We start from the raw sequence: 72,089 nt of genomic DNA on the forward strand, positions 1-72,089 counted from the left end.
TCTATACGAGAGCTTAAACGAGCTCGGGCTACGCTCGACTCGTTTACACCCCTAAGGTCAAGATAATTGTGATGATTGTCTCTAGTTTGATATTCCTAGTTACGAGGAGTTAGAGATAGATGTTAGGATTTATTTATAAACCCTGTTAGCAATATTAGAAGTTTTTGGATTATGTGTTAATATAAATAGAGGGTTAAGAGCATTCCAACCTATTCTTTAAAGTTGTCAAACATATATAATTATTTAAGGTAAATTTTTAGAAAACTATCAAAATCAACTCTTTAATTCATTCCCTATTATATGGATGAGTTATATGACAACCTAAGTAAAAACCTAAATATAGGGTCTCACTTTTGATCCATACTATATAATATATCAATTATCTCTCAATCACCATATAATGACATATACTATATAACAAGACAAAAGAGAAAAAAATAATAGAAAAAGAATTTGCAGATATGAATAGAGTTTAAAATGTAAAAGTTTTTTAAAAATTGATTAATCTATACTCTATAATAAAATGCTACAAGTTTTGTCACTTGTCACACATGCATTAAACTTCACCATTTGTAACAAATTTATAATAGTTACCATTTTTAAAATTTATGTTTTAAAATTTGTTAACTTAATATTTACTTCCTGTTTTTTTTAAACATTTGATATTTATAATTATCTTTTACTTTAAAATTGTTTTAAAAACTATTGTAAAATGACTGTATTAATAGTGTTTAATGAGTTTATTGTTTATTGTATACTGATTATTTATTAAATATTGTATTTTCAAGAACTACTCATGTAATATACGAACTTTAAACTAGTAAATTTATAGAACGGTGTTTTTAACTAAATTATAGGAGAATATATGGAATGGGCTGGATGCTCTTAAGGAGTCACTGCTGAGCACTGACCAAGTGACCATTTGATGTCATTTCTTCATGCTAAATTTCATTTTTTGCATTAGCTTTAGTGATTTTATTGGAAAATAAAATATCCAGCAAGAAAAGCTTAGTGACGTGGCTGGCCTTTTGATTTTAGGAGGGCCTATATTACGACGACCCAATTGCCCACTTGGTGAGCTTTTTTAACAAGTGTTTTGACACTTTATAAATCCACTCGATTGGACCACTCGAGGATTTTCCCAGATATAATCAAGCACATATTTACGGTAGAAGACAAAAGAATAAAAGAAAGCAAAATAATGTAATAGCATGTCAATGGGATACTTTTATACGAGCCAAACAGGTGCTAGAACTGTTCACAACTTGAAAGAGCCGACTAAAGGTCCGTTAGTGCAGCCGGTATTGGTTTGTAAACTAGCCGGACTGACTTGGTTTCTATACAAGCCGAACCTATCTCGGCTTGCTTTGTAAACAATCTGAACCGAGTTGACTTGGTTTGTAAACTAACGGATTTCAAGCAAGTTTTTCGAGTTTTTTTTCCTTACAAGTTTCATGCTATGAGATTATTAAATAGCACGAGTGGATGCGACTAGACGACAGCTCCCTTCTTTAGGAGATTTTGGGAATATATAAAGAAAAAACTAATTAATCATTATTACATGAAGCATAGACAAGAACTAATGAAAAACATGTTTAAAAAAATTACAACCGAGTGAAAATAATATACGAAAATATTAGTAGATTAAAAAATATATAGTCATCAATATCTTCAAAATCAAAATATTGATTTAACCCATCGTTGAGCTAACCATGTTATAATTAGAGACGAAGCTTGAACGAAAACACAGGGGGGTGCAATATGTACGAAAAATAAAAATTTTCATAAACAAGGGTGACTTGACTCAAACAAAAATGGGCAAATGTACACTACTAAGCAAAAAAAGCATAAGAGACCCAAGCCACAATAAAGCATCGCCCATGGTTATAACTTTGTTTTATTTTTGCAATTGCAAAACAATATAATGAGTTTGACAAAAAGAAAAATTTACTTATGTTTCAGACGCGCTAGTTTCAGATATTAATAAAAGAATGGGGAATATAAGTTTGAAATGCATTAAACTGTATTAATTTTGGGAAAAAGAATGTTTGGTTTATTATTTAGGCTAGACTAGAAAAAAGTTAAAAAGATGCACACGCATGTAGGAAGAAGATACAGTAACAAACGTTTTCATTATAAAATATTAAAATTGTATTAACGTGTAAGCTTTTTGAGTAAATGAAACTTATGGTAAAAATGATATAAATGAGAAGCTAAACACGTGTAATTTATAACACTGTTTTACCATATACGTGTGCATATATAAGATACATGTTATCATGTTGGATTGTGTAATTAGCTGTTTATGTTCAATTTAGGCCATGTGTAGTGGGCGTGGGCTCGGGCGAAATGTGGGCGCGAAGGGGCGAGAACACCGCCCCCCAGGCGATATGTGGGCGAATTGGGGCGGGGGCGGGGTTATATTATCGCCGGGAAGAAGAGGAATTATTATTATTATTATTATTATTATATGTATGTGTGTGTATATATATGTATATGAATATGTATATATGTTGTGTGTGTGTATATATGTATATGCAAAATGAATCCTAGAAACAACCCGAACCAACCAAAACATGTACGCCAAATGAACTATATGTTTTTTTTAATATTTTTAGTTATGTATTTTTTTGTATTTCTTTTTAATTTTAATACATTTTTATTTAATTATTTAAATGAATTGGTTTTTATTTAATTAGTTTATTTATAAAAAAAATAATAAAAAAAGATATTGTGGGCCCAACTTGTAGCCCCTACATCATTACACCCCAAAAACAAATTCGCTCCATTTGCTGACTGGGCGCCACGTGTCACAATTCGCCCCCAATTGTAGCCCCTCCACTACACATAGCCTTAGTGAGACTTTGTCGAGTTGCTTACTCCGTAAGGCTATGTGTAGTGGAGGGGCTACAATTGGGGGCGAATTGTGACACGTGGCGGCGCCCAGTCAGCAAAGGGAGCGAATTTGTTTTTGGGGTATAATGATGTAGGGACTACAAATTGGGCCCACGGTATCTTTTTTTATTATTTTCTTTTTATAATTAAACTAATCAAATAAAAACAATTTCTTCAAATAATTAAATAAAAATGCATTAAAATTAAAAAGAAATACAAAAAAAATACATAACTAAAAATATAATAAAACATATAGCTCGGTTGGCGTACATGTTTAGGTTCGGGTCGGGAAATTGAAACGGATAGCTCGGTTGGTTTAGGTTCATTGGGTTCCATTGTAAGTTCACGTTCGATTGGTTTTGCGAACCATGGTGTTGACCGAAAGGACGGAATGGGTGGTTCGGTTGGTTGGGTTGTTTATAGGATTCATTTTGCATATACATATATATATACACACACAACATATATACATATACATATACATATACATATATATATATATATATATATATATATATATATATATATCACACACAACATGTATACATATACATATATATATACACACACACAACATATACATATACATATACATATATATACAATAGTAATATAATAATAATAACCTTCATATCCTCTAGGCGATAACTAAACCCCGCCCCCGCCTCAAATCGCCCACATATAGCGGGGGAGAGGTGTTCGCGCCCAAATTCTCCCCTTTTCACCCTAACTCACGCCCACTACAGATAGCCTAAGATACTATGATTAAACTTTTAAGAGTTAAATTTGATAAATGCTTTTTAGTGATGTCATAGTGTGCACCCAGACAATGAATTAAGTAGCAAATTCGTTCAAATTTTCATGGTTAAATAAAATGAACACGCAAACCATAAAGTTGAACGTTTCAAATTGCATGATTGGAAGGGACATAAAGAATGGTCGATAGAAAATTTTCCACTGGAATATATTGGCGAAATCAAAGTCACATGGTTCGTGGTACGCTCTGGTACGGGAACGTGGAACGGGATCACAATTCGCTAGGTTCTTGTACGAGAGGGGGTAGGCTCATTTCGGATTGCTTCGGTACGATTTACCATATAATGTGGTACAATGTACCGGTTAACTGAGATTAATTTGATTGAAATTTTTATATGTATTTTTTATTTTTTTCAAAATACACACACATTATAAAAAGTTTAGGGTAAATTTAAAAAAAACTATGACTTCAAGGGTGAAAAATGTAACTTTGGTTAAAATGTAACAAATAGATCGTGGGTCTCCCTTCTTCAAACCCTAATTTCAGCCGCATAGATGCAACTTCATCTCTGAAATTTTCAACTATCTATCTTAGACTAACCATCTACATCTATATATATTATTCAATTTCATGTTTCCATGGAGTGGAGGATCGTGTTTACAAAATCAAGAAGTTCGCGATCAAGAATGCATCTGGTACCACTGAATCAATTATCCAGAACGCCAATTGCAAGGCTGAAATCGCGATCCAGAGCGTTTCGGGATCGTGTTCGTACCGCGTTTTGGTACGAATGACCCAAATCGAAAATCGTGGCTATTTGAGCGAATCATGTAACTATGGGCGAAACATATAACAAAATTATCAGGAATGACCTAATTAGCAGAATTCGTGAATACTCACATGAACAGTAATCCAGAGACAATCGTGATTTATTCATAAGGTGGTGTCGATCGATAAGGAAATAGGTAGGCCAATTTTTCGGATAAGTGATATCTTCGATAATAATTATATATTTATCATATGTACTTATAATGAAATCGGGGGAGAAGTATAAAAGGGACTGTCGTGACTCCAGTCACTGCAATTTTGTCTATTCATAGGGTAAAGATTCACGATTTTGTCCGAAGACTTTTATAAGTATTGAGCACAGTCATAGTTGTGGTATTGGGTCAATGACTTTGGCCACCGTTGTGACTAAGCCCAAACTTTGCCATTGAAGGTCATATTAAGGTTTTGTTACGTATGAACTTATAATGACATATTAAGGTTTTGCTATGTTACACAGTCTAGATTCATTCTACGTACTATTACCCTATATATAATCGTTACCATATTATGGAATTTTTATTTTTTTAAGTTGTGGTAATATATTAGAAAGCACCACCTAATAAGTAACAGAAGTGTGAAAATATAAAAAATTACATGATCAAAATAGGGTATTTAACCACCATGTCTAAGATAACTTACTGCTTTTTTTTCTACTCAAGTATCAATATAAAGAAAATAAACAACTTCGTCAAAAAACAATTCTTTGTTCATACGGTTCTTCAAGAATACTATATTGTTCCAAAGTTTCTAGATAACCCACCAATCTACAAATAATATAGCTCTCACAATCTCTTTTTTGGCTACACTTTTCTAGCCACATCACGAGATCTGAAGGGAATCTCAAGACCGGAAGATTCAAATTTAACCAAGCTTCAATTCATCCTCGTTTATAAACGGTTATCAAGCACCCTCCAACAATAAATATTAGTTTCCCGCAGTATAACCAAATAGTTTTTCTCGTGCCACCACGGAGCTTTAATTCATCAATTCTCTCGCGAACTCCCCTTACCGAATACTCTGACCTTCCATGCATCGACCAAACCCACTTGCCTTTATCACTTGAGAGAGAAACACCTTAAATCTCTTTGGATCTCTAGGAATTGAGTCATTTTAGCTCTTCCTCGCGGTTCTCGACGTCACCCGCCACCCTTTGCACCACTAAACAATCTTTAAGCACTCCAAAGCATACAATCTGGGGGATTTTTGAGCTATATATATATATATATACATATATATATATATATATATATATTTGACACCAAGTTTGCTTCTAAAATATAATTTTGTTTCCACAACCAATTCGCTTACAGATCGAATTTAGCAGAACAATATTAACTCATTATTATTATTATTATTATTATTTTATAATCTTTCAACATATTCTTCTACACACCATTTCCTTTAATATGAGAATAGATACCTGCCTTTGGGCCATACGAAGATGAGATAATCCTTACCCAAATAACATCTCACTCATTCACTCTCCGCTTTTGTAAGAGAGCTTTATTAAACCGTTCCAAGAATCAATGCCTAATCACCTTTCTCCTTAGAAGCTAAGAGAAAGACCTTCCATTAATTTTTGTAATTCTACATGTGATTTTTTGTTGCTTGGCATTTCTAATAACTATACTATGTACGTTTTCTTCCTTATTCAATGTTTTACCGTGTACTGTTAATTTAATACTTTATTTTGATCTTGTATTGTTTTAATGTTTTTCACATTGTGATGTTTGAAGAAACTTGTATTCTTTGAACATTGGGTTGATCAATATTGTTTTTGTATGCTTGTACCGTTGACCTTGTTTATGTGTTATGGTTAAAATTTAAAAACATAGTTTATTTTGACTTGTGTTCTTGTTGTATACTTTGAATTGGTTTTAATATTGTAATGCTATACTTGCTTTGAGCATGTGTTGACATGTGTTATTGTAAACTTGTATTGTTTTGACATGCCCTATTTTGTAAAGTTGTATTGTTTTGACATGTCATTTTTTGTATACTCTATAATCTATATTGTATATGATGTGTTATGTTCTACTTTGCTTCATGTTTTACTCTGTATTGATAACTCTAAATAAGAACACAATATGAACTATTTAGTTTTAAAGCTTCTAAGCTTGCATTGAAATTTTAAAAAAACAAAACATCACACTGAGAACCAAAAAATGCAAAATAATTGATAACTAATCTAAACATGATTTATAAACATATAATCTACAAACATGATTGATTTCAATACCCTTAATCTTCTTTCGAATGACGCTAGTTGTAGACATTGTACAATCAAGAAGATGAACAAAATATTTCTTAGCAAAACTAATTACCTGATTCGAATTAGTGTTGAAAAATTAATAACTTATCAATATCGTAACACAAAAACTACTAGTCTGATTAATCTCCTCTTGCAAATTCTTAACCCAATCAAAATCATAAGGAAAAACTTAGATCATGATTGATCCCCTCTAGCAAAAATGTGCACGCCAATATCACTAGTAAACCTACTCGATTAACAAAATTGATAGGCACACCGCAATTCACACTAATAAACTTAACTGATCTACAAAATTGACAACCCTAATAAAATGGGGTTAAAAATGGAATGAATTAGAAAGAGTTCATGTTGTGTAAATGATACCATGTTAGAGCACCTACAACGCCTCATCCGTGGTGGGGTTTGCCCCTAAGAACTATGTGCCACTGGATTTCACCATTTTAGGCAACGGTCTGCCGAGCCAAAGTTTGTGGTTGCAGATAGAGATGCGGATCCACATCAGTTCACCTCTCTCACATCAATATATACATACATGTTATATCTAACTTTAATAATTTTTAATGAGTTTGTGGAGAAAGTGATGATTTTTTATAAAAGTTTAAAATCTGATTTGACGGTTTTTGAATTGCTAGTTCTCACTTTCCATAACAAGCAATTTTACCAATGTACAAAATTGGCATTGATGCTTAGTTTCCTAAATGTTATGTGTCACCATCTCATTTCTTCTTAGCCATCATATGTTTCATGAATTCATGGCCTTCGTATTTGAATATCTCTCTCTCTCTCTCTCTCTCTCTCTCTCTCTCTCTCTATATATATATATATATATATATATATATATATATATATATATGTTTAGGTGCATATATATATGCATCCATATCTTGTTACATACCTTACGTTGGTTAGAAGGACTTTATCCATGGTTTCCTTCCGTAGCAATATTGTTACGATGTCATTATTTGATAGTCATGGCTCATTATTTATTTGTTTGTCTAAGATTCCAATACAATTAAAAAAACCCCAAAATGGACCCTTACAATAAGCTATGGCCCAAGTCAAACAAGTAATACAAATAAAGATATACGAACAATTAAAAGGAGAAATTAATAAAATTAAACTTTCATCACTTCTCTTGATTGAGGCTAGAACTTTTGTTTCTATACTTTTTAACATAAAAAAGAAGTTGTTTTTATATTGTTCGCCACTTTAGATCCCAACTCGTTATTTAACCATCCGTTTCTTTTGTTACTCAGGTGCTGTTTGTTTTTGAAGACAACACTATTTGCAATTTGATTTCAATAGATTTCATGTTTGCAACTGAAGATATGGTCTGAATGTCTGCAATCAGAAAATATAATACTAATTGTTTTATAAACTGGATATCGTCTGCATAAACTGAAAATTAGTCACATATCATATATATCACAGTGGATAGAAGTCATTTAACGTTTGTAAAATGCTAAAATAATTTGTGGTGGTGTACGAACTATGGAAGTGAGTGGTGGTGTTCGAACTATGGAAGTAGATGGTGGTAGACGATTGTGGTAGGCGGTGAACGGTGGTGGTGGACAGTGGGTGGTGGTGATGGACGGTTGTGGTGGGTGGTGTACGGTGGTAGTGGATGGTGACGGTGGGTGGTGGTGGTGATGAACGGTTGTGGTGGGTGGTGGACTGTGGTGATGGCGGTGATGGATGGTTGGTGGTGGTGGCGAGTGGTGGTGGTGGATGGTGGTGGTGGCGGCGGACGGTGGGTGGTGGTGGTGGGTGGTGGTGGTGGCGGACGGTGGTGGTAGTGGACGGTGGTTGTGGCCGACGGGGGTGTGGTGGTGGTGGACGACGGTGGTGGGTGGTGGCGGCGGCAGACGGTGGGTGGTGGTGGTTGTCACACCCCGACCAAAGGCGACGAACATGCCGGGGTGCAATGGATTGCTCAAGAACACTATGACATTATTAAGTGACAATATTTAATTAACTCATTAATTTTATAAATCAATAAACAACACATCTTGTTCGTACAAACAAATTAAGTACAAGTATATAAATATATATTGTTAAATCGACTAATAACTTAATGATCTCAAAACAAACTACGTTTCTTGATTCTTCATTCAAGCAATTAATAACCTGTAACATTGCATAAAATAAATTTTGTCAACACGAATGTTGGTGAACAATTTCATAGTTTTGAACACGAAGTATATAATAGATGAAATCCACAACTCGTATATGGAGCAATAAATAATATCAACAATTTAGATATGCAAATAGTAAATAGTTTGAGACACCTTTCTATATGGTAACAACCAAATATACTCGGATAATAGTCGCCCTATGCTACTAGCAATTAAGCTAAAGTAGTTATGGGGGTCTTATGATCATACTTAATAGTTTCATAGAGGCCAACCCGCCTAAAGCAATAAACATATAGCATGTAATCATGTAAAGCATATAACACAAAATCGAGCATTTATTTAAGTAATATATACTAAAGAGTTTGTGGTTTGAGACACAAGTACAAATCATTTATATTTGAATAATTATGCAATGCCACCCCGAAAACGTAAGATGGAAAACGGGGGATGAAAAAGTACTCACATGAAATAAATAACTTGGAGGGTTGTTCGAGATAGACCGGGATAATAAGTTCAACGAGTGAGGTCTAGGTTAAAAGGGTTTCGGTTTAGAAGATGGTCTTGAAAGACTTTAAAGTAAAATAAAATGACAAGTTAAATAATTAATCAAAGTTTGAGGTTTAAAACGTAAATATTTAAGAACTTGAAGTAACGGTTTTTGAAAAATAAGTTTGCTCGAGATCAAGTCTCGGTATTCTATTCATTAGTTTTACTTAACCTATGTTAAGTAACTATGTGGGTATGAATTCAATATTGCAAGACCCTTTGTTATATAGATACCAAAACGGGATTTAACGAGCGTTCGGAGTAGTCGGTTCAGGTCTTGAATAATAAGTCAAGTCCGAAGCCGACATTCCAAAGTGATAAATGTTCTGAGATAACTCAATAAAATCAAAAGTAAACTTAACCAAGTTTGTAGTTCCGTTTAGAAGAACCTTAACGTCCGTTAAGCGAGTGTTCAGTTTTATCGATCCAAACTTGTTATAAGATCAAGTTGGAGCCGACATGCCGAATATGTTGAGAAAATAGCTAAAATTGGTTTATAATATATTTTTAAAGAAAACTACGAGTTTCGGTGGCCCAAAACACAACTAGCGTGTCTTAAGCGAGTGAACTCGGTTTTATTCGGTCTTGGTTCGGTCCTTGACTCGGTATAAGACCGAGGATGGTTGTCACATACCCAAATACCATTGAACTATTTAAAATGACTTGGAAACTAAAATGGTTAGGAACTAAACAATAATAATAAGCTTGAACATAATTTAAAGTGTTAACAAAGACATGATAAAGTGTTTAAACAAGAGTTCGGTTTTGGTTCGTTCCTTGAATCGGAGTGAAACTGATGATGGTTGCCACATACCCAATACCATAGAACTTATTAAATAAACTTAGCTAGAAATGATAATGTTCAAGTTTTGCAAACAATAAGTCAATAATAAAAGCATTTAAACGAAAGTTCGGTTTTGGTTCGATTATCAACTCGGGACAAGGCCGAGGCGAGTTACCAAATACCCAATACCATAGAACTTATTAAATAAACTTATTAATGATAATGTTTAAGTTTTGCAAACAATAAGTCAACAATAAAGCATTTAGACGAAAGTTCGGTTTTGGTTCGGTTATTAACTCGGGACGAGGCCGAGGCTAGTTACCACATACCCAATACCATGGAACTTACAAAAATGAGTTTACAAACTAAAATAAACATAAATTAAACAAGATTAGTAAGCTTAAACGAAATATATATAAACAAGGGCTATAATAGTCCTCTATGTAGCCTTGCCTTATAGTATCCCACCGCAACCGACCAATAACCGGAAGAAGTGAAAACAGAAGGAAACAAGGGGTATATATTATATATATGTTGCAACATCAAGCTTTAATCATAAGGAGTTAGTAGAAATCAAAGGAAACTCTTGTTTGAGTCTTGAAAGTCAAACAAGTAACAACTTGAAGGTTGGAGCTTAGAACTTTGTTTGAAAGAAAAAGAAGTGAATGAAAAAGTTGTAATGAAGGAGATGAACTTGTTTATATAGGGTAATGGTCAAGGTTTATTTCTATGGTTTATTTCCAAGCTTGCATGTGTTTTTATTGGTTAAATAAGTCAACAATGCAACAAAACAACAAAAAAACGTTAGTGTTGCTGTAGAGCCCCTTAGCGCGGCGCTAAGGTCTCTGCCCTTGACCTTAGCGCGACACTAAGGATGCGGAGGGAAAAATCTGATTTTTCAACTTTGGTAGTTTTAGTCCCTAAAGTTCGTTTTGAGCGTTTTAGGGGCATTTTAAGTGTTGTAAATGGTGTTTTTGAGATTCAACAACCATAAAACAAATATGTAACATAATATTCATCATTTTTATATTATTGAAAGGTTCGGGATACAAACGGGTCGGTTTTTATAATATCCACAAATACAAGGGCGAATACGAATCGAATCGAAAAATGACGAATATCACAGTGGTGGTGGGTGGTGGTGGCGACGGACGACGGGTGGTGGTGGACGGCGGTGGTGGGTGGTGGTGGTGGCGGGCGATGGGTGGTGGTGGTGGTGGTGGACATTGGGTGTTAATAGGATGTTAAAAGTGTGAATAAGTTTAAAGATGGTGGATATTAGCTTATTTTTTAAGATCATAAAAACAGTTTTCAAATCTTTTTTATTTTTTTTAAACAAACCGTCTTCAGATTCTTATGTCTGTGCGCCCGCAGACATAAGCCTCTTGCAGATGTTTGAAGCAAAAACAAACACAACCTCAGTGACCCTATGCCAAGGGGTGAAGCTATGTGAGGATTGTGAGTGGCCCCGGCCACTGCCGTTTTCTCTGTTAATAGGGTAAATTTCGTGGTTTTTCTCGAAAATTTTTATAGGTATTAAGCGCGGTCACACCCCTGATGTATTTTTCCAAAATGCTACCGATCACTACTGATTTGTTTTTAAATATAATACCCCATCGTTTGTTTTTTTTCTAAAACCTCGCAATATTTATAATCAAAAGTTACAAAATAGTAGTCGAATAGTAAAAGATTTGTTTTTGTAAATATTTTAGGTCTTTGCAATTCTTATTTTAGGTATTCACCCTTAGGGATATGATCGGTACCATACCGATGCCGGTACCGATACCAAAATATTTGGTTAGATACCGGTATTGAAGGTAAAATTTGAGATATACCGGTACCAAAACTCCAAATTTTGGTATCTATTCGGTACCGGCGGTACCAAATACGTACCTACTTCGGTACAGGTATCAATACCGAATTTGCTTATCCTTACTCACCCTTTCTCTCGCATCACCATGAATATTTTAGGTTTTTGTTGGTTAAAAAATTATTTTGTTTTTTATTATAAGAACAATTTTTTGAATAAGCCCAAAACTTCTCCACTGCCGAATCACCAACCCTACCCGAATCACCGAAACGAACCGAATCATCAACTCGAAAATTTTTAAGTCCGTGACTTCGATCACCCCCGTGACTAAGCCCAAACTTCTCCACTAGCTATGTCCCTCTCTCAATTTGCAGATCTTCCGGACTGATCATCGAAGTCATCATGTTTGGTGCAATTCATTAGGTCCAATATAGATTCACATTGAGCACAAAACGACAATCATATATATGAAAATTAAACGTGTTATGTTACTTATGGCACTGAAGCCATGGTCCCGGTCGAAATTGGTTTACCCTCACCAAGGGTCATGATTCAACCAGAGGACAATAATGCGGAAAGACGGTTAGACCTTATGCTAACCGAGGAACGCAGAGACTTAGCCGCAATGCGTGAAGAGAACTACAAACGACAAATGCAAAAGTACTACAACACGCGGGTAAAACTCTGCAACTTCAATGTAGGAGACTACATATTGCGTAACAACGAGGCTTCGAACCAAGATCGCCCAGGAAAGCTGACTCCTGTCTGGGAAGGTCCGTACGTTATCAAACAAGTGCTGGGAAAGGGCGCATACCGGCTCGAAAGGCTCGATGGCACTCCCGTCCCAAGAACATGGAACGGAGCTCAATTACGCAAGTGTTACATGTAGATCAATTCCAAATTTGTAAAAGGCCCAGAGCCACTTTTAATGGAAATGATTCTCCTTAGAACATTGACGCTGATGATTTTACATTTATAAACTTTCCACACGGATATGCCGGTTTTCACCGCATAATTACGAGGAAAGTCGTTGCGTGGGGAAGGCGGCAAAACCCGCATAAACCCAAAAAACGGCAAACCTTCACGCAGGTCAGTCATAGGTAAACTTTGGTCATTCCACTAAATGAAAGTGCCGGTCCTAACCGCACAAATCATAAGAAACTGAACCTATTGACAACCACGCGTCGAACGGTTAACTTATCCAAAACACTGGGAAAATTGCTAAAATAAACTAAAATATGCATGCGCAATTCATATAACGTTTATAACGCAAGTCTCAAAGATTCAAAAGTAAGCGGGAATATACCCCTTACCTTGGCAACCAAGTAACTATAAGACGGGTGCGGGTACAGTGTCAAGGCAAAACCCTTCACATACTTAGCACCCGCAGGGAATTGAAGCCAAAAATACCTCGGCAACCAAGTAACTATAAGACGGGTGCGGGTACAGTGTTAAGGCAAAACCCTTCACATACCTAGCACCTGCAGGGAATTGACGCCAGGAATACCTCGGCAACCAAGTAACTATAAGACGGGTGCGGGTACAGTGTTAAGGCAAAACCCTTCACATACCTAGCACCTGCAGGGAATTGACGCCAGGAATACCTTGGGAGTAAAGTAACTATAAGACGAGTGCGGGTACAGTGTCAAGGCAAAACCCTTCACATACCTAGCACTCCGCAGGGAAATGAAACCAAGAAGGATCTTCTGGGCCATGCTTGCGCAAACGGGAATAACATCCCCGCATAGCGGGAACGTCGAGAACTAGATTGTTTGAAACTTTAAGATGGAATTGGTGGTTTTAACATAATTGATCACTATGTTCAAAACTACCAAAACCTCATGGAGAATCTACACAAGAGGTACTCAACGCTCCTGACTTGCGAGGAGGTTACAGACCTACCCGCATCATACCCAAAGATCAAGCAGAACAGTGGGAAATTCTGCGTGACATTAGGACTTCCGTGGGAAGAATCCCCATGGAAAACCTTAAAACTAAACCCTTTTCAAAAACCCTTTGCTTAAGTCCAAAAGTTCACCTCACTTTATTAAACATTCATGAGAAGAACATTGGACTGGGGGGACTTGAAGAGGTAGGTCCCAGCAGAGCCCAGTTGGACCCACAGACTCACCTTGAAAAGGGACGTCTGCGCAGTTCAACCCGCAAGACTCCTTAACGGACGTCTGCGCGGTTGAACCCGCAAGACTAAACTAAAGGAACGTCTGCGCAGAAACCAACTGGATCAGCAGGACCCACCACGCTCAGAGACGTGACGTCCTCACGTGCGGTACGTAAGCTGTCCCCGCAGGAAACGCCTCCCAATGGTTTCCAGGTACTCCGCCTGTTCCCGCAGTTACGGATACCGGCCATCAGGGAAGGCCACCCGCGCAGCATGGCTACACGCACAAGGCTTAACTCTCATAATAATTCAGCAGTCACCTGAAGAAGGAATGAGCAAGCCGGGAACATTCCCGCACAAAGGCGGGAGGGGGAATACTCCCGCCCAAATGAGCCAGTCCGTACGATACTGAGGATCTTTTACTGTACCTGACGAGGTATGGGCAAAAGATCTGTCCAAAGATACGACAGCTCATTGACAACAGTATGGCGAGCAGCATGCTCTTGTACTGTAAGTCACTATTAGCCGCTACCTACTCACCAACTCCTGACATACCACGTGCATAGCCTGTAGTTGGTGAAAAAGAAATAGTACACAGCAGGCCTGGTCACTATCAGCCGCTGCCTACTCACCAACTACCAGCATGGCACGTGCGTAGGCCACTGTTGGTGGAACAGGAATACTATTCAGCAGGCCACACCTCCTTGGAAACCTACCTTCGGCTATAAATACCACAAATGGTATGATCATCTCATCTTATCATATCTTATCATATTATCATCATATATACCTGATATCTGCTCTAGCAATCTCTTAATATACATTTATATTTAAAGAGCAATCTAGTCTGATTCTCACGCCGGAGGGTGGTCACAAGGAGGAACCCCCCCCCCTTCTCAGTGACAAGCTCACGGTGTCTGTTTTGCAGGTTATCAGAAGAACCATCTTTACCGGGTCTAACCCCTCGTGGGAAACATCTATCTAACCCCCAGGTTACCCGTAATCTGCCCGGGGTCCGGTTAGTGTTTCTTCAGCATTATATTTTTTTAACACGCAAACTAGTAAATTTATTATTGAAATAAGTGAATAAGTACCCACCCACCTTAATTCATCCGTACCACTTCGGGGACAAATAGACCGAGCTGTACTCAACTCAACTAACTACCACTTTAACTCACCTTTATAAATTCCCCACCTTTCACCTGCATTTATCATATCATTGCTTCATTTCCCACCTTCCTTTCTTCCACCTCCCATGAGACGACCACAACCTCTAAACCACCTTCAATTAATATGGAGTCTCCCACGTACTACCCGCCACCGCTACACCACTCCTCTCGCCCTACCTTAGGCTTTCCCCTAGGCACCGCCTTGCTTTTGATCGTCATCTTCAGCCTCAGCGGCATATTCTCCTATTGCTATCACTGGGACAAGCTAAGGCACCTTCGTGGTTCATTCGATGATGAGGACAACAACGACGACGATAACTCCACTTCCAAACCTAAACCTAAATACTCGGTAAGTTAATTACGCTGGCTCTGATACCATATAAGAATGATATATTTCATTAAACAAATAATTGTTACAATATATAATGATAAACTAGACCAGACCCGTGGGCCTGATACTAAAACCCTAAATACTGTTATGAGATAGTACTTGTGACAATGAAATTAATTTGATTTGTGTTTAATTTAACAGGAGAAATTGGAGATTGAGAACGAGAGTTTCCCGGTGGTAATGCCCGGAGATCGGATTGCGCGGTTCATAGCATTGCCGTGTCCGTGTGAACCGGCGAGACAAGAAAAGGTGATTTTAGAACAAGTGAAGATGACTCAAAAGCCACCGCATGTAGCTGTCACAATCTTTTAAACATAAATTAACTACCTTTGTATATATTTTTTATATATATTTGTTTGATTAAAATTTATAAAATCAATTACATGGTTCTTCTTCTACTTCTTCATTTTTCATATTAATTTAGTTATAAATTTGTAATTGAAATGGGAGATTTAGTGTACATATTTTCCCCTCTTCGCTAATTTATATATAAGAAATAATATCTAATGGAAAAATATAGGTGGTAAATCGGGTTGAGTTGACGTGTGAAATGCTTAAACGGAACACCACATATATTTCTATTCGTGTCGAAAACATCAATTCTAACTCTCACATACATTTAAAATCGTGTAACCTGAACATGATTCAGATATTCCTTTCATCTAATCATGTCTAATGAGTTGACATGTAATAATCAAGTTGAAAAATGTTTATCGAGTTCATAAGAGGTAAAATAATGTGTTAAACATGTAAAAAAACTGTTGAAAATGTGTATCGAGTTGATAAGAGGTAAAAGAATGCGTTAAGCGTTTAAAAAACGGGTTAGTGGGTTATCTGGTGGATTGGCATGTTTAATTATACAGGCTAACATAATCACGACCTATTTATTAAATGAATTTGTTATGATGATTGTTTATTTGTCGTGTGGGATTGTCCCAAGACAAATACAGGGAATTGAGATTTTTTAGGTTGAATATATTCTTATTTCTCATGCCACATTGATCATACACGTGAGTTGTTTCACGTATGATGGTAATTTAGTTAAACATTCATTGTAATAAGCGAGTAAAAGGTGAAACGCAACCGGTGATTTTTTTTTCTTTATTTCATAATAAGAATTTATGTTAAACTTTTCTTGTATCAAGTGAATAAAGGTGACACACATCCAAAAAATAAAAGAAGCTCTAGTTTTGTGAATTTATCAATGTTATTTTACTGTCTAAACCGTAACCTTACATTATTTGGTTTGATGGCAAAGAAGATTTACTTTTACAATAGTAACTAGGGGTTCGATTCCTCACTAATAATGATTTGTAAATAATATATTTGCTATAATAAAATTACAGTCTGATACTACTTACTATATTAATGGTGGTGTTATGATATTTTAAAGATTCAAATTAAATGGAGAGGCCCACTTGTTGCCAACAGGAGCATGTTTCATTCTAGGGTAGCCTCCTCCCTTACTAACCATACATCCCCCTAAACTTTCATTTCTTTTTAACATTTATAATTGACATTATAATTCTTCTTATTTTATTTTATAATTCTCTCAAAATATCAAATAAAAAACTATTAAGTTTTTATTTTTGTTTTACAACTTTTTTATATATTTTTGTTATTGATTTTATTATTTTATTTTATTTCATTAAGATCTTATTAAAAGTTTGTTTATTTTTTTACATGTGTTAAAAAGTTTTGTATGTTTTCTTTAGCTAGTTTTTTATTTTATTTTTTATAAAATGTATCAAAACAATTTGATTTTTTTGTTAGGTTTAGAACATGAGTTAATGTTACTTGAGAAAAGAGCCAAATTTGTTTATCAAGTTGTATGTTATTTAAACATTTTATTTATAAAAACTAATATGATTTTTTATAAAAGAATGTAAACTCTCTTAATTAAAAGAACACTCTTCAAAAAGATTAAAACAAGTATAGAAAAAAAACATTTTTTTTAAAACAAGAAAAACAATGTTTATTAGATAAGAAAAAAAACCTTTTTCTAAGTAAGAAAAAATATGTTTTATTAAAGGCTTTTAAATATAAATAAAAATATACATAGAAAAAAAAGTTGTTAAATAAAAATAGAATAAAAATGCTTTTATAAAAATAATATTGATAATAAGAGATAACAAAATGACAAAAAAAACAACAAAAAGGTCTAAATCGTATTAATGTAAAACCTAAGGGAGTGGTATGTTTAGTAAAAATGGATGAGGGTGGGGTACATTTAGCAGCACCCTTCATTCTATTTAGTTACTTGTAGTCTTGCCTATTTACGGAGAAGTAAAATCTAAATTTACTTGGTACCAATTATGTTGTATTGTGAAATAAAAACTTTTTTCATGTGGTAAATTTACCATCTAAGAGCAATGGAAATGGGTGGGGTGAAACAAGCTTGTGAAACTTTCTCTCTATGTCATGTCTACGCCACATCAGCTTTCACATACCCATTTCACATTCACATTTTCACTGGAAATACCATGTGTGTAACAGAGTATGTGAAACCTCAATTATTTTATTATTATTTTTTTAATCTTTTGTTTGATTAATAAAAATTACAATACATTCAAAGACTAATAAACATAAATAAAACATTACAAGAAACGTTACAATAATTTTAAAATAAAAGCATCAATAAAAGTTACATAAATAAACTACTGATTGCTTGAACGAACGTGAATACATTCGATCAAGTCCGCCGTTAATGCGTCATGAATCTCTCGGCTTCGAATTTCTTGACGGTTTCTTTGTATTTTGTCTTCGTTGATTTCTTCGTACATAGGCGCATCCTCATTTGGGTTATGTTGACAAATCGCTAACCCATTGTCCTCTAAAATCATATTATGAAGAATAACACAAGCGTACATAATGTTCCTCATTTTCACTTGAGAAATTCACTTGGATGGACGATCCACAATGTGCCACTTAGACTTCAACACCCCGAATGCCCGTTCAATATCCTTTCTTGCCGCGTCATGAGCTTTTTTGTACGTTTGTCGTTTCACGCCGATGGGTTGCGAAAGCGACTTGACAATTGTCGAGTAATCCGGATATATTCCATCGGCAAGGTAATACCCACGCTTGTAAAGCGTCCCTCTAAGCTCAAAAGAGGAGTCCGGGGCCGTCTCGTTGATCCAATCGTCAAATACGGGAGATTGATCAAGTACATTTATGTCGTTGTTTGAGCCGACAACACCAAAAAATGCATGCCAAAACCATAAGTCTTGGGACGCCACCGCTTCTAGAATAATACTAGGATATGGATGATCACCTCGTGCAAACTGACCATGCCACGCAGTAGGACAATTTTTCCAATCCCAATGCGTGCAATCGATGCTACCAAGCATGCCGACAAAACCGTGTTTTTCGGCATGCTTCGCCTGTAACTGTTCAACCTCACTAGCCGTAGGCTTACATAAATATCTACTACGATACAACAAAACAATAGCTTTAGAGAATTTGTAGACACATGAACTGATGTGTCGACCCGACATCTTCAAATATTCGTCGAACATATCACTAGCGATTCCATACGCCATATAACGAATCGCGGCGGTACACTTTTGCAAGGTGGAGAAACCGACTCGACCTCTAGCATCAACCCGTTGGGTAAACCAAGGAACTTCTCGTTCGATGTCGTGTAGTATTCTTAAAAACAACTCACGACTCATTCGAAAACGAGTTTTAAACTCTGAGGCCGTGTAAACACTCGGGGTGTTAAAATAGTCGTTTCGTAGTGCTTCGTGCGCAGCCGCTCGGTCACGGTTTAAATGTTCACGTCGGGTTTCGTGTCGTATTGACGAACCCGAGTCTTCTTGTTGTTGCCACCACTCATTACACCCCATTGCGAAAGCACGAAACATAGAAGCGTTTTTTTCTTCGCTCGAAGACGAAGAGGAATAAGATGGTGATGACATTTTTAAAAAAATAATAGAGAATTTTTATAGATTATAGAGAGGAATATAGTAGTTTTGTGTGTTTGTTTCTATAAAATGAGAAGGTATTTATAGATAAAAAAAGGAAATGGAAAAAGTTTTTTTTTTATTTAATAGCCAACGGCTATATTTTAAAAATATTACCATTGAATGGGGCCCGCATGCATCTCTACACCAACATTTTTGGCCGTGAAAGATATGGCGGAGAGGGGTTGGCGCCCCCTTCACGGAGGAGGGGGGTGGTGTTTCGCGCCCTTCACGGCGCCAAAGTAAGTCTCACGGGGGTCTCACGGCACCATTTCCACTGCTCTAAATAATAAAGTTATATTTGTCAGTAATAATGCTAATAACTATACAGAACTATTATTTTAAAAAATCTATAATACAAAATAAATTATAAACCTGATTAGAAATAAATTTTAAAACAGTTAAAGCTATATACATATAATCATATATTGTTAGATAGAACATTCTTAAGAACCTGAATGTTTCGTGTATGTGTCTCCCCTTTCAAGAGAATTTTAATGTCCGATTGATGACAAAGTTACCAAAACAATCAGGAGTTATAATTAATGTAATGATTGTAATATTCCGGTATTCACTCATATATTTCTAATAAACAACCATTTTATAAATTATAAAATATCATAGTATTATAAAACTCTCAATAATACTATTTTAGGCGGAGTGTTGTGGATGCGCCAACCTCCATGAATCCACACAGCACACGTTAATCCATCACCAAACCACCGCATCTGTGGCACCATGGCCCTTCCCCTCTTCCTATTATCATGATAGCGCTTAAAGGGCTCAAAAGGTGGGGCCCATCCCCACTAACAACCAATCACATGTAAAAAAACAAATTGAAGTTAAACAATATGGTTAATCATAACGCCCACTTTCTATGTTAACGAGTGTGTTTGTTAAAGTCCACTTTCTATGTGGCAGTGACATCAAGTTGAAGTGACACTTTAATTAGCATTTATTAGTTAAACCATAACATATAACCTTGTTGTCAGACCAGGTGTAGTTGGGCGTTTTGCCCACCCAAAAAGACCTAAAGCACTTGGGATTTCCAAAATATGTACATTGGTATTAGTCTCTGTTTTGTAATCATTGGCGTAATTTCTTCAAAGATTTTGCATAATTTAAAGACATATAATGAATAAGATCAATACTATATAATTAGTAAATCGTCTAATCTGATATCCATTTTGAAAATAATACGTCGTCTAAAAATGGTTATGGAAATATGTTTCTATTTAAATTAAATGTTGAAAAGGACTTAAATCCGTCCAATTTGAGTCTTCAAAGTAATCAATAGAATGGCGGCCAAGACTTCTTATACGGCCATAATTCGCACGAGATTGGTTTTTTTGTAACCAATTATATGCATTCCACAATTATATGCATTTAAACTTAATCTATTATTATTATTATTATTATTATTATTATTATTATTATTATTATTATACAAGTACTTAAATACAATTTTAAATAAAAAGGAACCAAATCACGAACCACATACTGATACATGAGATTGTCGTTTAGATCAGACTATATAAAAACATAACTGCATGAAATTGTCTAAGGATTAAACTCTTTCGTATTAAAACAAAAAAATTAGATAAAGTATTCGATTCTTCAATTTTAATCCAGTTTGTCTACAATCTTGCTTTTTTGGGTTTACTTTACTTTGAGATGTTCAGATTTCCTTAAAACGCTACTAATTCATAATTGATAGAAATTTTCATATACTCATGAAAGTTAATATTGCTGTCTAAATTCGTCATACTCCCGTTAAAGGGCACTTATTAACAAATTAGTTGTAGATAACATTGCAGAGAAAGTGAATAGAACAAACCTAACATTTAGAAAAGGTGAAGTCCTATAAATTCTTAAGTGGTCTTATTCCTTGACCTAATTTATTTATCAAATCAAACAAGGTGCTACTCCACCCACTCCCACTTCTTTTCTTTATTGTTCATCACTTTTTTCATCATTAATAAATTCTAACTTTAACTCACTTGCAAAATCCAATTATAAAAACCTATAGAGTAATTAATAACATCCTCTTAATTTTATGAAAATTTTACTCAACAATTTTAACATGGTTAGTAATTGTATTTTAAATCTACTTACAATACGTGACAATGAACAGAAAATCGAACAGAAAATCGAAATTCTCCAGAAAATGAACAGAAAATCGAAATATCAGAAAAAAAACAAGTCAAAATCGATTCAAATAATAGGTTAAAGTTTTCATTGAACGCAATTCTAACTAACCCTAAACGTGAAAAAAAATATATTGGAATAAACGAAATAGGTAAAAAACTCCCTCGATGGTCATACAAATTAATCAACGAGTTGGAACAATATTTTATAAAACGACGAAAAGAACAAGGCATAATGCAAGGGCTGGATCACCAGCTTCGAACAAGAAAATTTAAACATATAGCATTTTTAACTCGTTCCACACGAAGTTTTAAGAAGTCTAATTTCAAGAATTTTAATCTTTTTAAAAAATTTAATAGAGATTCGGGTTTTATAAGTTATTTGGAAGAACCAGATTTTCGTCGAGCCTTAATCAAAACCTCTAGCCGTCTTCAAAGGCGTAAAATGGTTATTTGGGGACCGTCTCAAGGAAATCCCCATTCCCCGCTTTTTTTGGAAAAAACGGAAGATTTTTCTTTTCCTATATCTGACCTAATGAAACTTTTTTTTTTATTAGAGATTGGTCGGGCAAAAAGTCAGAATTCGAGATTATAAATCAACAATTCCAAATAAAAAAAAACGACCAGGAAGACGCAATAGAATTCTGGGAGAACTTCCATATGCACAAAAATCAAGAAGTGTTCTGTTACTAGCTCAATCAATTTTTAGAAGATATATTAAATTACCCTTATTAATAATAGCTAAGAATATCGGCCGTATTTTATTGAGACAATCTCCGGAATGGTACGAGGATTTCCAAGATTGGAATAGAGAAATTTATCTAAAGTGTAGCTATAATGGTCTTCAATTTTCCAAAACAGAATTTCCTAAAAATTGGTTCAGCGAAGGTTTTCAAATCAAAATCCTATATCCTTTTCGTTTGAAACCTTGGCACAAATCTAAGCTACGACTCTCTGATAGAGATCAAAAGCAACAAGATGATTTTGATTCTTGTTTTTTAACAGTTTTTGGAATGGAAACGGAATATCCTTTTGGTCCTCCGCGAAAAACACCTTCCTTTTTTGAACCAATTTTGAAAGATATAGACTATAAAGTCAAAATAAGAAAATTTAATTTTAGAGTTCGAAGAGCTTTAAAAAAAATAAAAAAAAAGAAGAAAAAGCATTAGTATTTGTAAAACAAATACTAAAAGAACTTTTAAAAGGAAAGAAAATTCCATTATTTATACCGCGAGAAATATACAAATCAAATGAAACTGAAATAGAAAAGGATTTTATAATAAGCAATCCGATAATTCATGAATCACTTAGTCAAAATCGATCTACAGGTTTCACAAATTATTCAAAGGCAGAAGAAGAAATGAAACATAGAATTGATAAAAGAAACACAATCATAAATCAAATAGAAATAACGAAAAAAAAAAAGAATAATGGAAAATCACCGCCAAAAATTTGGAAAATATTCAAAATAAAAAATATTGAATTATTAATTCATTTTTTCTTTGAAAAGATATACATAGATATCTTTCTATGTATCATTAATATGCGCAGAATCGCTCTACAACTTTTTATGGAATCAACAAAAAAAATTATTAAGAAATACATTGACAATAACGAAACAAATCAAGAAAAGAAAAAAAAAATAAAATGGACTTTATTTCGACTATCAATATAAAAAAGGCTTTTGATAATCTTAGAAATAGTAAGGGGAAGTCACATATTTTTTTTGATTTATCTTACTTGTCACAAAAATATGTATTTTTCAAATTATCACAAACCCAGGTTATTCACTTCAATAAGTTCAGATCTATTCTTCAGTATAATGGACCGTCTTTTTTTCTTAAGAATGAAATAAAGGATTTTTTTGGAAGACAAGGAATATTTGATTCCGAAGTAACACATAATCAACTTCCAAATTATGAAATGAATCCCTGGAAAAACTGGTTAAGAGGTATTATCAATACGATTTATCTCAGATTACATGGTCTAGATTAGTCCCACAAAAGGGCGAAATGGAAAAAAGAAATGCCAGACGTCTCAAAATAAGGATCTAAACAAATGGTATTCCTATGAAAAAGACCCATTATTTGATTACAAAAAAAAAAACTCGAAAGTCTATTTATTACCAAATAAAGAAGATAATTTTCAAAAAAAACTATAAATATGATCGTTTATCATATAAATATATTGATTCTGAAACTAAAAAGAAGGCCTATATTTATAGATCATCATTAGAAACAAATAAGAAGCAAGAAAATTCCACCAGAAAGAAAGAAAAAATTGTTAACATACTCAAAAATATTCCTATCAAGAATTATCTAGAAAAAAGCAATTATATATATATGGAAAAAAATAAAGATAGAAATATTTTGGTTGGAAATTGAATAAAAATATTCAGGTTGAACCTAATAAGGACCAAAACAAAATAGGGGATAAAATTCATAATAATGGTCTTTTTTATCTTCCGATCGATTCAAATTCCGAAATCAATTACAAAAAGGTCTTTTTTGATTGGATGGGAATGAATGAAAAATTATTAATCTTAAATCGCCTCATATCAAATCCGAAAATTTTTTTCTTTCCGGAGCTTGTGATACTTTATCATAAATATAAAGAGAAACCTTGGTTTATCCCAAGCAACTTACTTCTTTTTAATTTGAATAGAAATCCAAATTTTAGTGAAAATCAAAATAGAAAGGGAAGGCAAGAGGAGGGTGAGGATTTTTTAAATTTTAGCCCATCCAATTTAAAACAATATTTTGAATTAAAGAATCAAAACAATATTGAAGAATCTCTTTTAGAATCAATTGAAAAACTAAACATATTATTTTAATGAGATTTTCCTTTGCAATTAAGATGGACTGGACGTTTGAATCAATTGAATCAAAAAATGATGAATAATATCCAGATATACGGTCTCCTAGTTAGCCTCATAAATGTAAGAAATATTACTATATCTTATATTCAAAGGAAAGAAATGAATCTGGATATAATGAGGAGACGTTTAAATCTTACACAATTAATGAAAAAGGGAATTTTGATTATGGAACCTGCCCGTCTATCTGTAAAAAATGATGGACAGTTTTTTATGTATCAAATCATAGGTATTTCATTGGTTCATAAAAGTAAGCACCAAAGTAATCAAAGATACCGAAACCCCCAAAATGTTGCTAAGAATCATTTTGATGAATCCATTCCAAGACATAAAAGAAAAACTCTAAATAGAGACAAAAAGAATTCTAATTTGCTTGTTTCTGAAAAAATTTTATCGTCTAGACGTCGTAGAGAATTGAGAATTCTAATTTCTTTCAATTTAAAGAATCAAAAATAATGTGCATAGAAATCAATTATTTTGCAAGGAGAACAAGATAAAAAACTGGAGTCAATTTTTGGATGAAAGTGAAAATTTTGACATAAAAAAAAATGAATTAATTAAATTAAAGTTCTTTTTTTGGCCTAATTATCGATTAGAGGATTTAGCTTGTATGAATCGCTATTGGTTTGACACCAATAATGGGAGCCGCTTTAGTATGTTAAGGATATATATGTATCCAAAATAGAAAATTTTGAGTTTCCTATATATTCTGTTGTTCTATCAATCATCTTTTTTTCATTTTTTCTGCTGTCCGTGATCTGTAAATATCCATGTTATATGCAAGTAACCCGATGCACACATGTACTGTCCTATTAGGATAAATAATAAGGAAATGGCGTATCAATTCAAGCTATAAATAAATAAAAAGATAAACTATTTGGTATCGTCTTTTTGTATCACTAGGCAAATGAACTCAAAAATAGGTTAATGTTAATTGATAAAATGAATATAAAGAAATTATGATTGTTGTGTATACTACATGAAAATTTATGACATTATTATTACTGATCAATAAAATCAATATCTGCAAAAAGGGGAGTATCAAATTATTTTATGGTAAAAAATTCATTTATTTCAATTCTTTTGAAAGAACAAGAAGAAAACAAAGAAAACAGAGGATCTGTTGATTTCAAGTAGTAAGTTTCACCAATAAGATACGGAGACTTACTTCACATTTGGAATTGCACAAAAAAGACTATTTATCTCAGAGAGGTCTGCGGAAAATTTTGGGAAAACGTCAACGGTTGCTGGCTTATTTGTCAAAACAAAATAGAGCGCGTTATAAAGAATTAATATGGCGGTTGGATATTCGAGAGAGAAAAAGTCGTTAATTTGAAGAAATTGAAGAGTTCATTTGAATTCTTCGCTTACGCCCTACTTGCGGTGCGCGCATATAAAGTATATATGTGTGAACCCTCGGGTGGGCAAAAGTAAAATTGCACTAATTTTGACGTTATTTTACCAATCTCGTGAAAATAACGTTAAAGGTGGCGGAAGGTTAATCATGCATCATGTGGTGGCGTTGATAGCCGAAAAACAAGGGCACATGCACCAATCAGCCGGTGTCCCTGATGATTGAGTGCTATGTGCCTTATATCCAATGCTTGATGCAAAACTACTATCGAGCCGGGGGTCTCACCGGAAGCAGCCTCTCTATCCCTATGGGATAGAGGTAAGGCTGTCTACATCTTACCCTCCTCAGACCTTACCATAGCATTGCTATTGGTGGGATATACTGAGTACGATGATGATGATGATGATGATGATGATGATGATTTGAATTCTTCGCTTAAAGTTTGATGAACTTCTTTTCGCTTTCAGCAATTCATGGAAGAATGAATCAGGAAAAACCTATGACTGTACCATCTACAAGAAAAGACCTCATGATAGTAAATATGGGACCTCACCACCCATCAATGCATGGTGTTCTTCGACTCATTGTTACTCTAGATGGTGAAGATGTTATTGACTGTGAACCAATATTGGGTTATTTACACAGAGGTATGGAAAAAATTGCGGAAAATCGAACAATTATACAATATTTGCCTTATGTAACACGTTGGGATTATTTAGCTACTATGTTCACAGAAGCAATAACTGTAAATGCGCCAGAGCAATTAGGCAATATTAAAGTCCCTAAAAGGGCCAGTTATATTAGAGTCATTATGTTGGAGTTAAGTCGTATAGCTTCGCATTTGTTATGGCTTGGCCCTTTTATGGCAGATATTGGGGCACAGACTCCTTTCTTCTATATTTTTCGCGAAAGAGAATTGATATATGACCTATTCGAAGCTGCCACCGGTATGCGAATGATGCACAATTTTTTTCGTATTGGTGGAGTCGCTGCTGATTTACCTCATGGCTGGATAGATAAATGTTTGGATTTTTGCGATTATTTTTTAACAGGAATTGCTGAATATCAAAAGCTTATTACACGGAATCCCATTTTTTTAGAACGGGTTGAGGGAGTGGGCATTATTGGTGGAGAGGAAGCAATCAATTGAGGTTTGTCGGGACCAATGCTACGAGCTTCCGGAATAAAATGGGATCTTCGTAAAGTTGATCATTATGAGTGTTACGATGATTTTGATTGGGAAGTCCAATGGCAAAAAGAGGGGGATTCATTAGCTAGTTATTTAGTACGAATCAGTGAAATGACAGAATCCATCAAAATTATTCAACAGGCCCTAGAAGGAATTCCGGGAGGGCCCTATGAAAATTTAGAAATCCGCCGTTTTGATAGAGTAAAAGATACTGTATGGAATGAGTTTGACTATCGATTCATTAGTAAAAAACCTTCTCTGACTTTTGAATTGTCGAAACAAGAACTTTATGCGAGAGTCGAAGCACCAAAGGGAGAATTGGGAATTTTTCTGATAGGAGATAAGGGTGTTTTTCCTTGGCGATATAAAATTCGACCGCCGGGGTTTATTAATTTGCAAATTCTTCCTCAGTTAGTTAAAATAATGAAATTGGCTGATATTATGACGATACTAGGTAGTATAGATATCATTATGGGAGAAGTTGATCGTTAAAATGATAATTGATACAACAGAATTACAAGCTATCAATTCTTTTTCTAGATTGGAATCCTTAAAAGAGGTCTATGGGATCATATGGGTGCGTATCCCTATTTTTACTCCTGTATTAGGAATTACAATAGGTGTACTAGTAATTGTTTGGTTAGAGAGAGAGATATCCGCAGGTATACAACAACGTATTGGTCCTGAATACGCGGGACCTTTGGGAATTCTTCAAGCTCTAGCAGATGGTACCAAATTACTTTTCAAAGAGAATCTTCTTCCATCTAGAGGAGATACTCGTTTATTTAGTATTGGACCATCTATTGCAGTCATATCAATTTTATTAAGTTATTTAGTAATTCCTTTTGGTTATCACCTTGTTCTAGCCGATCTCAGTATTGGTGTTTTTTTATGGATTGCTATTTCAAGTATTGCTCCTGTCGGCCTTCTTATGTCAGGATATGGCTCAAATAATAAATATTCTTTTTTAGGTGGTCTACGGGCTGCTGCTCAATCAATTAGTTATGAAATACCATTAACTCTATGTGTGTTATCAATATCTCTACGTGTGATTCGTTAAGACATAAATTTCCCGCTATTTCTTTTCTTTCTAGGAAGGAAGTGTCATGAGTTGAATATATCTTTTCGTTTTTTTATTCATTATTCGGGGGTTGATGAAGGAAACCAGATAGTTATATGAGTGAAAGAAACGGCTTATAAATTTGCAGTAAAAGATTGAATCTCATTTCCTATGTACAAAAGTTAAGAAAAATTAATATAAGTATTAGAGACTTTTTACCCCAAGATTGATTGATTAGTCATCATGACTTGAAGCGGGTTCAAAAGATCAACTTTCTGAGGTTTTTACCATCTATTACCATATGTATTACCCGAAAGTAGATTGATAAAAATGAGTGGATAGCTAGGAACACTAAGGTACACAAAGGATTCGTAATAGAGATTATGTAAGTGTATTTCTGTGTATAAAAAGAATTAGGGGCTTTAAATTGGTAGAAATGATCAAGGAGTACTTCCCAGATTCCGATCCAGAGTATACTTCTATTCACCGATTAAGTAAATAACTATCAAGAACGAAGTAATCCTTTAACTTTGTTTAAGGTCCCCTGTTTTTGAGAAAGGAGAATAGGAACGAAAAAAAAAAAAAGAAATAGAAAGACTGAATGAAATTGCACTAGAAAAAATAGATTTTTTTCTTTCTCTATATAGAGATATAATTCTTGTCATGATTCGCGAACTAATCCAACGTCTAATTGGATAATTGGATTTCGTAATTGAAAACGTTAGGTTGAAATATCTATATCTATTTATATTGTTACAAGAAACATTTTATTCAAGGATTAAGTTATTACTCAACAAAGAAGAATTTAAATTATTAAAAGAATATATATATAGCAGACAGAATTCCAGTGTCTAATGGGGACCCTACAATGGATTTCATTTTATATCTATCTATCCTACAAACATATCAAGAAAAAGAATAATGGATGGGTCCTTGGATTTATTTGTGACTTTGAGGAGCCGTATGAGATGAAAATCTCATGTACGGTTTTGCAATAGGGATGGGAACAGTGATGTAATCATCTACTATGATTATCTAACAGTTCAAGTACAGTTGATATAGTTGAAGCGCAGTCAAAATATGGTTTTTGGGGATGGAATTTGTGGCGTCAAGCTATAGGGTTTCTAGTTTTTCTAATTTCTTCCCTAGCCGAGTGTGAACGATTACCCTTTGATTTACTAGAAGCAGAAGAAGAATTAGTAGCAGGTTATCAAACCGAATATTCCGGTATCAAATTTGGTTTATTTTATGTTGCTTCATATTTAAATCTACTAGTTTCTTCATTATTTGTAACAGTTCTTTACTTGGGGGGTTGGAATCTTTCTATTCCGTACATATATGTTCCTGATCTTTTTGATATTACTAAAAGGGGTAGAATTTTTGGAACAATAATTGGTATCTTTATTACATTAGCTAAAACTTATTTGTTCTTGTTCATTCCTATCGCAACAAGATGGACTCTACCGCGGCTGAGAATGGATCAATTATTAAATCTTGGATGGAAATTTCTTTTACCTATTTCTCTAGGTAATCTATTATTAACAACTTCTTTCCAACTTCTTTCACTGTAAAAAAAGACTTCGATATTCACGACTTGTCTCAAACAAGAGAAAGAAACAAGTATCTTATTTTTTATAGATATTCACGATATGTTTCCTATGGTAACTGAGTTCATGAATTATGGCCAACAAACAGTACGAGCCGCAAGGTATATTGGTCAAGGTTTCATGATTACCTTATCGCACGCGAATCGTTTACCTGTAACTATTCAATACCCCTATGAAAAATTGATCACATCCGAGCGTTTCCGCGGCCGAATCCACTTTGAATTTGATAAATGCATTGCTTGTGAAGTATGTGTTCGTGTATGTCCTATAGATCTGCCCGTTGTTGATTGGAAATTGAAACTGATATTAGAAAGAAAAGATTACTTAATTACAGTATTGATTTCGGAATATGTATTTTTTGTGGTAATCGCGTTGAGTATTGTCCAACAAATTGTTTATCAATGACTGAAGAATATGAACTTTCTACTTATGATCGTCACGAATTGAGTTATAATCAAATTGCTTTGGGTCGGTTACCAATGTCAATAATTGACGATTACACCATTCGAACAATTTTAAATTTGCCTGAAATAAAAACTTAAGAACTCATTTTAATCTAAAAGAATGAAGGTTTTTCTTTGGTGAATAACTACAATTATATTCATAATTATATTGATTAGGATTAGGCGGCGAGTAATTTATATTAATATGAAAAATATATTTCTTTTCTATAGTCTATATTGATGATTTGAAAATTGATGATTTGAAAATATATAGATTCAAATTACTCCTTCGAGAGATTTGGCCGTTTGCCTGCCACTTTATTGTAATCGTTTTATAGTAAATTATATAAAACTTCGATTGTGATGGATTCAGAATTCCTTTCTTAAGCATTGCTTCTGCTAATTTAGTGACATTTAATTCCGTAATGATATATCTTCAATGTCATACATTCCTTCTAAGGAATTTTGATCCGTATTCAAGCATTTTGATGGTCGGGCAAAAGTCATGTATATTATTATATTAGTTGTATACTTTTAGTTTAAATATTATGTGAACTTTGGTACTTCAAGCTTGTTTATGTGTTTCAGGATACTTGACGTTAAGGATGCTTAGCGGGAGGAATTACACGCTTGGAATGAAGATATAGAAGATTCATGATGATTGGCACACTTTTCTATGCAAAATAAATGAAGAAAATAAAGAAAATTCTGTCAGACACCCTTAGCGCGGCGCTAAGGGGTCCTGATGGTGATGTCAGCGTATCTCTAAGCTCATCAGAATTTTGAGTCTTTAGCCCGGCGCTAAAGTCTCACCCCTAGGATGTTAGCGCCACGCTAACATCCTCCTGACATGAAAAATTACCCTAACTTTGATATAATCAGTTTTTCAGCCCCCATTCGAGATATCCTTCATTCCTTCAACCAAGTACAAGCCCTAGGATGATTTTCCACCATCCCGAAGCCTCCGATTCGTTCGTTCATCGCATTCTTTCATCCTCTCATCAGATAAGCGAATACTTCGTGATGCCGATGGCAGGCTAAACCACTATATTCACTTTAGGCTAGGGTTTTGTGTATACTAACTTTGATCAGATTCTATGTTTTGAATGAGTATGAACTTGATTGATTGTTTTTAATCTTGTTTTACATTATGAATTGATTGTTTAAACAGTTTATAATTTTGATTATCAAACTTTGCATCACTTTTTTGGTTGTGTTCATCACATGTAGGGTTAGCTCTTATGTCATTGAACCATTAATCGTTAGTCATTACTTAAAATTGGTTTTCATATTTTAAACTGGTAATTGGGTAAACCGGAGTTCAGTTGTGTCAACAATTCGGTTAGGGTATCGTTTGTCCTCACAACCTAAGTGTTATGTTTAGTAATTACTGCGCAATTAATCTTATGAATCTGTGATTAGTGGTCATCACTTTACCTGAACCTGAAGTAAATCTTTTTTCTCATTATTGTTTACAAACTTTTCCAAATAACCGTGTTTTCTTATAATCATCTTTATAAACTGCTTGACATCGACTGTCCGCCTAGAATAATAATTAATAGTAATGAACTTTACTTGCACTTTTCACTGATTCCCTGTGGAGACGATCTTACTTACCCGTACTAGTTATACTTATTTAAGCTTTATAAATACTTGTTTTTTATTAGAGCACGACATCTACGTCAAAATATTTTGCTTACCCTCAAGCACATTTTCTTTGAGTGTGAGTAAAGTAAGGACTGGATAATTTAAAATATTGTTGTTCCTGATAATTCTCTTCTGAATTAATCATTACTCCTTTTCCCTTTGACAACATTGATTTCTTTGATCTACTTGATCCTGCTCCTTGCATATTCTGATTTGTACTTATCGGAACTGATGGAGTCTCAGTGTCGAATGAATCTGAATTTTCTTACATTGTCATTTGGTATGAGTCTTAATCACCGGATACATGAATTGGGAGTAGAGATGTTCCAATGTATCCCTTTCCTTTACCAGTTCGAGGTTGACTGGTATAACTATTGTGATCTGCGTGAGGTTTGATTAAATGTAGGAATGCGTTCCTATCTTATCTTATCCGTAATATTTGAATTTTCTGTGATTAAAGTTTAGATATTCTTCAGTCAAATATCTAATTTATTGTAACAAATGGTTTATGTAATAAGATTGCTCTTTCTATCGGTATTTGTGGATTTCCAGGAGATTCTTTATTTGCCCTCCATATGGCAAATTAGGAACTGTCGATTGTTTTTGACTGATAAAGCTTGTATAATGGCTGTTATTACTGGCCATATCTGATGGCTCAGATTCAGGTGTGATTGAATGTCTAGCTACTTGGCGTATATGCCCAAAGTAGTTTGCATAACACATTTGTACATATTATACATATGGATATGTAAACTACCAATATTTGCTAATCCCTACTTATTCAACAAGTAATTAAAGCTTAGGTACTAACACATTAATACCTAATTTGCTAAAACCGATGGCTCTATAATAAGATTGATATATGTCTCTTGATCAAAGCCAAGGTATGATTAAATACCTAATTCGCTAAGATCGATGACTCTGATACCAACCTGTCACACCCCGACTTAGGGCCTAGGCGTATGACCAGTAGTTGGTACCTGTTTTGTAAATACATCAGAGTTGCGGTTTATTTTAACGGAAGACTTGGATCAGGCTCTTCTATGGAGCCAAATGAAGTAATGTTTGGTTCTCGCCTAAATCCCCTAGCTGAAGACTATACACAGGAGGTGAAGTAGTGGATCAGGGTGCAGTTTTTATCCTAATTTAATCGCAATCCTTTCAATTAGTTCCTATTAGTTCCACACTTTATTGGAAATCAAGGCTGGGATCTTTACAACCATGAATTAAACACTCCCAAGTCTCTTAGATAACAAATCAACTCATGAATCATGATATTCTTTGCTAATAAAATTGTAAACAAAATACTAATGCATTATCATCTTTATACATAAAAAAAGATAAAAAAAACTTACTCTGCATCAAACACACAAACTTTACATTTTCAAATCATCAAATGCTTACATATTCAAAAACCACTGTTTATTAGAATTTGAAAGAAATCGTATTGAGAAGTATAATCTATGGAACTTGTGAGGCGTCTATTGGAAAAAAGAAAACTATGAACAACATGCAAAGAAAAAGTTAAATGACTATACAAACTTAAAACCAATCTCATTATATTCTTCCTTTGTGTAAATGTTTTGATGCTATAAAAGCTGAAACTATTCCAACATATGCAAACCAGTCTTCTTGCAACTGAGAAAACAGAAACAGAGCATGTAATGATTATAAGCAAGTCCACAAATCTTAAAAAAATCAAAAACTGAAAAGGTGAAACGTACCGTTAAAAGTCCAGATTTGAGATCAATCAGTCCTACTGCTTTCCCATATGGATGCTCAGCAGAGAACTCGACTGCTGTCATGAAATCATGTTCGTCTGATTGCTTATGAACGTGTTTTGGTTCATAATCGAGCTTTCTACCAGTAATGAGTTTAACCTTGCAACATAATAATAATAATCATAAATAGTTGTACGATATGTAAATGTAGATACTAGATATGATTGATTAATACAAACAATGCTCACCATGTGTGGGCCCGTGAGCAGGAAGACGGAATCTTTGTTCTCGGGCTTAAGGGACCACAAGGAATCCAGTAAAGACCACTCTTGGCCTATACGTTGACCCACAACAACCGTTTCTCCTGCTGTTGTGAAACCTAGTATCTCTTTACTAGAGTTATTGTCTGTACTTTTTGCTCTTCTTAACCCCCTGTCAACCGAACTACATTAGATTTTTTACATGTATCTTCAACCATATAACAGTGTCACGAAAAATTAAAACATTAAATGAAAAGCAGTATAAACAGATATTAATAGTATCTTTCTAACCTAGATTTTGGCACATTAATTTATGAATGAGTCGATTTGAGTTTTGCTTTATCTCAAACTAGTTTGATTACTCGAATACAAAAGAGAACGGGTCAAATTGGTTGAACATGTAGAAAAAGCCTCTTAAATCATTTTATACAAAGACTTAGATCAAAACTGTAGGTTTGTTTTTGTTATCACAAACTAGCGCATCATTTATTTATATAAATAATTTGTTAGTTGGTCAGCCCAAACATTTTGACCTATTACCCAACCTGGAGACTTGCATGGATCGGTTTGAGCTCAAACCAAAATTCCGGTTTTTAAGTTTTTGCAAAACCATCCAGTTTCGATTTTACCATTTGGACTTCAAACTTTTGAGCTGAAAAATAAATTGGTCCAAAATAATGAATTTAGGCCTAAATCTTTTTTCTTTTTTAGTTAATGATAATACATTTGGGCTAAAATATTTGGTTTAATTTAACACTATTTATTAAATTCTTATAAATTACTGTATCCAAAAATAACTAATGAAAACACATAAATCTAGTTCAGTTTTTCGTTTGTAATTACATACAAAACCAAAACCGAACCGAAAATTCGATTTTTACAAAAACATAACATCAAATCCTGAGGTTTTGTTTGGGTTCTGTTTTTTTCGGTTTCACACACACCCCTAACCCAACCTAAAGTTGATTTTCACAAAAACAGGTTTGTGCCAAACATTATAGTTAAAAAAATCATAATAAATACCTCATTCGAAGTCTAATAATCTCATCGCCAGCTGCATCTATAATATAACTCCAACTCTTGGTCAACCGCAGCATACTCGGAAGTGGTAAAAAGCAAGATTTTGTTATAGGACGGGACGTTTGTAACATCTGAACCACATGTGGTGCGGGAATTGGCACGGTACACGAAGCTGCAACTCGCAGTCTGATTGGTTCAGAGGTAACAGTATCTGAACTAGGAGCCAAATCCAACCATTTTTCCACTGAGAGTTGATGGATAGGGCCAAAAAACTCTTCCACAGAAATATAACTAGAACCAATAGTTTTGACCTTTGTTGACTGCGACACGAGTTCAAATACCAAATATCCGGTAGGTTGACATTGAAATATGGCAACCTGTTTCTGGCCTGACTCAGATTCGATGTTGAGTTTCCTTTTCACATTGAATATTCCATCGGGTTGGTCCTTGCTAAACAAGATATTGACTTTTCCCTTATAATTCTCTGGTAGGTTCCTAATTTCTACAAACTCCAAAAGGACCTGCAAAGTTAACACAGTTTAAGCCAACTCTAGTAATAAGCAACAGACGTGTGAGTGGATCAGAGAAGAAAAGCTTAAAGCTTGAATGTTTTCTCAAGTAGAAAAAGGAAATTTTATAATTAAACATCTAAGAAAAGAATGTTCATCTAATATGGAAGTAACAGAAAAGAGAAATATATTATAGCATAGAAGCTACCATAAAGCACATCAAATAAAATTTGTACCTCAAAGTAACATAATAGAAACAAGGGGCGATTTTGGTCCAAATAAGCAAAATTTGGCCCACTTGGGATTTTTTGTTAAGGATCCTGCAATTTACACCAAGTTTTTTATGCTTATTGCACCAAGGTATGTGACTTTAGTTATTATGTAACTTTTACTTTTGTTTGATAACTTTAAATATATAAATTTTTATGTAAAACCGAATATGTTCTTGAGGTATGCTTATTGTTATATAAATTATAGTGTTAAGTTTAAAAAAAAACCAGACCCGTATCATTTATACCAAACGATAAACTTTTATATTTGGCACGGCTCGGTTTTTTTATCAAGTTAACACTGAAATGTAGATAACAATAAACATATCACCATATTTGGTCCTTTTATGAATCATTGTATATTAAAATATAAGCCAAAGAATAAAGCAAAAATGTATATTAACTAAAGTCACATCACTTTATATGAATAGGCAAAAACGTTGGTGCAAACAGATTCACCCTTTTGTTAATACTTTGTGTTTGTTTAGAGAAAACCAACATAAAGGCTACAACATAAAGCACCACAGATCTTAGCGGTATTTTGGATCAGGTCATGTTGACACATTAACGGTTACGATAACTAGATTATTAAGTATGGCTGTATGATTACTAGTAACAAACTAATCATATAATTATTTGCAATAAATGTTACTTTTGAACCTTCTAAGTCTCAATTGTAATTAGTTCTAAAACTTTTTGATACTGCCCTTCATTACTTCTAGTTATAAATAGTATACCTTCCAACTGTATTTTTAATAATTTTTTTGTTATAATTTCAAATGAAAACAAAATGTTAGCAGGTCAATCCCCCCAACCCAACCATATCTGTATATGGCCCATAACCAGACCTGCCCATATTGCCACATCTAACAAATGTTGTATCTTTCAATGAAAATTAAATAAATTACCTCAATGTAACTTATTTTAGAGCCATCAATGAACCTCTCAAGCCCACTAACCGAATCAGATTTACTAGTGGTAATCTCTGGTATGCAAGGAGTGGTAGTTACAGGAGACGGGGCGGTGCCTCTATACATTGCACCTGCCCTCCAATACCTTGAACCAAAAGTTTCCTCCCACTGTTTGGTAGTTTCAGAAAATCCTGTGTCCAGTTTCTGACCTTTTGCTCGGTTTTGATCTGTGTCATCATGCTCTAGAACCTTCCCAATTAATTCTGTTAGGTCTTTGCAGTAGGAAGCAGGGTGTAACTGGTGAGTATGCCACATCAGATCAATATCATAAGTTGGAACACAAAACCGTTTTAAGGATCGCTCCCTGTTTCTCCTAATGAGATGCAAAAAGCCTTTGTATCTTGCAACGGCTGCTTCAAGAAACAGATCACTCTTCACATGAGGTCTGGATACCTTAATCATTAACAAACAAATTGTATAAATTAATCTCCAAATAATAGTATAATACAAATAAAGCATGTTAAGGACTCATGATTACCTGATAAAAGAACGGGCTTTGTCTCTCAATAGCTAAAGTGAAATCATACTTTGAAAAGCTTTGATTTTTATACATATCTTCAGAAAACTTTGTTGCTAAAGCACGTGTCATGTCAAAGTCATAGGGCTCATTAGGGTATAGTTTGTTCCATATTTCCTCAGTTTCCCCTTTTGATATTCCTTGAACGGAAGACACGACGTTACGGTTGTCAAGAATCTTTTCATAAAACTCTTCACAATCGGATTTGTATCTAACCTGACAAAGATACCATGAACAAATTGTTTTTAGTCTCCAAAAACATATAGTCAAGAATACGAAAGATTTTCGGTTAATAAGAATCATACCGGATTAAGTCTGTGGCAATGCCAAACCCATTCACAATCAAGAGGAACCACTAACGGTCCTTCAGTGATCCGAGACTCCGCATGTTTAGCAAGCAACGGAAGCCAGCACGCATTGTACCTGAAATTGAGTTTACCAATATTATAACATTTCCTAAAAAGAAGATCAAATAAATTATACATCAAAACTGCATAACTCGTTGATTTACCTATAGATTGCCCATTGTAAGGCCTGGCCTTCATAAAGCCAACGATTTCTATATACGGCTTCAAGAAACCGCAGTTGACGTTTAGCAGCAGCCAACAGATCTTCAGTTATTGAAATACTCTGTGCTGCATTCCACTCTGACTCTTGTTCCATATTCATTTTGAATCTCACCTACGAAAAGTCGAAAACTGTAATCCAGTTTTAATTTTAAAATTAATATCGACAATGTAATGAAATATTATTCAGCTTGTTAATAAGGCATCAATGTTTGTGATCCCAAATTACTCATTGCAATATGTATAGACGAATCCAAAAATTATTGTAATACAATTGGAGATAATTGTATGAATCCATTAAGAGCCCTAACTTGTGACATATTAATTTTGTGTATAAATAGAATTCAATTAAGCTATGAGTCGATTAAAATTAGTAATTAATAATTGAGTAACAAAAATAAAGTGATGAAAGCAAGCAGGTAAAAATTGTAATAATAAATTAAGTAAGAATTACCAGGGGATGTTAATTAATTAATAACAGTCGGTGTGAGAAGAGAAGATGAGCGTTGAAGAGTGCCTGACGGTGGATGATTGTTTGTTTGTTTGTTTGTTTGATCAAACTTAGCAGAGGCGGTCGTTCCTTACACCTTTCCAACATTTTTTTTTATTTTTATTTTTATTTTGTTGGAAATTTCTATGAAACTTATTTCTCAAAACACGGTCACGCAACACCAAAATTCCTTTTTTTTCCAAATGGCATTAAAAAATGGGTTGAAATTGATAATAATGATGTATTTTAGTATTTTACACCAAGTTTATTTTATATAATGTCTTATTAAGTTATTACTTGGAACGTGTATTTGTTTTTCAACTAAAATTTAATATAAGTATGTTACTATTTTACAATGTTGTAAAAGTAATCTACAAGGCTGATTATTTCTTAAAGGGTAGGTGTCGAGGAGAGTTTTTTTAACTCCGCCTAATTACTAAGAATCGATTAAAGGTGGTCAACTTAGCCATAATCATATTTAGTCAGTCAACTTGGACAAATTTTGACTTAAAATATAATACAATGTTCGTCTTTATATGATATTAACAAACGAATATCATTTTTTAGTTACATATTTGCAATTTGTGGAATAACTTAGTATTCAAAAATGAATTTGTCTTTTTTATATTGACATTCACCTATTTTGTTATAAATATTGATAAATTTATGACATTTAAGATATATAAAATATACAAAAAATAATTTTTATTATATTTATCATGTCTGAGTACACCCAACTCTCCAGTCGGCCGTCTAGTGTCCGTCTAATGACTTTTGCAACCTTGCTATTTTATGTAAAATATATATCATCTGAACTAGGGATGAGCAAAATCGGTACCGAAATCGGTACCAATTTTTTGAGTTTCGGTACCGGTGACCAGGACCGGTATTTCCCGAATTTTTACCTTCAATCCCGGTACCGTCTCGGTCCCGTACCGGTACCGAACCGAATATTTTGGTACCGGTACCGTAACCAAGAATTCGCAATTTTCGGGACCAGGATTTTCAGGATAGGGACCGGTCGGTACTGGTACGAACCCGATCTCATCGCTAATTTGAACATACTACTTGTTTATGTCATTTTTGTTTTTGGGTAATATAATAAAATGATTCAGTCATTAGAGTGTAACATTTAACTGGTAAAAAAAAACATATTATCTATATACATGAAGGGAGAGCTATATTTTTTATTTTGATATGTATAAGTTTTACATTTTGACTTAAAAAATTTTAATAATAAATTAGGATATCAGTTCAACTCGTTTGTGTAACATTACTAAAATTTTGGTCTAAATTTGACAAATTAATAAAATTAAAGGATCAATGATAATCTCAAAGACAAGTAAAAGGAAAATTTTAAATAAGGAAATATAAGAAAAAAATAAAGAAATAAATATATAAGGTAAGTCTTCCCACATGAAGGAAATAAGAAAAAGAAAACTCATCCCACATAAAAAGATGCAAGAAAGTGGAATGATTCCACATGGGTATAAATAAGGAATATGGAATCCATCCCACATAGAAAGTGATAAAGAAATGGAAGCTCTAGACAAAGTTTCCAGTTATATTCTTTTATGCTTAGCATGCATCAAGTGGTCCTAGCGGAGGGTGCGGAGCACCCGTCACGCACGGGCTCGGGCGAGGACGATGGCGACGGCGAAGGGCGTTGGGCGCAATGTGGCGCTTTGATGGCGCACTTCGCACGCTCGCATCGCCGTGAGCTGCTTGAGAGCCGCCTTATTGTTTTTGGAAAGTGGAAACGAGATCATAAAATGACAAGATTTGAAAGTGCAAGGACTAAAAAGGAAATTCTGGAAATTGTACCTCATCGCGATACCCGATGGAGGTAAGTCTAGGGATGGCGTATCGCGATCCCATGTCGGCAACGCGAAACACGTGTCGAGCCACGTGTCAACACGTGGCAGTGTGACAGACCACGTGTCCCCCACGTGCAGGCCACGTGGCACCTTCACAAAAAAGGTGGCCTCGCGATACGCGACAGCCACATGAAGACTCCATCGCTTATTGCGATGGAGTATGAAATCAGCTATAAAAAGGGAGGGACCCAGCTCATTTCTCACACACACTTTCCACTCTCTCTACATCGTTTTGGGTGCCACCGACCCAACACTCGTCACCTCGTAATCCGTGCCAAAACATGACATTCTCTCAAACTACGTGCCAACAAGTCACGACGACCGGCGCACATCGTTTTGCGTGCCAATCTCGTTGTACGTGCCAAGCTCCGAGGTTCTGACGATTTAAGTCCCGATACGCGATAGAGAGTAGAAGTACTGTCCGATAGGTGATAAATATCTAACTCCGAATACCCGTGTGAGGTAGGGGTTCTGTCTACGTTATTATTTTATTATTATAAATGGCTTAGACCATAGTAGGGGGTATAGCCTGAACCTTGATTACAATTAAGCATAAAATAACTTTTCTTAAACAAATATTATAGTTAAAAGGTTGTTTCTTCTTAATTAAGAAACGTAGGCATGTACGTACAAAAGGTATAATCAAAATAGTATTTCTTTATGATTAAGAAATATAATATTTATACAAGAAATCATAGTTAAGAAACGAACATATATTGGTAAATAAAGAAAGAGACTAAAGGTCCAATGTTTTATATAAACAAACGATTTTATCAAGGTTAAAGCTATACAAAACAGACTAAAGGTATGAAGCTAGATCGATGATCTAGTTATTTATACAAAGGTTATTCTCGTACTATAGGTCCGAGGTAACAAAACAAGAAACAGAAATCAGAAAACAGGAATCAGTATCAGAAAATGATTATAAACAGAAAATTTGAATACGCCCTAAACTTTTACAAACTCTTTTAGAGTCAGAATGTTTACATAGGATTTACGAATCCTTAAAACTTTGTGTTACAATAATAAGAAACTGATACTCTGATTAAGAGTATACATGTGTCTGGATCCATTCATACATGGTGACTCGACATTTCCCTAAGGCCATGCAAATCATCAACATATCTCCGGAAGCTTTATGAGAAATTATTGTGTATATAATTAATTGTACATGTACTTAGGGTAATTTGGTTGGGTGCATAATGAGTAGTCACAAATGTATTATTGTTGGTTTCACAAAGGTATTGAAAAGATTTTTATAAAGAGTCAGCGTCATTCACTAGCTGTGTGCTGACGTATTTTTCAACCCATTTTACAGGAAAACAAGAAAGGTTAGAACAAAACAAGCAAGACAGAATAGAAGATTGGAGAATTAGTCATTAGATGGTATTTGATGACTCAGAATTTTTATATTAAAGTATTATAAATAATTATGTTTTCTAAAGAAAGGTAATTGAAATATCAAACGGGTATTTAACCCCGAGTTTTCAATTATAATAATATTATATTTAAGACTTCCCCTGAAAAGAACTTATTTTCTCAAACATGCTTTGCAAACATAAAAATGATATTTTAATCCAACATTTTATAAATGAATATTTTATATTAAATGACTTCCGCAACTCTGATATATTTACAAAACATGTACCAACAATTGGTCACACGTCTAGGCCCTAAGTTTGGGGTGTGACAGTTTGCTTTTTAAATAAATGGGTAGAATAACTATTTGCCCTCATGTGCACGACACATGACCTGACTTAACGAAAAAAACTAACTTGATTAAGGCCAAATGGCATATAACGTAGCATTTAGAAGCGTAAAGCACAAACCATATCAATTTTATAGATGGAGGACAAACAATGAAATTTGGTACAAACATAAAGTATAATATTTGTAATTTTGTCTAAAAATTTTGAATTTAAGTATGTTGCTATTTTATGTAAACTATATCATATATGATTGATGAAAAATAAATATATTGTTGTTGATTTGAAGGTGTAACTTGAAATGTTGATATACATAAGGCCATGTTTAATGATTAGGCTGGTTGCTGTAATTCTGTAAATGAGCTTTAAAGATCAATTTAAAACATTTGTCACTATCATGTAAATAGTAGGGTTTTAAGTTCAATTTCCTTAAAACCCTGTTGTGGTTTAAATTTTCTGTTACCATCTTAGCTTAAATTATATTTTTTATTTTATAAAAATTTAACAATACAATAAAAAATAAATAAAAACGTAACACTACTTAAACTAAAATAAAAAACATAAAAACCAATAAAAACATGAAACTACTTAAAACTAAAATTCAAATAACACTATTCTTCGTCTACATTTTTTAAGTTCCCTTTTGAACAGGTTTCTCTAAATATAAATAATTTTGAAATTTATTATTTTTATATTTTAATCTCAAGTGGTCAAGTAATCGTTGTCATCATTGCTAGCCCCACCTTTCTCACCATTGCCGCCCGTTAACAAGCTACCAAATTTAATAGTCCTGCCCCGCGGTGTGCCGGGCTTTAAAGTCGAGCCACCTCAATTTGACAGACTCCTTCCATGCCCACAACGAGGGGTCTTAATGTATCTTAAGGCATTTTCTATATTATTATTTTTTTAGCCAAAAACATGCATAATGAATGATGTCTTTTCAATCATTACCACTTCAAACCATATATGACATTATTGTAAAATGTTCATGCCCCTTCACGCTTCTATAATGCCTTGGGGATGGTGTAGAGGTTTTATCTACCCCTATAATGCCACGTTACACACTGTCTAAGTCTTACATTAAGATATCACTATATCAGTTCAACTCGTTTGCTCCAAATCCATCTCCCACTAAATTTCTATATTTCTTATTTTTGACACAGTTTAGTTCCATGTGAGGTTCATATATCGAAATTATCAACCATTCCATAAGATCTCTCATCACACTTGAACGCAGGTTATAATCGCACATGAACTCAAGTTTAATGAAATGCATTAAGTGAGTGGAAAGATTTGAATTACAAAGCCAAGACAAGTGTGTAATCAAGAATAATAGATAAATTTACAGAGGTGTAGACCATGATAAGATGTTAAAGTCCAATGTTGCTACGTTTGATTAATGGAGAGGATTGACTAGAAACCATATTGGAGGAAAAGAATTAGGATTTTTAAATAAGGGACTTTGAGATATTTGAAGGGCTTAAGTTGTAGATGTTATACAGTTAATGCATGGTTCGACCGCGGAAATTACCACACCTCTTCTGAAAGGAGTCGTTTTTAGCAAATGTGATACGATTTGTCAGTGACATTTGTTCATGTTTTGCACAGTTCACACTTCACATAACAAAGTTGTAGCACAATTTATGTTTAACACTATTCGAGGAATATAGTATTGCTAGAAACCTTTATAGCTTTTCAAGTATAAGCATCAATACCTATTTCTTTGTATAGTTCACATAACAAAGTTCTACAAGACATAAAGACAACTTATCTTGACTTTTGAATGATAACAAGATTCACTTTTTCGTAAGCTTTTGATATATCTTGTTCCCAATGATTTTCTTATAGCTTCTTTGTTATTCATTTTGCGATGATGAAATTTCAAGAAGAAATGCGTGGTACCCAATGTTTCATCGGTCCTCGGTTGTATTTGTCATAGTTTTTCTTGCATAATCTCCTTCGATGCGCCATCCTGATGGTTTCCATGCACTCGTGTACTTGAGCGTGTACTCATACTTTCTTTTAGCAATTCTTTGATTGCCATAAGAGCTGTCATTTTTATCATTTATTATAGAAAAAATATATTCAACAGAATCATTTTCATTAATTGAAGAGCTTAAATAAAAATCAACTGCTGCTAAATATATTTTCATGCAACTTTTTCATTGATAGAACTTATGGTTTACAAGAGTTTTTGATTCTTGTTTAAACCTTTCCTTCTATATGTATTTAATTAATTATTCATTTTACTTGGCTAGTTATGATTGTATGCAACTCTAGAAGAATCTTTCTGTAAAATTGGTCACCAAAAAATAATTTATATGCAGCATATTCTTGAGAGGATACAGCATATAAGTGAGAAACAAACTAATAGTCTCTTAACTTTATATCCATATAGACATCTCACTCCAAAATTTTATTTTGTTAGCCACTATTACAAAAACATATGATCCAGTTAATGAAATACTCAATAGACAGTCTTGCCTTACCTGGAAACTCATCACCTTCCATATATCTACTCGATTTTCTTGTCGCGTGCGAAATTGACACATCAAACATTTGAACTCGTCACAGGGTCAATTTTGTAGGTCCCGCGTATGCAAAAATCCTAAATAATATATAGCAACTGGTGGCTGTGGGCGTCTAGTAGGAGAAATGATTGGTGGTTGAAGGTCGCAATCGATGAGTCTTTTCTTGAATAAACAACGTTTAACTTTGTTGGATTCTAATGTAGCAGACAAGAGGAGAGACGGAAGATCCACCAAGACGAAAAACTAATACGTCTAAACCTTACCCCAGTTAATTAAATCATTAAACATTAGTTTAACATAAACAGTGCCCACCTTCCTCACTAAAACTAACAAATCCCAACTAAATTAATAATAATAACTGGAAAATCAAGCAAACTGATTGAGAACTTAATGTTATATTATTCTAAACCATGCAATTTCCCTCTCATCTTCCATGTAAGGTACTAAGGCATATGTAATACTTCAAATCTTAAAGTCAAACCCCTATTGTACCAATACCTTCTCCCTTCCAAGAACACTATTATTTCATGCTATTTTGTCATCAAAGATTCATCCTTTATTGACCAAGTCAAAAAGGTTTCTCACAAATTTGAAGTAGAATATCAGTCAACAGTTTGTGATAATTTTGAGACACAAGTTAAGTTATGAATTTGATCATCAGATGGGGAAACTTAAATTGATAATAACAGATGATAATGGAAGAACTGAATTACAAGAATTCAAGATTGGTTTCATGTTGTATTGTTCTCTGCATCTTCATATCCATCCAATCAACTTGTTCACAAGAGGGTATGTTTATTTATCTCAAAATATTAATTTCATACTAAAGAAATATAAAAATTTTCAGGATAATAATTGTAATATTTCATAAATGATAATATTGATCTTGCTAATAAGGATATTTTGTCAAAACTAATAATCTTGATCAAAGCTTTAAAGATATTATATAAGGCAGGTTATCTTCAATTTTGCTATTTTAAGTGCTATTTAACATAAACTATCATATTGATGCAGATTTTGTAAGTATACAATGTTGCGCCGATTCAAAATTCACAGATCCAAACAACAATATAAAATGGATCCCAGATGATAAATGGTTCTCTGACAACAGACAATGTCAAGACATAGTGAGACCGTTACAAAACGGTACAACAAATGATCATACTCGATTCTTCAACTCAAATTATGGTACAAAATGGTGTTATGAGTTACCAACAAAAAAGGGTCAAAATTATCTGATTAGGGGAACATTCCCTTATAAAGATATTAACACATCACCAACAGGAACATTTTTTGATGTTTTAATCGGTATTACACCAATAGGCCGAGTAAACTCAACAGATGAAACCGAAATTGAAGGGATTGTTATAGCTACTAATGACTATATCAATTTTTGTTTATTACCAAAACAAGGTAATCCTTATGTTTCCAAGATCGAATTAAGACCGTTGGATTCGGATTATAAAGATCCTTCAACAGTTCTCAAAGTTGTGCATAGAGTTGATGTTGGGAACACAAAAGGAGAAATCAGGTATTTTTCCAAATCTTTACTCATGAAAAAAAAGGTTGTAAATTGTACTAATCTTAACATATGCAATTTCAGGTATCCACAAGACTCGTATGATCGAATCTGGAAACCTGAATCCGATATGAACCAAAATGACAATTCCACGTCACTACAAAACAGCAATATCATTGGTCCAAATGACACAAAAGCATTGCCGCCTATTACAGTGCTACAAACAGCTCGAACACATTCGGATCGTTTAGAATTTTGGCACAATTTCCACTCGGAATACAACGACTATATTCTTAATCTATATTTTCTAGAACTTGATGAATCTGTGCAAACCGGGCAACGAGTGTTTGATATTTATATCAATGATAAACAAAGGGGGAATATTGATATATTATTTGGTGGTTCAAACTACAAGGCTGCTTCTATAAACTTCACAGCAAGTCAATTTCTTAATTTGACGATAATGAAAGCTAAAGGTTCTCAGTGGGGCCCAATTTGTAATGCGTATGAAATTTTGCAAGTTCGCCCGTTGCTTCAAGCTACTGACCAACAAGATGGTAATTTAAGTACTTAACTCGTGCCTACTCTATGTACTAACATAAATTATTTAATTTCGTGCAGTGGATGTGATTTCGATCATAAAAAACGAGCTATTGGTGGAGAATGAAGATAATGAAGTATTGGAAAGTTGGACAGGTGACCCGTGTCTCCCGTACAGCTGGCATGGGGTGACGTGTAACCAATCGAATGGAAAAACAGTTATAACTAAGCTGTAAGTTTTTAAGATTATAAGATGTCATATTAGCATGGATAAAAGATGAACAATATGTTATATATATATTTTGCAGGGATTTATCAGATGGGAAATTTAAAGGACCACTTGCACAGGGCATCACTATGCTGACTCATCTTATGGAACTGTAAGACTAACAATCAAATTTTCAAAATTCAAAACATTATTAATTGCTTACCTTTTGGTTGTCAACTACAGGAACGCAAGCAATAACCGTTTCACCAACAGCATTCCCGTATTCCCGTCTTCCTCGATTCTCACTTCAATGTATGCTTCCTTTCAAAATCAATGTTTAGTGGTTAAATATTATTAATCTGTTTCTAACAGAAGAAACTAATTATTGGTAATAATATTTTAGGGACCTTCGAAACAATAATTTCACTGGAAGGATCCTACACTCGCTTACCGCCCTTCCAAACTTGACACAGCTGTGAGTTCTCTAATCAGTTCCATAAAAATTAAAATGTTAACAAATACTAAAAATAAAAACAACTAATATAAGTGTTGGTATTTATAGATACTATGGCTGCAATAAAGATCTTAATGAAGAGCTTCCCACAAGTCAAAATTCATCCAGGCTTCTTGATACAGAGTAAGAACTTCAAATCTTTAATTTTATAAAAATTGGGATAGTAAATGAATCTAACGAACATGAACAACTAAACGAAATGGGTTTTCTTGTTAATGTCCAATCATTAAGAAAATGAGTGTGCTTATGTTGATTTATGTTTGCTCGTTAATAGTATAAAGTATAAACGAATGGTTAACGAACGTAAACGAACGAACATAACTGAACATAGATGATCGATCATAACTGAGATAAAAACAATTAAAAGAAAATGCAAACAACAATGTATTGGCCCCTAAAAAGTTATTAAAAGTAGACTAAATTGGAATGCGCCTAAAAAGTTCAAATGAATATATTAACAAACAAACATAAATAAATGTAAAGTAACGAACGCAAGCGAACGAATATAAACAATTTTTATAAACGAACGAGACATGTGTTCATATTCGTTCGTTTAACTAAATGAACAAAAACTTCTATTCATGTTCCTTCATTTATTGAACAAACGAATATTCCACCAAACGGTTTACTGAATGTTCAGTTCGTTTACAGACCTAAAAAAATGCTAAGAAAGTTATACAAAACATATAACTGTTCTGGTTTTAGCAACGGAATATGCAGGGAAGAGAAATCTAAGTCATCAAATCGAGCACGCGGTGTTTTGAAAGCAGCAATTGCAGGTGCTGGCTTTATACTTACTATAATACTGGTGTTCCTAATCTGCATTTATAAGAAAAGGAGAATGGTCAACAAGAAATCAGAAAGAAAAAGAAATATAATGACCAAGAGTGAGTATAATAATGTTTAATCTTTTCTTTCAAGATTTTCTATTCATGTTCGTGTCACAAACATATAATGCAGATGCAATTTATGCAATGCCGAGCAGCAAGGATGATATAAGTTTAAAGGAGATAAACATACAAAATTTTACTCTTGAGCAGATAGAAAGTGCAATACATGATTATAAAACATTAATAGGTGAAGGAGGGTTTGGATCGGTTTACCGTGGGACCCTACCCGATGGTCAAGATGTAGCTGTAAAAGTCCGGTCAGCAACTTCAACACAGGGAACTCGTGAATTTAACAATGAGGTGAAATAGTAATTTTTAATTAGTATAGTCAAATATTGATATAGTGATAAATAAATATAGATATTGACACTCTTGTCTACAGTTGACACTTTTATCAGCTATTCGGCATGAAAACTTGGTGCCACTTCTTGGTTTTTGCTCTGAAAATGATCAACAAATTCTTGTTTATCCGTTTATGTCTAATGGGTCCCTACAAGATCGGCTTTATGGTATGTCTTTACTGCTTTGCCCCTAATTAACAATTGTCAACATAAAGTTTAATATGGCCCGAGTGTTTTAAATGCAAGGGTAAAAATGACATTCTGTTAACTTGAAACTGACTTAAACACACCTATCTTAGGATTAATCTTTTGTGTTTGTGGACATAAAAGTGGGACAAAAGGAATATTATTCTTAACGGTTTAATTGTGTTTTAAAAAGGTGAAGCATCTAAACGAAAAGCTCTAGACTGGCCAACCAGACTTTCAATAGCTTTAGGATCTGCTCGAGGTAAGTTACTCTGTTATATCACATATATATATCGACTATATTAATATTATTAATTAATATTATGCTGTTTATCTGTACATAACACTAATACTGAGTTTCATCCTCCAGGTTTAAGCTATCTTCATACATACTCGGGACGTTCTGTCATACACAGAGATGTGAAATCAAGTAACATACTCCTAGATGATAGCATGTGCCCCAAGGTGGCAGATTTTGGTTTTTCAAAATATGCACCTCAAGAAGGTGATAGTAATGCTTCCCTAGAAGTAAGGGGGACAGCTGGATATTTGGATCCAGAGTAAGTAATTAAGTATAACCTTTTCACTTCCCATATATATTCATCATATTTCGGACAGTAACAATCTATGTCTTTTGATTTTCAGATATTATTCAACCCAACATTTGTCTGCCAAGAGTGATGTCTTTAGCTATGGAGTTGTATTGCTTGAAATTATCACTGGTCGGGAACCTCTTAATATACACCAACCGCGAAACAAGTGGAGCTTGATTGAATGGGTATGCTTCAGTATAACATAAATTACATAACAGTAAAAAGATTATAACTTCTATATATTATGTAGGCAAAACCTTATATAAGGAATTCACGAATAGAGGAAATAGTAGATCCTAGTATAAAAGGAGGATATCACACGGAAGCTATGTGGAGAGTTGTGGAAGTAGCATTAGCATGTATTGAGCCATTTTCAGCTTATAGGCCATCTATGATAGACATCGTTCGTGAGCTAGAAGATGCATTGATTATTGAAAATAATGCATCTGAATACATGAAATCAATGGATAGCTTTGGTGGATCTAATCGGTTTTCCATTGACAGACCGATAGTAATTTTACCTACTTTACCTACCCCGACCCCATCAGAACCATCATCTCTTCTTTCACAACCCGCTCATCCCCAACCAAGATGAATTTGTGTCTAAATGTAGCACATGATGTATGATATCAAGTAAATATGTTTAGTTTTCGGTTAATATGAGGGCATATTTTGGAATATATTTATATTATCATGTCAATATGCTGTAACTCAAATCTTCATCAAGACATAAAGTGATATGAAAACACAGAGAAGAAAATTCTTCCAATAACAAGATGCACATATGAGCTACATATATAAATATATGCAAAGCAGGCAAACGGTGTTTATTACAGGCCTTAGTTTTCTTTCTTTTGTTAACAATGTCAACATATAGCAGAATCAAGTCTTGAATAAATTCGGATTGGCGGTAGCGGTACTAACTTGTACTTCAATCAACTCTAGACGACGCTCTAGTGTATCAAGTTTCTCATTCATAGACGCCAATTTGCTCTTTGTTGTAGCCTCTGAAAGACAAAATTATCTTTCGTAAATACACTAAAGCAATTCAACTTAAAGTTCTAGCATACCTACAAGATGTGCCCTAACCACATCAAATGATGACGATTAAGATAAGTTGTAAATTCAAAGTGTCAGATCTACTTATTTTCGCAATCCTTGTACTAACCTTTGCTTAATGTACACCAATTCATACAAAACTCGAAGAACGTTTGTATTTAATTCATCCTATTGCAACTAAACGTGTAGAGATATAAACCGCATTACAATCGTCTATGCAAATTCGTCGTGTAAATTACAATCGCAAGTATATTACGAGGTCAAATGAAGTAACAGGAAGCATTAAACATGGAGATGGAGTTACCGAATTGAACGAGGAAGTCAAAGAGTTGGCGAACGTTAAGAGAGATGTGAGAAATGAACTCTCGATTCTCCCAGTCAGCTTGTACTGCGATGCCTACGTTTACTGCATTTGCTATTCCACCTGCTCATCGATCTGATTTCTGGATTTAAGTCTTCTTATGCGGATGAATCGGTGTTGATGATGATGATAAATGATTTCTTGTGAAGGTGAGTTGTGTGGTTTAAGCAACGGATTATGAAGCAAACATGATGGTGGTTTTGCTGGTGGTTATAGAGGGGTAAATTTATGTTGTAAGAATTTTTTTTTTTTTTTAACGGCAAATTTCATTAATACAACTAGCAGAAAGCTAGAAACCGAACAAAAGAAAACAAGATTACAGCATAAAATTATACCAATATTTCATCAGCAAATTTTTAAAAGACGAACGATTTTTTATCCAAAGAAATCCCTTCGATTTAATGTTCTCCACAGTTTTGGCGAAACAAGCAGTCTTATTTGAGAAGATGACATCGTTTCTGGTCTTCCAAATACACCAACACGCTCTCAGAATGATCCCGTATAGAACCTTGTTTTTTTGAGTCCCCAAATTAGTAGTTTCATAATAACGAAACAAGTCGCGCATCAAAAAGGCATAGATAGAGGAATGTGACACTAATACCTAACAAATTGCCAAACTAATGTGGCAAAATAACAAGATGTGAAGAGATGATCACTCGTTTCTTCGTATTCTCCACATAATCTATAAGTTACCGACTCACGTCAATGTTTTTTTTGGGAATGTAATAAACACCCGAATCTTTAATCCAATGGAAAAACAAAGTGTATGTTCCAAATGTGGTAGTGATAATTGATAAACCATCTTCACTTTTTCAAGTTTTTAGTTTTGTAAGAAGTTCGTTCAAGTACTCAAAAAAATGGTTTTGACAGCATCATCTAGTTTGACTATTGTTGGATAAAGGGTCAGAAAGAGTGGAAAGACTTAAGGCTCGGGGTATACTTAGTGACGGATTCAGAAATTTTTTTTGCATGGGTCAAAACTTTTAGGGTTGGTATATAAACTTTTTTCTAATCCGGTTCGGCAGTTTGGGTTGGGTCAAATCGATAAAAAAAATTTTGGTCCGGTGTGGCCATTCTGATCGGGTCAAATCAAGTCGGGTCATATAAAAAAAACCGAACAAATTATCATATAACCTAAAAAGGTAACTTAAGCTTAATTAAAATGCATACTTATAATAAAATAGAGCTAAAGTTTTCTACGGTTTTTTATTTTATGAAATCTAACTATAATATCAACTCGTTGACGTTCGTAGTTCGTAAGAAAGTCTTTATCAATAAACAATTGATTTACTATGTGTATTACTCCCTCCGTCCCATTTTAAATGTCATTGGACCCAAAACACACAAATTAGAAATGTTTGATCATTTTATTTTATAAGCTGTAAAATGATAATAATGTCTTTTAAGTTATTATGGCTAAAAATTCATTTTTCTTTCTTGGCTAAAAGTTGACATTTAATAGTAAGAGCACAATTGGAAATTGAATTTATATGTATAGAAATGACATTTAAATTGGGACAACCAAAAATAAAAAAATGAACATTTAAAATGAGACGGAGGGAATACTTTATTTATTGTCATAGGATTTGATAGTATTTTAGTCTTTTTAAAAAATATTTATGAAAAATATCTCTATACAATAAAAATATTAGTCATACATTAAAAAAAACTAAAAGCTTATTAAAAAACAAATAAATAATGTACTAAATATTGGGTCGAGTGATATTGGTAAACATCATATCGACTCATATTTAATGTAAATTTGTAGACTTTTCACATGCCATTAAATTTGGTAAGTTAAAATCATATGTAGTCATAATGCTTTACTTCAAAATATTATGCGTCACGTGGCGTCAGTCAGAGTTATGGTTTTTACAAAAACATGGTCTAGTCATAAAGTCTTACCCCCAGGCATTATGCGCCACGTGACGTCCAGTCACTTGTACACTTTTTTGTTTTTTTTTTTTAAATTTTTATTAAAAAAATAATCAAATAACAATAATATTTTATAAAATAAATATTACATTAAAATAAAAAAACTACTCGTCGTCGTTGTCGTCTTCATTGTCTTCGCCCTCGTCGTCCTCCTCGTCTTCGCCCTCTTCGTCTTCATCGCCGTCGTCGTCTTCATCATCGTCTTCATTATTGCCCTCGTTTTGATTCTCATTTTCACCAGGAAAACGTCGATTCATCCAAAGATGTTCGACCAAATATCCCTTTAGAGCGTTATGTATCTTTTTTGACCGCCCGAAATCCGAGTTTTCGAGTCTTTGCTCCATGCTTGCTGGAGTTCGTGGTGGATCCAGGTCCGGTATGAAAGTTGGACATATTGCTCTTCCCTCGTCCTCGATGATCATGTTATGCATTATGATACACGTATACATAGCACATTTCATTCTTTCTAAAGACCATAGACGACAATGATTTTTAACAAAATGCCATCGTTGTTGAAGAACACCAAAACACATCTCGATATCCTTTCTCGCAGACTCTTGCACTTTCTTAAAATACTGTTTTTTTCATCCATCGGGTCTCTGAATGTTTTAATGATTATCGCATACTCTGGATATATTACATCACCCAGATAGTACCCATGATGGTAGAAGTTACCATTAGCCCAAAACGAATCGACGGGAACGGTCCCGGATATGTAACTCTCCATCACCGGAGACTGCTCTAAGACGGTTATGTCATTGTTGGAACCGGGAACACCAAAGAATGCCGACCAAATACAAAGGTCGTATGAAGCAATCGCTTGAAGGCTGACTGTTGGTCCCTTTTGGTCACCTCGTGTATTGACCTCGCCATGCAGTCGGACAATTAACCTATTCCCAATGCATGCAATCTACACTCCCTATCATGTCGGGGAAACCATGCACCCTTGTATGTGCCTCGTAAAGACGTTGTAGATCGTTCCAGTTGGGCTCTTTCAGATAATGTGGGCCATATAGTTTCAATATTCCTATATTTTACACAACTTTTATAAAATAATTGATTAAAGTTAACAAGTGATATAATTATTTAAAAAAAAACAAAACGTACCATAACAAAAATACTCCAAGGTGTCCTGAGTTTTTTTTATCGGCCATCTTTAAATACTCGTAGTTGATGTCGGCCGTGTTTCCGTAGGCGAGCACGCGTACGATTGACGTAACCTTCTGAATAGCCATGAATCATAGCATCCCTCAACCGTCCGACTTTTGCTTAAAGTAATCAAGCTCACGCTCCTAATCATTGGTGATACGCATAAATAAATTTTTAGACATCCGAAAATGACGCCTAAAGGTCTTCGGGTTCTTGTATCTCGGCGAGTCGCAGAAGTAATCCGCCACCAACCGGTTGATGCCTTCGGTACGATCTCGCTCGATATATGCTCTTTTTGAAACGGGGGTGGGGGGTGGAGAGCTAATCGCACTCGTAACGGAACTCATATAAGATGTTGCGAGCACAATCGCACTCGTAACCGCCTCTTCCTCCCCCGCGTCTTCGGCTTGTTGGTCGGGCCTGAAAAACCGATTATATGTAGATGGAGGATCCATTTATAGTGAAGTTTGTGTGAAGAAATATAAAGTTAAAAGAGATATTTTATAAATTTGATGAGTTTTGATTGAGGATGAATTGGTTTAATATATAGAAAATAATATATATATATATATAGTAACAGTCATATGACCGTATGGGTTTAAAATAATGTTTTTTTTTAATTATCCCCCCTTTCCAAGCGTTATGTCTAAAACGCCCGAAAAAAACAACCCAAAACACGGGGGGGGGGGGGGGGGGGGGTGTGCCCCCGACGTTATCAACCAAAACGCCGCCATAACTCGATGACTACGGATGGTCTAACGGGCAGTGAAAGAATGTTAATAAAAAGGCCCACCACATTTTATGACTTTAAAATTATGTCTTCTTCATCCTTTTCTTCTTTATATGTTATCTGAGCATACCCCTTCGGTCGACTCCCGTAGTACCAATATAAATCCGCCCTTAGGTATAACTCATTTTCCTTCACGCGTGAGGTGAGTTAGGAAGGTTGACCCGCCCCCCCCCCCCCCCCCCCCCCCCTCTTCTTTTATGCTCACTCACCTCACCCCTTTTTCGTTCTCCCTTTTTTGATTGTTATCCAACGTTAGTATTTAAAAAGAAAGGTTAATTTTTTTAATTATAAATACATACACATTTCAACCAAAAACAAACCCATTGCAACCATTCTAAAACCATTAACATATTTAACCAAAACAAAAAAAAAAAATTCAAAATGAACATGTTTTATTTGGCTTCACGCAATAGAGTTTACGATTGAACATGTTTTATTTGGTGACGAACAAACATCGCCTCCGCTAACACAAATGCTCGGTTGAATCGAGATCGTAAAAGTGCACACGACCATTTGGTAGACGACTAATTTGCCGAAAACGCAACTTTAACAAGCGGAGATTTTAGGAGGTGTTTTCGAATAAGTAAATATGTAAATGCCTATTTCTAAGAATAGTCGACGATATAGTTAGAACAAATATGTGGTTTGAGTTACGTCCAGATGTGAGAGGGAGAAGAGGTTTTAGTCCTCTACAAAAGCGCATTGCGGCGATCCGGCATACGACACGGTTCATGATGCTTTGGACGAGTATCTTCAAATGTTTCATAGAACGGTACGCAATAGTGTTTATAATTTACCAAAAATATTATTAATTTACATAGCAAGAAATATTGATGTAGCCCTACTTGGAGCGACATTCAATAATTTTATGAATGGCAACAAATCATGGATTTCCCGGAATGCTTGGTAGTATTAATTGTATGCATTGTGAGTAGGCAAACTGCCCTAATGCTTGGTGCGGTCAGTACATGTGAGGTGATCATGCATACCCGACTATATCTTTACAAGCAGTCGCTTCGCAAGATTTATGGATTTGGCATGCGTTATTTGGTGTTGCTGGTACAAATAATAATTTAACGGTCCTCTATCAGTCCGGGTTTTACTACAATATCATAGAATGTAAGATGTCAGGTTCAAGTATTTCAAGTTTCAAGAAGCGAATACAAGCACTGCTATTATCTTGGTGACGGGATATATCCGTCGTGGTCCATGTTTGTGAAATCCTTCATGTGGCCACAAGATGATAAACTAAAGAAATCTAAGGACGCTCAAGAGGCAGCAAGAAAGGATATTGAAAGATTTTTTGGTGTTATAAAAAAAAGTGGCACATAGTGGCTAACCCGACACGAGCATGCGCGGTAAAAAAAAGTTAGACGGATGATGTATTCAATATGTATTTTGCATAACATGATTATCAAAGATTAGGGAGGTGAGGTTTACGACTGCAATGAGGATGAAGACAACGTCCAATACCAACCGGTTGACGAAACACAAAGAGAGTATAACACGTGGTGCGCTACGTTCGGACTTGGTCGAACATATATGGTCTCTACTGCCTGCTTTCAATAATGAAGACTCTATATTTTAAATTTTTAATAGTTATTTTTTTTATAATTTAGTTTACATCATAATCTTATTTCCAATGGTTAAGTTTTAGTTTATTTATTAATCTTTAATATTATATATATAAATTGTATTAAAATAAAAAAAATTGACAATGGAGAATGATGAAGAATGAGGCATATGGTGTACACCCTATGTTGAAGGGTTTTGAGAGGCGATGTTGAATAATTGGGGGAAAAGCTGACGTGATGAATGAGAGAAATAGTGTTGAGGGGTATATACCCCTTAGCCTTATGAGTTGGCCCAAAGCAGAAAATCCCCAGAAAATTCTGAGTTAAGATGATTTAAGCATATCTTGAATATTTAAAAAAAATAGATTTTTCTTAGTTATTAGATTATACGAGCCTCAAAGTTAATTTCTTCAACAACAGCTTTTTAAAGTTCATTCGAGTCAAAGCCTATTTGGGATTGTCAATGACTGGTGTGTTGAGGATCCAAAGTGTAAAGCAATAGATTTAGACAACAGTTATGTCTATTTTGGTTATTTTATACATTTTATTAAAAGATCTATCTACTCTGTTAAACACCTAAATATTTCTAAAAGGCTACAACTGCCAGCTAGTTTTGCCAAACATACCCTTAATGTTTTAATTCCATCAGTTGTTTGTTTTAGTTCCATCAATTGTCATCAAATAATGTTCAATAAGAAAAAAAAGATTAAACTTTAAAACTTTAAGATTATTAAAAAAAACAGACCATGCCACACCAAACCTACGACATAATATGTAGGGACGTAACTGATCGCACAATAGCTCGTAAGACACTATTGATATTAACGTGACAATAACTAATTATTTAATTCATATAACCAAAATCCATAACACAACAAAATTGCTTATTTCTTCAACAACCTAGTCCAACTAAATGTCTTCTTGAACTTCTAAATCTTCAACTAGCAAAAATGTAACATGCGTAAAAATAGAGTTTGAACAACAATAAGTTGAGTGATCACTACACAAGTTTCGATTTATTATTATATTGTAAAACAAACAATTCGTATGCGAATATGAATAATTACAACAGTAATGATATATAACAATTACCAAATAAAATAGATGTGGACCCTTTCAGTCTAGCACAAAGCCAACTTACCGGGATAATGCATGCATACTAGATGAGGATGAGGTGGCCCAACCACCAACAATAAAAATAAACAAATAACCATATAGCATATCATCTATGAGCAATAAATCCATAAACACATAATATCAAATTGTGGTTGATGAGATATAGATGTAAATAATAAAATTTGATGTGTATGGCACGCATGTTACCCCAAAAAATAAAAGATGAAAAAGGGGTGTGAATTACTCACATTAGAAAGTTGGCGAGCGAAAGAAAATAAGCAAATAAAATAAGTGAGCTGACTGATCCACCACGAAACAACCTATAAATTTTAATATATGAAAATAGCATTTAACCCAGAATAATTCAACTAGAATCGTATTAAAATCATTTACGATTTATGAGTTATGATGAAAACAAGTTTTAAGCGAACTGATGCGGGTTAGAATCCGAAAAGTGAAAACGAGTTCGGGTTATGGTCCGTCACAACTAAAACATGCAAATAAACATAAAACTCTTCTGGACCGAAAGCTATTTTTGACCAGAAGATACGTTAATTGTAAAATTCCCAATTTTACCCTAACATAAACCCTAAAGCAAATTTGATTAAATTGGACATGGTAATCCATCAATTGTAAGACCCCGTTACCGGTGCCTCACTTTAACATTGGATTTACTCATAAACACAGTTCATAATATCAGAGTTAATAAAAAAATTCGCGGAATATTAAAACATTCAAACCATAATATTACATAACCATCATTTCTTGTCTTAATGGGCATTCAAATTATTTAAACATAAAACATTGTCTTTTAATACATCATAACATAACACTTCATTGAGATGTCAGTGTCTTCAAATCCATGCCATGTGCTTCCCCTCAAGCAAGTTGCCTCATTCTACTCACCTGCGTGCATACTAAAAGTCAGCTACGCTGAGTGAGTTCTAGTTAATCAGACGACATACAATACATCCACATACTGACATATGCACTCGAAGGTACACACCATCATATTTACTTACATGCGTACATACATTCGTATTTTCGTCTTTTCTTTCATACTTATCTAATACTTCCATTCGTACATATATGTTTTAAGAGCATTTCACTCTATTAACTTCGCCGATATTATGAGGGTCGGTTCCCTACATTCGCCGATATTATTAGGGTCGGTTCCCTACATTCATCGATACTATAAGGGTCGGTTCCATTCACTATTAGGGTCGGTTCCCTACATTCGTACTACTATAACATACCTGTCATTTACATACTTTCCTTGACAATACGTGCAATCTCTGAAGAGCGTTCACGTACCATCAGCATATCGTACATACATTATTCATACATCATATATATTCATGCATACATCATTCATACATCATACATATCAATCGTACTTTTAACTACCACTTGACGGCACATGCAATATCCGAAGATTGTTCACGCACCGTCAATCAATCATCATACATAAATCATACAAGGCATACACTTACCACCTAAGGTAAGTGTATTAACTATCACATCGAGTATGCACACAGCCCCGAAAACATAACAAGGAAGTGGGGCTAGAAACTCACCTCAATGCGGTTGCGTTCACCGTTTACGGTTATTCTCCTCTTTAGCTGTGCACGACTAACTGTATAACAATTACGCATATTAATTACTATCACTATCCATATCGTGTTTCTAGTCTAATTATAACCCTCAACGAACGAGGGGGTCCGGGGCAGCGCCCCTGGCAGCGGGGTCAAGGAGCGGCAGCCCCTAGCAGGGTCCAAGGGGCAGAGCCCCTGGCTGGGGTCGAGCTGCCAGGTCAGCTTGGAAAAATTTTATTTCTATTAACTGTCTTATCACATTTTTCATTAGAATTTTGAATCATTAATTAATTGGCTAACTTGAAAGTTCAAGTGCTTCTTTGTAATTAAATCATTCTTTTTCTAAGTTCAGGGACCATTCTGTCATTTTGGTAAACTTCTAGTTCGTTACTTATCCCTAACGAATTGGGTTATCATAACGAATTGGTTCTCATAGCGAATTGACCCCTTTAACGAACTGGACTTCTTAACGAATCAGTCCATAGCGAACCAGTCCATATAACGAATTAGTCCATCTAATTCGTTATCTCTTTTAACGAACTGGCTATAACGAATCAAGGGTGATTCATTATCTTTTCCCTTAACGAATTGAACACGAACTAAGTCTAGTTTGTTAGATTTTCCTTTAACGAATCACTTGACGAATGAGGCTTAGTTCGTTACTCCTCCCTTAACGAATCAACACACGAATTACCTGCTAATTCGTTACACCCGCTAACGAACTAGGGTTAGGTCAGAATGTCAGGGAACATTCCCTGACATCCTTACCTCGTACACCTTTTCCGGCGCCGGCGCCGGAAAAACGCGGTTTCGCCGGAAAAACGAGTTTTGACTCGTTTTTCACCGTTTTTCGCCTTGTTCGATCCAGATCTGAGCTAGGGTGATCCCTAAGCTCATCTTAGGTTCGGTTTATACCCGAATCCACCCGGATCTCGTGACTTAAACGGTTTAACGGTTTCGGTTCGTAGTTTCGTGACTATATCTAACGGTCTAAGCTCATACAATATCATAGTATCATTACCTTAGGTTGGAATTGGTTCTTCTTCTATCTTTCGGCTAGAGAGAGAGACTAGAGAGAGAGTTCAAGTGTGTGTTTTGGGAGGTGTATGGAATGTGTGTAAAATGAATTAAATGGGTGATTAATGGCTTATATAATTATGGGATCATGGGCTTAAGCCCATGGTCTTCCCTTCTTTCTTTCATAGCCCAAGTCCATAACCCATATCCATTTAACCCAACACTAGCCCCACTCATATTCTATTTATCTAAACCGATGACGACCCACTATAAAATAGACGAAATTTATTTTATTATTATAACCAAAAGTAGGATGTTACATCAATCCTTTATAAATGAATGAGAGCTTTTGATCTTATGATACATTAGAACAACTTTGATGTATAAACTTACCCTTGATTCGGATTAGACTAGGAAAAACCAAGAAGATGAAGAACGGTGACTTTTGATAGTCAGTCGACGAAGAACACACTTGATAATACTTAAATTCGTGAACGAGATGGAGAATCGATGATTGAGGAGCAGAGAATGAATGATAAGGGACCTTGTTTATATAGGAATCGAATTATAGCATCATGTTTATCAATAAATCATCTAACTTGTTTAAAACTCAAACTTAAGTAGGATAAACACTAAATCTCGATCAATAACTTAAATTTTACGCTAAGATTCCTAGATTAATGATAGCATATGCTTAGGAACGTTCTAGAATTATTGTAATTTTTGAACTATAACACGATTCGGATAGAAACTTAAGGATAGACGAGTAAAAAATGAGCTAAAACACGAACCAAAGCCAAACTGATCTGCTGCATATCACACCCCATCTTAGGCCTAGGAGTGCGACCCAACAGTTGGTACCATAATTGTATATAAATCAGAGTTACTTTCAATTAGTGGAAGTCTTATAAAATATAAGGATCAAAGTTTTAAAATATTTACAATACAAAAGATGGAGCGAAAAGTCCCATTTACGTTTTCTTGTTTTTAGATTACAAAACCACCATTTAGTTATATATAAATTTAACGAAAATTATCCAAGCCATCGGATTCTTGAGCCCTTCGTCTTCACAAGCTCTATTCTTGATTACCTGCAAAATGTTATAAAATACGTCAGCAACGAATGCTGGTGAATATGCTGACGCGAAAATATTTTCTTTACTTAGTCACCCCTCGAGACCACGTAAGTCTCGGCCCATCTTGGCTTAGGAATAAATAAGTTAAAACAATATAATTATAAACTCGAGTCTCTACACTAGGTCACCTCAGCAAAACACCGCAGCGTTTTGACATAACTTAGGTACCATAAATGTAACAACTCGGACTTTTCATAATTAATATATTTAATTAAACCTGATTACGTTCGATAAATTTCACCAGTAAAATATCGCGGTTATCGAGTAATTATTATTTTATTTGGTATTATAATCATTTAATAAATTAAAAACAACTTTGAAATGTATTCACTATTAACCCAAACTAAACTTATAACCATTTCAGTTTCCCTCTTCGTTTTCTAAGGACTAAAGTGCAATTTATATATATTTTAACCACCTAATCCTTTTACCAATGAATCAAACCCAAACCCATGACCCGTATAATGGACCTGCATATTGCTGCATGTATCGCCAACTGTACATTTGCACAATTCATTTGATTCTCACAACCACCATATGGCTGCATGTATCGCCAAAGAGATAGATGCTGCGATCCCTTGGACAGTGACCCGAATTCAGGACATCAATGCATCAGATTCAACTTTTCCCATTAATTTCTCTACTTGTGACTACAAACCATTTACCTCCACTCATCCTCACAACAAGAAACGTAAGAACCTTGCTGCAACAAATCCTACCCACCCGCAAGTCTCCTCAAACAAGAAACCTTACCTCGGTCATTTTCCGTCATGCCCATTTTTAACTATCATCACTCGGTTGAATCCCTATGCCGTCGCTGCACCCAATGTAATCGTTATGGCCATCTTGCTAACACTTGACGTGTACCACCTACTGCACAAGCTGTTCCGCAACAACCTACCCCTCTTGCTCAACCCGGTGATCCTAATACCCCTGCTTGCTACCATTGTGGAAACCCAAATCATCTTCGTAATGCGTGCCCTCAACTTACCCAAGCTCATCAAGCCCAATCTGCGACTATACCCTACTACTTGACCCATACTTACCATGCTCAAACCCATCAACCTCATGTCCGTCAAGCTCCTCCCATCAATCGAGGTCAACCTTACTAAACCCAATACCACCAAACCTTGCAACCACAAGCTCAAGTTTACCAAACATATTTCCACCAAGGAACTCTCTTGAAAACCGTTCAAGCTCCAGTTTTCCAAGCAATACCGAATCAATCTACCTCAACTGCTCCTACTCCTACAACTACTTATGGTACTTCAAGTCACGTCAGTTAAGCTATTCAAGGACCCTGGAGACCTTTGCCGTTTCCCTTTATCTAAATTTCTTTTTTCTTGTCTTAATTACGTATTGTAACGTCTATTTATGGCTTTGAATTATTTCCCCATTTGAACTATTTATCTTTTATCTCATGAATAAAGTTTATTTTGTTTAATTAGATTGTTCATTAAAGCTTACCTCTATCTTATTTCCTTACCTTCATCCATCACAACTCATTTTAAACCTTAACTATTAACAATATATCTCCTTTTCAACTTTAAATACTTATATCCTTACATTTAAAAGTCATCTTAGAAATTTCTTTGCTTTATTTAAATCCACTATAACTTTTGAAATTATTTTATACATTAGTAACTTTTTAGTGTTTTAAATTAAAACTCCTTAAAACTTGTGTTTCCTCAGGAACATGTTTTACTCAAATGTTTTTGTAAATCCACGCGATGGAACGAATCATGTGGACCATCCGACGATAACAATAATTATGGTCCGGAACATAATTATCGAAGTCCTCGCATGGAAATCATGAAGCGTAAAGTTGTGTGTCATAAAATAGAATTGAAAGTAGTTGGGATAACGGTACAAATGTAAAAATGATAAGGACATAGTGGATACGCCACTGGTACATCCTATATATAAGTGCCCTTATCGGATTTGCATTTAGAGCGTTATTTAACTATTCAAGTTCGGTGTTATGATAAATTTTTAAATTTTATTTTAAAATATTCTTTTTCTCTAATTTTAATGGTGTTGTTATAGTATCCATTAATTTCAGGACGAAATTCCCTAAAGTAGGGGAGACTATAACAACTCGGACTTATCATAATTAATATATTTATTTAAACCCGACCCGTTTTACGTTCGATAAATTTCACCAATAAAATATCGCGGTTATCGAGTAATTATTATTTTATTTGGCATTATAATCATTTAATAAATTAAAAACAACTTCGAAATGTATTCACTTTTAACCCAAACTAAACTTATAACCATTTATGTTTCCCTCTTCGTTTTCTAAGGACTAAAGTGCAATTTATATATATTTTAACCACCTAATCCGTTTACTCATGAATCAAACCCAAACCCATGACCCGTATAATGGACCCGCATACCAAATCAGTAACTTGTGCCTTAATTCTCGTTGTTAATTAGGAAATGTAATCAGAGATATTATTCTCCTCGCCCAAATCGACCTAACCGCGTATCTTGATTAAGAAACCATATCGTATTGCTTGATAAACAAGTCCGTCCTAAACCCGTTTCTTAGTATATGATATAACGATCATTGTAATGCAATTAAACATGCCTTCACCATCTCACCATCATCGTCGTCAATACCCCCTAGTTAATTTAGTTGTTAACGTCTGCTACAGCCCGTTGTTTATCATGTTTACGCCGGCAACTCTTCTCGCCGTTCGCCGTCAATACGTTGTTTAAACAGGTAATTGTTATATTATTTGAGTTTATCTCAGATTAAAAAACATTAGCCCTAAGCTAATTGGGACGTTTGTGGATCTGTTAGGCCGATTGTAAAACCTAGGGTTTTGGGGTTAGAGATGATCGGGCAGGTGTGTTCATATTTAATACTTTCTATTCCTAAACTAAATGTAAACACAGCCGAGTTGGTTGGTGGCTTGCTGTTAGTTCCCGTGAACCGGCTGGGGCGCAGGTTCGAACCCCAGCCTAGTATTTTTGTTTGTTTTTAATCCTTTAACTATGTTTTTAATGTTATGATTTAATATAATCAATATAAATAATTGTTAACATTATTTTCATAAAACCGACACTTTTAGTCGCCGTTTTCCGGTCTTTGAACATTATGTTTTCTTTAAACTCTCCATATGCATATATATACATATATAATATATATTTTAAACGAACATCGTAGCAAATAAAAATAAACATATAAACGTGTTTTACCAATTTTAATAATTAAAGGTTCGATAAATACTTACAAATAAATGCCTAGATTAAATATTATCATACGTTCTCATATTATAATTATTTGCTTAACTATTTATGTTTGTATTATAAATTAAGTAAGTAGCATTATTATAAGTATATATTTTATCACATTAAATTATTTAAAGTAGTTCTTGTATATTTTATTATATAAATAGCAGTGATTTCCAAAATTAATAAATCTAATAACAATCATAAATGAGTAAGAACAATAATGATGTCTTTACAACAAAAATAATATTATAATAGTTCAAATAATAGATATTTTCACAAACTTGTCCAATCATCGTCGAAACCTGAATCCATATAAGTCTTGTAGAGCTACTATTTAATTCCCATTATCATTCTAACTAGGAATCCTCGTTGGTAACTCTGAAAGAGCCTGACGCTTCATTATCTTAGTCATCTTTTGTTCGTCTTTGAGGTGAGTACCACATTCCCCTATTTTACTTGTTTTTCTCACGTTTTGGGGACATATGCGTAAGTTATATTTCTCATATATACTTATACTTATACACAAAACTGCAACTATTGTCTTATGTGTTAACAACTTATACCTTACTTGTTTATGTGCTTACATGCTTTACGTGAACCGCATTCGGAGAGGTCCAACATAATCTCATAATAGTATGATCATACGCCAGTCGTTATAGCCTTTGTGCTTCTCGACATCTCAGTTATACTTGCTCATTTGGTTAATTTGTTATTCTCATATGACTTGTTGCAGCTACCTATTTTGTTATATATATACTATATGTACAACTAAACTGGTGTGTTTCTCACTCAACATGTGTTGTTGACAAAGTTCTATTTTAAACGTATATGCAGATTATCGTAGAAATTTAATGCAGGTTAGTGAAGACTTAGTAAAGAATTTAAGTTAGAAGATAATTAATCAAGATCATTTGTGATATAAGTTTGTTGGTACATAAATGTCAGTAGTTCATAGTCTAGCGTTTGTAATCGAGTCTGTAATGTAATTATGTTTAAGTTTATGTTTATGTATGTAAGCGAAGTTGTCAACAAGTTCGCTTAGGCGAACTTGTTGAACAAGCGAAGTTGTCGACAAGTTCGCCTAGGCGAACTTGTTCAACGAGCGAAGTTACTGACAACTTCGCCTGGGGCGAAGTTGTCGTGTATTTATATAGCCTACGGGTTTTTGGTTAAAAAGTTAGTTTTTGGTTAGTCACGTGTAATTCAGAAGTTCAGTGAACGTGTCGAGAGTCTGTAATAGACGTGTTTCAAGTTATAATATATAACGTGTTCGTTTGTATCGCGTGTGATTGTTTTACGTATTCTACGCTCGTAACTACCTACGCAGTGATTCCGCACCTACGTAGATAGCGATATCCCGTGTAAGATCCGTCCAGGAACCTACAATTGGTATCAGAGCTTTGGCTCGATTGTGTGGTTCGGGATTTCACGCGGGTGTAGAAAACGTCTCGTTTGACCTATTCGCGGGACGCGTTTTCGTTGATATTGTGTTATACTCACCTTATACAGTCATATTCAAGCCGTCACACTGACCGGAAACTGCTAAATCGTTGAAAACAGATCTGAATATTTTCAGTGTTCTTCGGGCGAAGTTGTTGTTCTTCAGGCGAAGTTGCCGACGCTGGAAGTAGGGTTTCGGCGAAGATATAAGGTTGAGCGAAGTTAACCACAACTTCGCCTACCTCATAAGTTCGCCTAAGCGAAGTTATCCTCAACTTCGCTTACCTCCTAAGTTCACTTATCTGAAGCGAAGTTATTCTCAACTTCGCCAAGTCACGCGAATTTAAGGATTTTCCAGCGAAGTTAACACTTAAGCGAAGTTATCCTTAACTTCGCCTATAGTACTGTTTGGAAGAATTTTTGTTTTTTTCGGGTTTTTCTTGTTTTCGAGAAGATGTCGCCGATTAACATCTCAGAGTTAGTCAAAATGGAAGTTGAAGCGGGGTCGGCTACTAAGGCCCCAAGGTTGATGAAATGAACCGACTTTGTGGCGTGGAAGGATAGGTTCATTCAGTATATTAAATATCAGGATGCATAGATGTGGGTGTGCATCCAGGATGGATATATTCCACCGACAATGGAATACGAAGGTCGGGATGTGATAAAGAAGTACAGCAAGATGGAGGAAGAAGAGAAGAAGATGTATGAGGCCGAGAGCAAGGCCCATGCTGCAATTACTATGGCTCTTCCTCAAGGGATTCTCCATACATTCCGGAAGTACACTTCTGCACGAGAGCTTTGGGATGCTCTTGAGAATAGATTCGAAGGGAACGTGGGTATTCGTGCCTCGAAGATTAAGCTGTTAAAGACCTAGTTCTCTGTCTTCAAGTATTTGAAGAACGAATCGCTCGATGATATTATCACCCGATATTATCATCTAATGACAGAGCTGAATAACTATTCTATTGCTTACAGAGAGGAGGAAATAGTTGAGAAGCTTCTCGATGCTCTCCCACCAAAGTGGGAAATGTACACTGTTCTAATAAGGGAAGACAAAGACTTTCCTAATTATGACTTGGAGACAGCAGTAAACAAGCTCAGAACCTTTGAGCTTAATATGGTTCGTAAAGAGACACCAACGGATCAGGTTCAAGACCCTGGTATGTATGGTGCCAAAGTTATCTCAGGCTCAAGTTCGAAGTCTGAATCTGCTGCTTACTACTCCAAAGGAGAGTCAGGTTCTAACTCTTCTCATGAAGGAAATGTGTCAGTAAACATGAACGGTGATGTTTGCTTTGTTGCTGGAGGATCAAGTGCTTCGAAACCTCAAGCATCCAAGAGTAGTTTCTCTCCCAGTGCTTCAAGCAATAACTACACTAAGATGCCAATGAGTGTCAAATCTGCTGAAGAGCAATTTGCACTCTATGCATCTTTTATTGCTTCTTACGAGAACTACATACAAGGGAAGATTGTGGACCCTGCTGCTTTGGAAGAAGACTATGACCAGATCGATCCTGATGATCTGGAGGAGATGGATCTGCAGTGGCAGATGGCGATGATAGTCAAAAGAGTGAAGCGTTTCATGAAGAAGACTGGCAGAAAGTTCGTAGGTGGAAAGCCAGGATTTGATAAGTCAAGGGTGAGGTGTTACAATTGTCAACAAAATGGACACTTTGCAAAGGAGTGCACTAATGCACGTGTAGAACGTAGTCAGGGGAGGACTACACAGCAAAGTGGAAATAACAATGGGAATAATGCCATGATGTCTGATGCTGGTGAATACAACTGGAACATGTTCTCTGGAGAACTCTTTGAGCAGGCACACATGGCGAAGGTTGCAGCTGAAGAATGTATGAAAGCTGCTGAAAATGAAAAAGCTTTCATGGCTGATGACCGGAACTCCGAGGTATGTACTAAACCTATCTGTACTAAATGTGAGAACTTGTCTGAACAGCTTGCTACAATTACTGATCAGTATGTTAAGTTGGATGCCGAATTTAAAACCTTGAAAGAAGATCATCACTTCACAAAGACAAGAGAAAATAATTATAAAATAAAAATTAAAGCTTGTGAAAAAGACGTTAAAAGTTTAAAAACAAAATTAGCTGAGAAAATTGATGTGATCGATCTAAGCTACGAGGTTTTAGAAGAGAAAACCAAGTTAATCGCTGAGAAAGAAAAACAGATTGCTGATCACCAGGTAAAAGTGGTGGAACTAAATAGGAAACTGGAGCAATTCCGGAATTCCTCTGCTATTCTTGATCACCTCGTTAGTGATCAAGGTTCCTCACCTAAGAGGGGAGGAATTGGTTACCATGAGGTTCCACCACCTTATAACCATAATTATACTTTCAATCCTAGTGTTCATGAATCTGTTAATTTTGTAGCTGATCAGACAGGTCCTGCTAAGGAAACTGGTAAAGTACTGGAAGTTAGTAAAGGCGAAACAAGTTCGCCTGTCTCAAAAGTTAAAATTTCTATTTCAAGTCCAGTCTCATCTGATTCGAATAAGTCATCCGAGTCGGGTAAGACAAAAGAGAAGGAAGTGTTACCCACTAGTGGAGAAAAAGTTAAATCAACTAAAAGGAGTACTCCACTCAACCCATATGTCCCACCTTATGTGAGATGTACGGTTGGTAATACTGCCTCCACATCTAAAACATCTGCTGAAAAGAAAGCTGAACATAGGTGTTGTTTTAGATGTAATCAAACAGGGCACCTTGTTGCTGATTGCCCTCTGAAGCAGCGTTTCAGAGAGGTGAGGCCCTCGAAAACTGAGACTAAGGCTTTTGGTAATCGTTTAAATGTTAAAAATGAAAACCATTCAAATTTGAGAGATAATACAGGTTTTCAAAGAAACACATCTCGTTTTTACACTACTAATAACCAAACCAAATGCTATAATTCTTTCGATTCTCTTCATGTTCGTCGGTTTGGTTGGCCTCACTATCAGTCTCCAAGGAGGTATCCTGTTAGGACTCGTGGAAATTTATCTAATGCTAATTTTGGTCAGCCAAGGTGGGTGAGTTCTGTTAAGAAGGTTAATCGACCCAAGATCAAGAGGTCTTGGGTCCCCAAATTTTAATAATCTCTTTTGTTTGTGCAGGAACAGTTGAACAGGGCTTCCAATAATCTTTGGGTTGTGGACAGCGGCTGTTCCCGGCACATGACTGGTAACAAGGATTTGTTACAAGATTTAAAACCTGTTCAAGGAGCAAGAGTCAGTTTTGCCGGTGAGAGTGGAGGCAAAATAACAGGAAGGGGTACGGTAACTAACGGGAAGATGACGTTAGAAAATGTGAACTTTGTTGAAGAACTGAAGCACAATCTGCTGAGTGTGTCGCAGATTTGTGATAAAGATTATACCGTACACTTCACGAAGACTGATGCGATTGTGTTGAAGCCTGGTTTTCAAATACCAGAGGAGTGGATAGTAATGAAGGCTCCACGTGATCGAAATACGTATATGATGGATTTAAGTTCAACTGAAATGTCAACGGAAGAATCGTGTCTTTTGACGAAAGCAAGCGAATCGGAATCTGAACTGTGGCACAGGAGAATGGGGCACATTCATCTTCGGAAGATGAACCATATTGTCAGACATGGGCTTGTGTTGGGTGTTCCCTTAAAAAGTTTCAATTTTGAAGACAAATGTCTTGCGTGCAAAAAGGGAAAGCAGCACAAGAAGTCCCATCTCACCAAGAAAGTAAATTCAATTGCGCGACTATGGTCTGAATTTCTTACTCACTCCTATTTTTATTGATAACACTGCTGCCATCTCAGTAATTAACAATCCCGTGAAAGATAGTAAAACTAAACATATTGACATTCGTCATCATTTCATACGGGATTGAGCTGAGAAGAAACTGATTAAGGTCGATACGCTAGAAAATTTCGCTGATTTATTTACAAAAGCGTTTGATAAATCCAGATTTCAAAACCTAATTGAGCTGAACGGGATGATCAATCCCGAGTAACCATGTTTTTTGTGTTTATTAAAAAAAAAAAAAAAAAAAAACGTCACTATTGCTTAAAATTAGTCGGTTACCTCAGTTTGATGGACATATCCTCGGATATGTTTTGGTCCTCGTTTCTACTTGTAGAGAATGAGGGTCGCCATTAACCAGATGACTGAAAGTGACCGGGGCGGTTATGATGTGTTTTCTTTCTGTCGCTGAAAATTAGTCGGTCATACTTAGTTAGAAGGACACATACTTGTATGTGGTCGGTCCAGTTGATCCATTGGATCTTCAGGATTGCCGTTTACCTGAAGACTTTGACGTGATCGGGGCGATTGAAGTCAAAATTTCTTGTGGGAAATGAAATTACTTTTCAAGTCTGTTACTTCGTAAGAAGTTAGTTAGCTATGTTGAACGGAAAATTGATCCAACCATGGAAAATGATAGATATACTAACTTTGTGTGCTTAACTAGTGAAGTTATTAGGCTTAAAAGGCTTTAGGACAATCATTGTATGTCATGGTAACTTTTTATGGTGCGTAAAAGTAGATGTGATACAAATTAAATTTTACTTGATTTTATGTGGAAACTCCTTAAGAGTTTTGTGTGTCTTCATGTATATCTTTCCGAATGATAGGCAGAAAAGTGATTACCCAGTCATACACGAACCCATGTGTATTCTGATTCCCGTGAAGATAGCGTTTCAAGATACTGCAGTGATCCAGATTCGGGACTTGCAGTTAATTTCTACTTTGAAGTCTATGTTGTTAAAAAAAAAAAATTATTATTATTTGAAGTTATTGTAACATATTAGTGATGATAATATCAAGACTTCACAATCATTGAGTAAGAAAGAAGAACGGGAAACAGATCAAGAATATTTACAGTTTAATCAGACACTATGGGTCGAAGTCAATTCGGGGTGACTTGGGGAAAGCCAAATACGCTTTGAGGATAGATAGAAGGAATCAATATTTCTGAGTAGTTGCCCACTTAAATTTTAAGGATTAATTGAACCTAACTCGTATCACAGAAACGATGAAAACCATCTTAAGTATATCACCTGCTTACAACCTGTCTCTATATGTCATAATACAGCTAAACACGGATCTATGTGACAGTCACGTAGTTAGTATGATTCCTGTTCGGATCTTTTCTAAAACGTAGCAGTCCCTATCGAGACTTAAATTTGATCCCTTATACTTTAAATTTTTTACGTTTTTGTACTTAGATAGCTTTATGATTTTTTAACTGGTTACTTAGAATTGATCATGTCGTTTATTTCTTAAAGGGAAGTTTTCAAGAGTTAATTCAAATTGTTCAAAATTATAAGGTTTGGTTATGAAAATATAGGCGAAGTTGTTGAATCAGGCGAACTTGTGGATAACTTCGCCTAGGCGAAGTTATCCGTAACTTCGCCTGACCAACTCTGACCCTATATAAGGATTTCAAACAGTAAAATATTCATTATTTCAAAATATCAGCGAAGTTGTTCCGAGAAACCCGGCGAACTTAACTATTATCCGGCGAACTTGATTCGTTTCCGATTTCGATCCTTTTTCTCAGTTTCGTTCATAGATTCAAGGTGTGTGTTATCGATTAACCGTATATCCAAAGACAGTGATGCTTTTCATAGGTCGTTTTGAACGGTTTCGTGACCTCGGTCCGGTGACCTTTCAAAACCGAGATTTACAAACTTGTATTACGTGTTCATGGACGATCTTTTCATCTAACCATCCGTAATATCATGTGTTAGAGTCTCCTGGATCGTCAAACTTTGCCGAATCATCGGATTCCGGCTGTTAGAATCCTAACAGTCGCCTATTTTGATGCAGGCGAAGTTAGGGTTTAGGCGAAGTTATCCGCAACTTCGCCTGGGGCTTAATTTCGCCTGAGGCGAAGTTATCCGCAACTTCGCCTGAGACTTAATTTCGCCTAACCCTTATCTTCGCCTGAGGCGATGTTGTGATGAGGCGAAGTTAACTTTAACTTCGCCTAGACCTTTTTACTTAAAATTAATTAGACGAACTTAAAGATGAAGCGAAGTTGTTCCCAACTTCGCCTCACCTTTAACTTCGCCTATACAGGTTTGATCACAACTTCGCTCCTGGTAATCAAGCGAACTTGTGTAACACTTTAACGTTTATCTAATTTGGTTCGTTTAGTGCAGATATGGCTGCTGTTGGAAGTGCAGGAGGTGCAGGTGATGACCGTGATGATCACAGACAATTCTTCCCAGCTCATAACCAGTTCATAACACTTGACCCAGATGCAAAGGGCGTGGAGGACTACAGGGAGATAATTACTTTTCTTCTGCGCTCAAGGATATATCATGCAATAACAACTACCCTGCCTATTTCCCTACCGAATATTGAAGACTTTTGGCAGACGGTAGAGTACGATTGCCGGGTTGAGCCCCCGGTTATGCGAGCCACTGTAAACGGTCAAGTTGTTCAGTTTTCTTCTGAACAAATACGGGTGGCGTTGCGGTTTG

At 34.9% G+C, this 72,089-nt stretch overlaps 3 protein-coding genes and 1 pseudogene across 4 annotated transcripts; 2 read left to right on the forward strand and 2 right to left on the reverse strand.

The window, feature by feature from the left end:
• The first annotated feature begins 15,439 nt into the window (after positions 1 to 15,439).
• On the forward strand, positions 15,440 to 16,023 carry LOC143559043 (uncharacterized protein At5g65660-like). The gene is made up of 2 exons (XM_077047749.1): positions 15,440 to 15,664; positions 15,848 to 16,023. The coding sequence occupies exons 1-2, from the start codon at positions 15,440 to 15,442 to the stop codon at positions 16,016 to 16,018; spliced, it is 396 nt and encodes a 131-aa protein (XP_076903864.1). The 3' UTR covers positions 16,019 to 16,023.
• A 17,320-nt stretch (positions 16,024 to 33,343) lies between these two features.
• LOC143559053 (glycine-rich domain-containing protein 1-like) lies at positions 33,344 to 37,985 on the reverse strand. The gene is made up of 8 exons (XM_077047758.1): positions 37,772 to 37,985; positions 37,566 to 37,683; positions 37,222 to 37,476; positions 36,681 to 37,136; positions 34,998 to 35,515; positions 33,963 to 34,146; positions 33,718 to 33,873; positions 33,344 to 33,631 (listed from the first exon to the last, which is right to left on the reverse strand). Exons 1-8 carry the CDS (start codon positions 37,927 to 37,929, stop codon positions 33,551 to 33,553), a joined length of 1,926 nt encoding a protein of 641 aa, XP_076903873.1. The 5' UTR covers positions 37,930 to 37,985; the 3' UTR covers positions 33,344 to 33,550.
• A 6,619-nt stretch (positions 37,986 to 44,604) lies between these two features.
• Positions 44,605 to 49,915, forward strand: LOC143559054 (nodulation receptor kinase-like). The gene is made up of 15 exons (XM_077047759.1): positions 44,605 to 45,219; positions 45,445 to 45,961; positions 46,034 to 46,506; positions 46,571 to 46,721; positions 46,798 to 46,869; positions 46,941 to 47,009; positions 47,101 to 47,172; positions 47,260 to 47,334; positions 47,917 to 48,098; positions 48,172 to 48,401; positions 48,484 to 48,610; positions 48,822 to 48,890; positions 48,999 to 49,188; positions 49,274 to 49,406; positions 49,472 to 49,915. Exons 1-15 carry the CDS (start codon positions 45,120 to 45,122, stop codon positions 49,814 to 49,816), a joined length of 2,805 nt encoding a protein of 934 aa, XP_076903874.1. The 5' UTR covers positions 44,605 to 45,119; the 3' UTR covers positions 49,817 to 49,915.
• Positions 49,916 to 49,970: 55 nt separating this feature from the next.
• Positions 49,971 to 52,556, reverse strand: LOC143559058 (protein BRICK 1 pseudogene; annotated as a pseudogene). Its single transcript, XR_013139860.1, has 3 exons — positions 52,547 to 52,556; positions 50,585 to 50,704; positions 49,971 to 50,228 (listed from the first exon to the last, which is right to left on the reverse strand). The product of XR_013139860.1 is annotated as a protein BRICK 1 pseudogene (transcript).
• Between the last annotated feature and the right edge of the window lie 19,533 nt (positions 52,557 to 72,089).

The sequence above is a fragment of the Bidens hawaiensis genome, unplaced genomic scaffold (assembly GCF_021521415.1).
Source record: "Bidens hawaiensis isolate Kalapana, Puna unplaced genomic scaffold, B.hawaiensis_p1.1 tig00019690_1, whole genome shotgun sequence".
NCBI classification, from domain to species: Eukaryota; Viridiplantae; Streptophyta; class Magnoliopsida; order Asterales; family Asteraceae; genus Bidens; species Bidens hawaiensis.

Coding starts and splice junctions, on each gene's coding strand:
- LOC143559043 (XM_077047749.1), top strand. CDS start 15,440: ATGGAGTCTCCCACGTACTACCCGCCACCGCTACACCACTCCTCTCGC. Junction 15,665..15,847: donor AACCTAAACCTAAATACTCG/GTAAGTTAATTA, acceptor TTAATTTAACAG/GAGAAATTGGAGATTGAGAA.
- LOC143559053 (XM_077047758.1), bottom strand. CDS start 37,929: ATGAATATGGAACAAGAGTCAGAGTGGAATGCAGCACAGAGTATTTCA. Junction 35,516..36,680: donor CTAAAATAAGTTACATTGAG/GTAATTTATTTA, acceptor TTAACTTTGCAG/GTCCTTTTGGAGTTTGTAGA. Junction 33,632..33,717: donor TCAAATCTGGACTTTTAACG/GTACGTTTCACC, acceptor CTGTTTTCTCAG/TTGCAAGAAGACTGGTTTGC.
- LOC143559054 (XM_077047759.1), top strand. CDS start 45,120: ATGATAATGGAAGAACTGAATTACAAGAATTCAAGATTGGTTTCATGT. Junction 47,173..47,259: donor CTTCCAAACTTGACACAGCT/GTGAGTTCTCTA, acceptor TGGTATTTATAG/ATACTATGGCTGCAATAAAG. Junction 48,402..48,483: donor CTCGTGAATTTAACAATGAG/GTGAAATAGTAA, acceptor TCTTGTCTACAG/TTGACACTTTTATCAGCTAT.